At 30.3% G+C, this 72,089-nt stretch overlaps 5 protein-coding genes across 6 annotated transcripts; 1 reads left to right on the top strand and 4 right to left on the bottom strand.

The window, feature by feature from the left end:
- Positions 1-13,295: 13,295 nt before the first annotated feature.
- On the top strand, positions 13,296-13,778 carry LOC132752090 (insoluble matrix shell protein 4-like). Its single transcript, XM_060742365.1, has one exon. It carries the CDS (start codon positions 13,296-13,298, stop codon positions 13,776-13,778), a length of 483 nt encoding a protein of 160 aa, XP_060598348.1.
- Positions 13,779-17,339: 3,561 nt separating this feature from the next.
- LOC132752089 (uncharacterized) lies at positions 17,340-20,229 on the bottom strand. Its single transcript, XM_060742364.1, has 4 exons — positions 20,073-20,229; positions 18,833-18,919; positions 18,042-18,127; positions 17,340-17,771 (listed from the first exon to the last, which is right to left on the bottom strand). Exons 1-4 carry the CDS (start codon positions 20,227-20,229, stop codon positions 17,340-17,342), a joined length of 762 nt encoding a protein of 253 aa, XP_060598347.1.
- Positions 20,230-33,841: 13,612 nt separating this feature from the next.
- On the bottom strand, positions 33,842-64,202 carry LOC132752092 (complement C1q tumor necrosis factor-related protein 5-like). 2 transcript variants are annotated; one of them, XM_060742368.1, is made up of 3 exons: positions 63,892-64,202; positions 62,663-62,749; positions 33,842-34,462 (listed from the first exon to the last, which is right to left on the bottom strand). In XM_060742368.1, the coding sequence occupies exons 1-3, from the start codon at positions 64,076-64,078 to the stop codon at positions 34,047-34,049; spliced, it is 690 nt and encodes a 229-aa protein (XP_060598351.1). In that variant the 5' UTR covers positions 64,079-64,202; the 3' UTR covers positions 33,842-34,046. The 2 variants fall into 2 exon arrangements, with proteins under 2 accessions (XP_060598351.1, XP_060598352.1); XM_060742369.1 differs by lacking the exon at positions 33,842-34,462 and adding an exon at positions 61,754-62,185.
- LOC132752084 (uncharacterized) lies at positions 40,179-46,589 on the bottom strand. The gene is made up of 7 exons (XM_060742359.1): positions 45,868-46,589; positions 45,259-45,551; positions 44,395-45,164; positions 43,915-44,103; positions 43,253-43,382; positions 42,365-42,487; positions 40,179-41,476 (listed from the first exon to the last, which is right to left on the bottom strand). Exons 1-6 carry the CDS (start codon positions 46,587-46,589, stop codon positions 42,366-42,368), a joined length of 2,226 nt encoding a protein of 741 aa, XP_060598342.1. The 3' UTR covers positions 40,179-41,476; position 42,365.
- LOC132752091 (complement C1q tumor necrosis factor-related protein 5-like) lies at positions 52,891-55,307 on the bottom strand. Its single transcript, XM_060742367.1, has 3 exons — positions 55,151-55,307; positions 54,165-54,251; positions 52,891-53,821 (listed from the first exon to the last, which is right to left on the bottom strand). Exons 1-3 carry the CDS (start codon positions 55,305-55,307, stop codon positions 53,406-53,408), a joined length of 660 nt encoding a protein of 219 aa, XP_060598350.1. The 3' UTR covers positions 52,891-53,405.
- Positions 64,203-72,089: the final 7,887 nt, after the last annotated feature.

The following is a 72,089-nucleotide window of genomic DNA, read 5'->3' as shown; positions in this document are numbered from 1 at the left end:
CGGGAAAAATTCTTTTTTTTTTTATGAACAGGCTTTTCGTTTTCTTTCTACACCTTTGGGCCATCCTTTGGCGAAAGTTGGGCCCAAAATAAAGACGACTCCTTAAAAAAAAAAAAAAGGGTTTGGGAAAGACCGTGAAAGGGGTTTTGAAACTCGAATTTTGGTGTTTTCAGTGATACTGACGGTTGTGGGGGAAAAATTTTAAATTTTATTTATTTAATTTTATTTAGTAAATTCAATTTTTTTTGGACCCGTATTTCGGCGGGCCAAAATTTGTATTGGGTTCTATTTTAAACGTCCCAAATTTGTGGGGGCCATTTTTATGTCTATCTGAGAGTTTCAGCACGATGCGCTGGGGTTTGCTGTTTTAAATTTTTCTTAAGGGAAAAGGGGCAGAGATTGGGTTTGGACGTTTTAATAACGGTGAAAAAAGTAAAAAAATTTAAATTATCTGGACAATTGTTTTAAAAACTTTCCTGGGAAATGCCCCTTTGCTCTTTAGCTGAATCTTTTATTTGACTATTTAAGTAAAACACAGGGGTTTTTTTTATCAATGTGGTCATATTTTTTTCCCCGGGTTTCCGATTACTCGTCCCTTTGGGGCCAGAGAAAAGAATTTAAACCCCTTTGGGGGCCACACCCCCCTTGTATTATCAGTATTAAATTTGGGGTTACAACAATAGTGAAACAATGAAAGGGGCCTTTACCCTTCCCTTTAGTTTTGTTGTTTTTTTCTTTGACTGAACTTTGGGGGAAAAATTTGATAAATTCCCTGTTATCAGCGAGCAAATTTTAGAAAAAAAATAATAAAACAGGGTTTCAATTACGAAAAATCTGGGCAGTTTGTGTTTTTCAAGGGAAATTTTGATACTTGGACTGCCGTATTGAGACAAATAAGCGGGAAAGAACCAGAACACTGCCCTTTTTCTTTTTCATTTGTCGGTTTTTTCTTTGTTTTTTCCGTTATCCCCAAAACCTCTTTCCTGTCCCACTAAAATTAGAAAAAATATTTCGTTACCCCTTCCCCACACTAAAAGGGAAAGAAATTTTTCCCCTTTAAACACAAAAAACTCTATTCCTTTTCACATTTTTAATGGAAGAAAAATTTTAAAAAAAATTAAAAAATTTTTATAATTATTGAGGGTCATTTTAAAAAAGTTGGTTTTTGTTTAAAAGTTATTAAAGTTATCTTTTTTGGGGTGTTGCTTTTAAAAAGTGTTCTAAAAGGTTTTAATGTTATAATAAGTAAATGAATGTTATTCCACTACAAATTCTTTTTTTAAATTTCAAGCCCGGAAAGGGGAAAACAAAAAAACAATGCTGCCCTGGTGCACAATTTTGTTAAAGTTTTTGTTTTAGCTAAGGGGTTTTTTTAAAAAAAGCGGGTATATTATCAGTGGCATTAATTTCCGTGATTTAAAGGATTTTAACTATAAGTGAAAAGGGGACCCATTGGTCAAGCAATATTAGCAAATTGTGAAATTTTTAAAGTAAAAATTTTTTAATTAAATTTTGGGGTAATTGAAACTGTCCATGTTGAACTGTGACGGAGACTTTTCGAGTTTTGCTACTTGAGTTTGGGGCTATATTTGATCCGGTTGTAATCCCCGCTCGATAAATTTTGTAATGCGAATTTCCCTGAAGCGAGTATCCTGCCAAACCTTTTTATAAACACCCATGTACAATTTGTGAATATTCGTATATAAAAATAAAATTTTCCAAAACGTGGAAAATATTGTATTATAAAAATTTCACTGTAAAAACATGAATTTTATTGTATCATAAAAATAAAATGCACAAAACATGAATATATTTTATAAAAAATACCCCTGTACAAAACCCTGAAAATTTTTTATTCCCAAAAAAAAACACATGTACAATACGTGAATTTTATTTTTTTCACAAAAAAACCTTACAATACGGGAAAATTTTTGTATATAAACATTTCCATGTACAAACGTAATTTATTTTTTCATAAAAATACCTGCACCCAAAAAATGAAAATATTGTATTTATAAAAAATTTAAAAATGTACAATAGGGGAAAATATTTTATTAAATAAACTAACAATGTACAAAAGTTTAAATATTGTATAAAAAACATCCCTGTACAATCGTGAATTTTTATTGTAAAAAATTCAATTGCCAAAACTTTAATTTTTTATTCCTAAAACACCCCATGTACAAAACTGAATTATTGTATCTAAAAACCCCCATGTTCAAAACGTGAAATATTTTTATACAAAAATAACTTTTACTACGTGAAAATATTGTTAAACACAAAAAAAACCCTTTTACAAAACGTGAAAATTTGTATCTAAAAATACAATGTGCCCAAAACCCTGAAAAATATTTTACCATAACATAACATGTTCAAAACGTGAATAATTTTATACATTCTTAAAGCTTTTTAATTTTTGGCTTTTTTTTAAACTATGAAAAATTTAATCATGGGAAAGTTCAGTAAGAGTTTATTGTTGCTCTATTGTTTTCTCAAAATGCTTTTTAAAGTTGTTTTTAAAAAACCCTTTCATTATTGCCAAAAAACGGTTTAAAGAAAATTTACATGATATCAAACATTTTGGTTAAACAAAAATAATTGTTAAAAAATTTTTGGTGAACAGTTACATTTTGCCCATTTAAAACACTGTAGCTCTTTGAATAAAATGTAAGGGGAAATTTAATTTTCTGGGCCCCCCCCAGTGATCCTGTAATTGCCAGGTTTTATCAAAAATATTTTCTAAAACAAAAAAAACTGTCGTTATAAAAAAGATTAAGAAGACAAAAATAAAAATTTTAAACATCATTCAAATGTTTTGAAAAACCCAAAAAAATTTTGTTTTTATTTAAAGTGGGATAATTAAAAATTTTTAAAAGCACGCGATGTTATTGTTTTGCTTTTAATACTATCAAAATTTTTATGGGAAACATAGTAACGTTTATTGATTTTAAAAATACGATTTTTTAAACGACAAAGTTTTAATTAATGTTTTTTTAGTGTAAGTGTTTTTGCTTAAATTTTTTGTCCAAAAAATCATACAGTTTTATAAAATTTCACTAAAAATTGAAAACATACAATTTGTCATAAAGTATTTGACTTTAAGTTGAACAGCTTCGCCCCCAGGAACCAAATTTAAAAAATTTTTAACTGTTTTAAAAATTTTTAATGTATGTTAGGTTTTTTAACGATGAAATTATTGTATTTTTTTAATTTCCAAGGCTAGGAATTTCCCATTCAAGGAAAAAAGTAAGGTAACCCTTTTTTCTGACGGGGGGACTTTTTTACTGTAGCCTGTTAAAAGGTCAGTCTGGGAATCTACTTTTCGTCGTCAACCCGGGAAAATTTAGAAAACAACTGAAAAAGATTTAAAAATTTGTGAAAAAAATTTTAAAAAAAAAAATATTGACAAAAAGGTAAAAAGAAATTTAAATGCAATTTATTTTTTGCAAAGAAAAAAAACGAAATTATTTTTTTTGACAAAGAAAACAATATTTTGTTATTTTTACCTTTTTTAAACCCAAAAGGGAAAAGGTTTTAAAAAAATTTTAAAAAAGGTTAAATTTCCCTTGCATGTCAAAAATGTTTTAGTTTTTCAAAAAATTTTAAAAAACGAAAAAATTTTTTTGGGGAACTTTTTAAAGGTTAAAACATATTCTTTTGAAGTATTTAAAAATCATTTTTGAACTTTGATTTGATTGACTTGTCCCCGGTAACTTAGGATTTGTGTTCCAATACTCGTATGTTTTTAGTAATTTTGAATCCTAAAAAACAAAGGTATTAAAAATTTTATTGTCCTCAACTAAACGAGGAAAATTTTATATTTATTATCCATGTTTAAATAGCTGTTAAAATTTCAAAAATTTAAAGAAAAATTACACGGTGGTTATCAGACACTTTTAAAAAAAACATTTTCTGTTTAAAAAGGGCCCTTAATATTGCAAAAAATAATTTTTTTGGGTATTGAGTTTTAAAACAATAAAAATTCTCTATAGTTTTTTAAAATTTTACTGATTGACCCGTCTATTTCTTTTTGATTTTTTCCCAATTAGAGGAAGCTTTTCCAAGGGCAATTTATCTTTGGTCAAAACAAAAAAAATTTTTGAAAATCAAAACCCCTACTTTATTGGTACAAAAAAACCCCTTAAAAAATTTAAAAAATGCTTTAATTTAAAAGACACTATGGTCATCCAAAAAAAACTTTTTATGTACATTTTAAAACGTATTTTTCCCTTTTTTTGTTTTTTTTGTTTGTTCAAGGGTATAGGGAAAAAAGTTTAGTCCAGTTTCAAATACTAACGGATTCTTTAAAATTTTCTGCATTTTATGAAAAAAACATGTCAACATTATTGAATAGTTTAAAAACTAAAGTATAATAAATTATTCACATTCCTTTGCTTTAATACCTTGACAATTGGTAGAAATATAAAAACCCCCGGACATTTTTGTATTTTTTTATAAATTTGGGGTACTGTATTTTATGATTTAATTTTACGAAAGTTTAATAATTTGTAAAGATTTTATGTGAATTTGCTGTTTACAAGCGTAACCTTTACAAATCCATTTACAAGGCTTTTAAATACGGCGCGTTTTGACAATATATTTTCAATAATATCAATGTAATTATACATAATATATCTATCTTACTTTCATCAGGTAGTCATTTATTGCAACCATTTGAAAAAATATTGTCAAACACATCAAACAGAAATTGTTAACAATTACGAGCCTATCATGTACGGGACTCTGCTTCTTTTACCACATCTTGTGATTTATTCTGCTTGTTTTTGTATAAACTATTTTATAACTGGACCTTAGTGTTCACTTCTACGAAGAGAAAGCAATGGTTAATGGTTTCTGAATGTGTTATAACTTGTAGACAGCTTCTAAAAATTAAAATTTTGATATTGTAATGGACATAAAAATTTAAGACGTTTTGACTTTTTAAAAGGGTCCAATGGGAGGTTCTATATTGCAAGTCACAAAAAATGGGGAGGAAAATTAATAGTGAGTAAGTAAATAGGAAACATAATAATTTCGAAGGCATATTGCACTGTAAGATTGGAGGTTCTTCGGCAGAATTGGTGACATCTGGCGGCTATTAGTTGTCCTTAAAGAATTAAATTCTGAAAACTTGATAACTTTTCTTAGCCTATAAAGTCAAAAAGGGGGGTATGACTATTCATGCATCTGCACATAAAATATTGTATTTTACACTGCAGTGGAAAACCTTCTTTTATAATTAAAATGTGCAACATACATTCTTTTAGTCTCAGATGTTAACATTGTCTCATAGTTACCCTTTGAACAAGAAAATGATACGTGTCTCGCTTGTCTGTTTATTAAAGCATTGAAATATTTTATGCATAATGAAAATCATGGCGATTAGTTTTGTCTTTTTCTTTTTCCAAAGGACCCACTATATAATAACATTTGTAAAATACATGTTCTTGAAACTTCCCATAAGCCCTTAGCATCAAATTATGCGGAATTCATTCCAAAACACTACAAATATGGGATTTTTGTTTGCGTTGATTTTACGTGACAACAACACAGAAAAGGTGATATGGCAACATTCCAGCTGGTGGAGGAAGACCTCATGTGCCACTTGCTGTTTTATTTCAGGCACAGATTGGCACCTTAATAGAACCATAGCCATTCCACAAGATAGTTGGATAGCAAAATGCCATTGTGTACCCTAAACAGACAAATAATCAAAGTCCCGAAAGTACATTTTATAATACATTTTGTCAAAGACTAACTAGATCCCCTTCAATAAAACAACAAGTAGCGCAAAATAATTTATTGCATTTATACAAATACAAACATTGTAAATCAGAAGTACTGTCAGTTTACAATATATAATATTTAACACAATAAAAACATAAAACAATAATAATGATGCTTTTGAGTAATGACAAAATGAATTTGTGTGAATCAGCTGAAAAGAAATCCCTCAAATGTGTTCATCCTTTTATTTTCAGAGTTAATACTAGTAAATTCATGCCAATTGAAGACATGAAGTTACATTGAGCTATAATGTTGTATATCAACTTGTATAGACAGTAAACTGCTGTCAACTGTTTCTTTATAAAAAATATACAAATCAATAATTTCAGATTAAAATTATATTAAACTATAAATGTATCTTATGAAAGCTAAAAATAATTTAAACACTTGTAAGTTGGTTATTTTTGGTTTGTTAATTAAATAAAATGAAAACCAAACAAACAATTTTTCATATAAAAAAAGAAAGAAATTTGGAACAAATTTAGAAAGTAAAAATACTGTTAGCTGTCACTTCCCTGAAGAATAGTTTATCCATTTCACATATTGATTGCAAAAAAAAAGGGTTAATTAAAGTATATTTTGTATGGATGGATTATCTATTCATAGTTTGGTTAATCTCTAACATAAAAGTCAACTTAAAATGATATCATATACATACATGGCTATTTCAAATCATATAGATAGGCTGTAACCTGGTGAAATATAAAGTAATAAGCCTTTTACCACCAGTGTAGAATCTGGCTGTACAGTCTAACATAGCTGTGTACAGTCTAACATAGCTGTGTAGAGTTTAACATAGATGTGTACAGTGTAACATAGCTGTGTAGAGTTTAACATAGCTGTGTACAGTCTAACATAGCTGTGTAGAGTTTAACATAGATGTGTACAGTCTAACATAGCTGTGTACAGTTTAACATAGCTGTGTACAGTCTAACATAGCTGTGTACAGTTTAACATAGCTGTGTACAGTCTAACATAGCTGTGTACAGTTTAACATAGCTGTGTACATAAACATAGCTGTGTACAGTTTAACATAGCTGTGTACAGTTTAACACAGCTCTGTACAGTTTTAACACAGCTGTGTAAGTCTAAATTAACTCTGTACAGTCTAACTTAACACTGTACAGTCTAACAGCTGTGTACATATTAACATAGCTGTGTACAGTGTAACATAGATATGTACAGTCTCAACAGCTGCGTACAGTCTAACACAGCTGTGTACAGTGTAACATAGCTGTGTAGAGTTTAACATAGCTTTGTACAGTCTAAAATAGCTCTGTATAATCTAACATAGCTGTGTACAGTCTAGCATAATTGCATACAGTTTAACACAGCTATGTACAGTCAAACATAGCTGTGTACAGTCTAACACAGCTGTGTACAGTCTAACATAGTACTCTACAATTTGTTTGCTTTTTTGTATTTTGATATTGCAATACCTTAAACGTTGTATACACTGTTCCAAGTTTATAACTAAGTACATGTATATACATTACATAAAATCAGCAGGGTTTGGGTAAAACATTATAGCAACATAGACAACATCTGTTTGCAAGGTGATAACTAGATCACCAGGTTGAAAACATACACAAATAAAATACTTTTGTATCATTTACAAAACATCCATATAAAATGGCACCAAATCTATTTAAGTAGAAGATTAGTTACAGATATATAAATATCACATAAATTAGTTTGAATATTACATTAGTTTAAAAAACACTACAACCAATGCTTGTAACTACATGTATGTGTAATATTGATAGTATAATATAATAGTTACTACTGGAAATATCATTTAACATGTTTACTGACATCATCATTTATAGGTTTATAATAGATACATCATATAACTGAATAGATAATAATTGTTTTTTATTATTTATTTACATCACTATATTTATTTCTTAAAACGCAGTAGTAAAATAGTAAAATGCTTTACCCTTAAATCTACTGGAAACAAAACTGATTAACATTTACCATTATAATCGAGTCAAGTCAGCCTGTACAGTCTATTCTGCTTGACTGGGGGATTGAAAGAAGAACAGATGAAAGAACAAATAAATTATATGCTACACACAAAACATCAGGGAGCATAAAAACTGCAATTATTGTTAGGATACAAGTTGGATTTAAGTTTATCTACATTAAAACTGTTTTATTTGCTCTCACTAGAAACATGTGGTCATTTATTGATTAACACTGAGCAAATATGGTAAACTTTGCTATATTACAAAAAATATGCTTCATTCTATAACTTATGCCTAAGTTTTGATTTCTATATTTGATTGTTTTATCTTTATAAGATTGTTTACTCTGGGATAATATCTAAAAAAAAGTTATTAAAAAAAGATGTTGAATAATTTTAAACTTAAATTATTATTTTAGATGCTACTGTTACATTGGTCAATACTATTTAAAAGAAACAATAATAAATTGATGTTGATGATATAAAATGCTAGTTATGTTAAACAACATGTCATATCTTGAAATCATATGAAACAATACTACAAAACGTAATGACATTGGACCATTACAACAAAAAATAAAAACATCAAAAATATAAATTAATTTTTTTTAATTCTCAAGCAAAAATTAAACATAAAAATATATAATTCAAATATGGTAATACTCCAGCAAACACATACAAAACATTGATCAAAACGTGTTTTTGAATGTTAAAAGCAAAAAAAATACACTGAAAAAAATGTAAACATAATATAAGAGGACATGTAGCCGGGATTAACACAATGTAATCTTTACATCAAATCACGCACACTGCACTATTTTGTCTTGAAGATTATGGTGAAAGGTATATTTCATCTGTTGTAAACATTGTAAATAAATAAGTTAAATATTAGTCAACTGATGTGACATTTTAACAGTCCTGTAGTAATTAAATGGTCCTAACATGTTGACACGAAAACTTATCAATGTAAAATTTCTATAATTACTATATAAATATATATATGATTTATATGTTGTGTTTATACATAGATAAACTGTTAATTTTCAGATGCCAACAGAAAACTGATTATCTGATAGGTAGTTGCTTGTTCCATTATATTGTGTCCCAAATTAAAATGGTATCTTTGTTTTAGATTTTTTCCCATCAAATATCCTTAATTAAAATGCCTAAATATTTTCTCACTGGAACATACTGCTTCATTTTTTCAACATAACTTTTGTTCTTTTTTTCTTATTTTTTTCCAATTGTCATAATTCTATATCTTAAAGTTTGCTTATTTATGGCATCTTTTAAGCTCTAGACATGTGTAACCCTGGGGGCCCCATTACACACAGCCAGGATGGCATATTTTAAGTACTAGGCGTGTGTAACCCTGGGGGCCCATCCTACACGGAGAATAACAGGCACACAGACTGGGTACCAGCAGTCAGGGTAAAATTACTGCCCTATGGGATAATAACCAGCTGCTGTAAAACTACGGGACAAATTTTTGTGAATCGCTTATTGTCGCTTTACACAATAGTAACTGATTATCGGCGACTTGCGACAATCGGAACATCACTATATATTACAAGCTGCTGTAAAACTCCCCCACAATACAAGCCTGGTTATAACCCCAACTGTTTCTAGTGTAAACTTGGACACTGGACCTAGCAGTACAGGTACACCTGTGAAGATAACAATACCGATTATTCCACCTTTATTATATACCAAACCAAGTGTGCAGGTCTGGGCTACAAATGTCATGTGCAGAGTTGTTAAAAGGTACCTGCTAAAATGAGGAATAGAAAAAATATATATTGCCATAATCCTATCTTTTTTGGAATGTTTATTAGGTTAAAACAAGTGATAAATAATTATGACATCTGTTTATGATGTATTCAATAAACCTAACATTTTTATAGACTCATATTGTCAGAAAGTTAGACAGGTTTTTTATCATACTTTCATACAATAAACTGTAAATAAAAACTTAAATTGCACTACATGAATTAATCCTCATATTTAGATATTTCAAACAAAATTTATTTTACCTGTAAATGCTTTTGTTGAAAAAAACAAAACAAAAAAAACACACACACACCAAGTAATTAATGAATTGCGTCATATAGAATCATGAACACAAATAATACGCAAGAATGCCAGCTGGTTGACAATATACATACATTTATATTATTATAGTTTCTTGAAATAACTTTACATATTGCACATTTTATAATAATGCTCAGTGTTAAGTTTACAGTAAAACTATAAACCTTGATAACCTTTAAACAAATCTTTCAGTTTTATTTTCTACATGTAGCAGATATTATGATGGATGAACAGAAATTTTGAAAACACAAAATGAGTTAATCAAAATGCATAAAATATTTTAAACACGACTATTGTCTAAACATAGCATGACAAATGAGCCGCGTCATGACAAAACCAACATAATGGGTTTGCGACCAGCATGGATCCAGACCAGCCTGCGCATCAGTGCAGTCTGATCAGGATACATGCTGTTCGCTTACAAACCCTATAACAAATAGAGAAACTGATAGCGAACAGCATGGATCCTGATCAGACTGCGCGGATGCGCAGGCTGGTCTGGATCCATGCTGGTCGCAAACGCACTATGTTGGTTTTGTCATGACGCGGCTCAAATATTGTTTAAAAATGCATTTTGTTTACTATTAGTATTACTTACAAATATTATCTGATATACAAGACAAGAATAATTTGAAATAAGATGTGAAAGTAACTTTTGACAAATATTATTTCTGAAACCTTGACATATATTAAGATATAAAACAAATATCTACAAAACAAATGACAAATTATAAACTAGTACCACTATGATTACCACTATTTCTTCTTTTTTTTAATTAATCAAAAAACAAAAACAATCAAAGATTTTTAAGATATCAATTTGAGTATAGGATTTCAAGTTATAAAGTTAAACATGTATTACATATAAAATATAACAATTAAACAAGCAAACATCATAAATAAAACAATAAATATTAGTGTGACAGAATGTTTCAACTATATGTAAGCCTGTTTAACAATAAATAAACAGACAGGACAAGAAACATATTAAAGCTGACAAAAGACGAGTTCAATTTCCTACAAGAGCTGTGCACTTAATTCTTATAAGTTCTTATTTTTTTCCTAACAAATGCTCTACTTGGTAGGGTAATAAGAAATTGTCATTAAAATTTATTCTTGAAATAGAGAGAAATAAAGAATCCCTAAAGAAAGCCCAACACGACAAAATTGTAAATAATGCAGACTAGGTTTGATTGAGCCTGTTCATGGACGGTAATGGAAAGTGCAAATTACAGTCCACGCCCCCTACATTTAATCATGCAGAATTCTACATTTAATCATGGTAATGGTGAAATTTTGAGTTAAGAAACATCCGCAGATGTGTCAGATGTGTTCAAATGGCGGTCATCATGGAACCTTCAATGTGACACAGTAGTGCCATTCCATGAAAAGCAGCGTATGGTTCCCAAGTAAAATAATGCATTTGCATTGAAAAAGGACAGAACAATTGAATACATTAGATAAAAGTGATGTTGGAAAGAAGGGAATTATTAAGACTAATTGTGATATATTAAAATATAAAGTACAACAGTAGGAAGTAACCAAATTCCAAGTAAAAAACAGAAAATGATACCGTCAAAAGTTTTGACAGAGTTATGTCCTCCTGTCACGAAGTGGAGATAATGGTTACTATATCTGTATTCCAAGTTTAAAAGCAGTACCACAATTGGTATAAAAAAAGAAGAGGGGTACAAAAAATGGAATTCTAAATTTAAAATGGGCATACTTTTGTAACATTACTGACAGAGTTATGTCCTCTGGCCTGGAAGGAAATATAATAATATTTAACTAACAAGTATTCAAAGTTTTAAAGCCATACTTTAAAGGGTATTGGAAAAATTTGGGTGGTACAATAACTTAACTAAAATCCTAAAAGGGGCAAAAATGTTTTCAAATATTTTTGTTGACATTTTAAGCACATCTTAAATTATACACTCAGCTTTTATTTTCCATTATTTTAGTACAATAAACTTGGTGTATATTTATACCTTAGAACACAGTTAATTTAATTACCATATTGTTCCAGCTAATGTTTTCCTCTAACCTATCTATAAATATATAGTGTATCATAAGTTATTCAATAGTTCATATAACTGTAATAAATGCTTGATTAAATACTGACTACAAACATCTCATATCACATAATTATATTTACTAATTCTTTATTAAAAATTTCAATCAATCAATAAATCGTCAATCAATCAATCAATCAATTAATCAATCAATGTAATACATATCAATTCAGCTGTCAAGAGGATTAATTGGGGTGTAAAATCTTTGGTAAAAGCTGTTAATGAATAATCAAGAAATGATATTATATCATCCCTGTAAAAACAAACACACAGTAAAAACACACTCAATGGTTATGACAACCATTTCAGTCATTGAAAAAAATAAAACCATTTTATTTACTGGCAATTCAACAATCCTGAATTTATGGCAATGATAAAATCCTCACATCATCCAATGTTACAGATAAAAATACTCTTACATATTGACACTTATAAAACACTCCATCATCACAAGTAATGACAAAACCCTTTCCCACACTGACATTGTTAAAACCCTAGTGTTTATGACAAAACCCAGTCATACACCAATGAAACCCTGTCATACAATGGTAATGATGAAACCCAATCATACATTGGTAATGATGAAACCCTGTCATACATTGGTTATGATGAAACCAACTCATACATTGGTTATGATGAAACCCTGTGATGAAACCCTGTCATACAATGGTAATGATCAAACCCAGTCATACATTGGTTTTGATGAAACCAAGTCATACAATGGTAATGATGAAACCCAGTCATACATTGGTAATGATGAAACCCTGTAATACATTGGTTATGATGAAACCAAGTCATAAATTGGTTATAATGAAACCCTGTCATACATTGGTAATGATGAAACCCAGTCATACATTGGTTATGATGAAACCCTGCCATACATTGGTAATGATGAAACCAAGTCATACATTGGTTATGATAAAAACAAGTCATACATTGGTTATGATGAAACCCTGTCATACATTGGTAATGATGAAACCCAGTCATACAATGGTAATGATGAAACCCTGTCATACATTGGTAATGATGAAACCCTGTCATACATTGGTTATGATGAAACCAAATCATACATTGGTAATGATGAAACCCAGTCATACATTGGTAATGATGGAAATTGTCATACATTGGTTATGATGAAATCCAATCATACATCAGTAATGATTAAACCCTATCATACAATGGTAATGATGTAACCCAGTCATACATTGGTAATGATGAAACCCTATCATACATTGGTAATGATGAAACCAAGTCATACATTGATAATGATGAAACCCTGTCATACACCGGTAATGATTAAACCGTGTCATACAATGGTTATGATGAAATCCAATCATACATTGGTAATGATGAAACCCTGTCATACAATGGTAATGATGAAACCGTGTCATGAAACCGTGTCATACAATGGTAATGATGAAACCCTGTCATACAATGGTAATGATGAAACCCTGCCATACATTGGTAATGATGAAACCCAGTCATACATTGGTAATGATGAAACCCTGTCATACAATGGTAATGATGAAACCCAGTCATACATTGGTAATGATATAACCCTGTCATACAATGGTTATGATGAAACCCTATCATACATTGGTAATGATGAAACCCTGTCATACATTGGTAATGATGAAACCCTGTCATACATTGGTAATGATGAAACCCAGTCATATTATGGCAATGATGAAACCCTGTCATACAATGGTAATGATGAAACCCTGTCATACAATGGTAATGATGAAACCCTGTCATACAATGGTAATGATGAAACCCAGTCATACATTGGTAATGATGAAACCCAGCCATACATTGGTTATGATGAAACACTGTCATACATTGGTAATGATGAAATCTAATCATACGTTAGTAATGATGAAACCCAATCATACATTGGTAATGATGAAACCCTGTCATACATTGGTTATGATGAAATCCAATCATACATTGGTAATGATGAAACCCAGTTGTACACTGGCTTCGATTGCATTGATCAAATCAGCAAGCTGCTCAGCAAATAAAAACTAATGATAAATGAATAAAAGAAGCTTTGTTCAAAATGGTTGCCAAACAAGCAATTCATTTGATGTCGTTGATGTTGTAAAATTCCATGTTATATCACAGAAAATAACATAATTAAATATCAAAGTTCTTCTCAGAAAAATTTAAATTTAAACTTTTGTTTTATAAATCTAGAGTTACTTCCCCTTAAAAGTGCAGCTATTCAGTAAAGTGGTGTTAGCATTTTTACATTTTCTCAGAACCATTTGATCTTTTTCACTAAATATTGACTATATGACATAAAGACAAGATAATATTATCTTGCACATATATGAGGTAATAACCAATTGCACAAAGTCTTCAAAAAATAACCTGGAGGTATTCTTATATTATAAACATCAACAAATAAATGAAAACAGAGTTGCGTATAAACAAACATTCTCCTTATTGAAAATACTTTGACAAGAAATTACTTCAACATGTTATTTGTTCAATCCACTAAAACCATGGCAATTTCTTTATTAAAGAAACAACAAACTTTCTGTTATCAAAATATAACAAAAAATATTTGGCACGCATCTAAAAGTAATATGTATACATATATTTACAAGTGAGGAAAACGAGCTGCTGGTAGGCGTATAGGAGCATTAATTATGCTGTTCTATATGATAGTGATATGTACAACAAACTATTTACAGTAATACAACAACCTTACACATAAAACAGTTCATATTCTATGCACATAATTAGGAACAAAATATTCTACATGGCAATCTAAACTAACAAAAGTATCACTTTCTGAATAAAGTTTTTAATACTTGATAAAATTTCTGTTTTGAAGAATCTTTTTAGCACGTTGAAATAATTGAGTAGATGGATATATCAAATATACAAAATTATTATTTACTTTAAGTACATTTGCAAAAAAAATGTTTGATATCAATTTAACGATTTTCTTATTGATACTATAGTCATATAAACATGATGTTTATAACAACAACGTATATGTCAATCTCCTACACTGTTGCCACGGCAAATATGGCGTTATATGTAAATATGATATAAAAGTTTCCCAACCAATCCATTGTTCCAAAATCTCCGACTAAGTCAAAGTTAGTTATTCCTGTAAAGAAAAGTAAACAGGAAAATCAAAGTTACATAACAATTAGTAATAACAAACATTATAGTTCACATATACATGTATTAGAATAAAGAAGCCATCCTGCCAGTTTATGGGTTGTCAGTGGTTATACTTAAGTGCTAGCTTTTTTGTGGTCAGTGGTTCTACTTAAGTGCTAGCCTCTGCCCAAACACAAAAACCTTTATCTACCAATATAGTTTTGACCATTGGTCATTTCATCTGCATCACATTTTACCAAGACAAAAGAAGAAACTTAAAATCAAAATTATGTATGAATATATGATTTGCCAAAGAATAATATTACTGTTACTATTTGTTAATTGTAAAATCATAGTTAAACATTAACAGAATCGTGTGTAACAGTTACTTTCATGTCCCAAAAATCATTAAAACACCTTAGAGACATGGTAACATTCTAAACTCATGTATTTATTGTATTTGACAACATTTTCTCTCTTTTATTTATTTGTAAGACATTTGAAAATCTATTATAATCTCTTACTAATAATATATTTAATAAGACAGCAGTCTGGATGGACGCGCAAGTCGTATTATAGCGAAAAACACGCGAGTACTGGTATACAAAATTAAAATTGCAATGTAAAAGAACTGGGAGAAAATGAGAAAACCGGTCTTATACTTAAGATGAACTATACTCTCACTGAAATTAATATTTTGAGAAAGAAAGATGCAGAAAATGACTTTGATTCGATATGCACCAATAATATAATAGTCGTATATATCTCATGCAGAATGCAGAATTGTTAAAATAATGCAGGATTGTGCAAAATCAGACATACTTGTAGAAATAAATGCCGAAAACAATTATCTTATGAAGCTATATAGTTCGGCAAATGTGTTAGGTATACAGAAAAGCATACTATAAAGGAAGGTTAAATGTGCGTTATTGTACTTATGAATATCGCGAAATACAAACTTCAAAGCCAGAACAGTATACGTAGCCGGTTCGTTAGTCTCATAAATAATCTGGTATATATGTTATCAGGGTCCTTACAGCCGTATGCGCTAATTTAGTTTTATTAATTTGTGAAATATGTATAGACCCTTTTTTCCTATTTGAAGTGGTCATACCCCCCCCCCCCCATATAAATTTGCACAATTCAGCGTTATTTTTTGGAAATTTCTGCGTGACGGGATATACGTCAGGTGCCCGTTCGTGCCTTAAATAATGCACGGATGGTCACCTGAGGTCTTCCTCCACCAGTAAAGCTGGAACGTCGCGATATGACCTATACTGTGTCGATGTGACGTAAAACCCAAAACAAACAAAAACTTACTTACTGACTGACTTGACTTGACTTGACTTTACTTGACTTGCATGCAGAAATGAAGTCTATTATTGTTATTCATCATAATTATTAAAGGGAAGTAAATGCTAAATTATTTGTTATGTAAAGTTACAAAAGTTATCCTCATTCATTTGTCATAATCATTATGTTGATTTCTCTTTGTGGATTCTAATTATAGGCATTACCGAATTTCTCAAGTATGTAGCTAAATTATATAATGTTAGGTAAACATAGACACATTCTTTAGCATTGTATATATATATTTAAAACGTTTTCTCACATTTCATAAACCAAAATGTTTTAGTTATATATACGTTCATGTCATGTGTTATTTATATATTATATGTTGTATTTGTATATGTAATATGGTGATGATCTTGTTATGCTTAAACTAAGTAATACATTTATGTTCTGTTCTGTTATGTTCTGTATAACGCAAACGATGTCACATCAAAATATATCAACAGCCTTCAAAACCATTTTCAATGAGTGGCAAAAGCGCAACAGGTATGTGATGAATATTTTTTACATGAACAAAAGAATATGAATAGGCCAAATGATACTTTCAAACAAAATGTACATGTACCATATTTTGAGTTTGTTACATAAGTTTTTTCTTTGCTGTAAAATTTGTTTTTTATTGAGACTTTATCTGTCATTGCAACAACAAACAGACACACATACATCTCCCTTTTCCTCCAACAGTTAATTGCAACCTGGGATATTATATATGATGATGATAGTGTGTGCCAAGAAAAGAAAAAATATATAAGTACAAATGTATACATACCATATTTATTTGAAAATGCAACAATACAGTTATATACGTGTAATTATAAATACAGAAAAATACTATCTTTTCTAAACTTGATAATCAACATATTCGTCAGACGATAATCATTGTATAAATATTTATAAAACTTTCAGATATATAAATGTCATATACAAAAGTTAAATGATTTATTCATTCAGTTACTGACAAGTACCCCACTAAATGTGTTCACATTCAGTGAGTATTGATGCAGCCGGCGGTTAGAACTTGACGATGTTGATTTGACCAAAACTTTTTCACCTGACTGTACTCTCACTATTGCACCAACAGTACTACAAGTGTAATAATCATTATCATAGTTTTTATTTGCTGCAATAATTCTACCGTCCAACACTATACCAATAAAAGCATAGTTTCCTTTAAAAACACATGTATGAACAAAAAACTGGTATAGTCCTCCAACGGGTGCTGTAAAAACCCCAGTAGATGTGTCGTAACCTGTTCCCTCGTTAATCACACTTTTCGTAAATATAACAATCTCATTTGTTTTATCAAGAAGCAAGTCTGCCACGTCATGTGCATGGAAAGCGATCGTAGGTCGTTCAAGTTTTTCTGAGTATAAAAAAGTCTGATATATTACAGTTATTATAAAAACATATCTGTAACAAAAAGGTGATGAAATGTATTCAAAATAAGAAAATATGCATGTAATTGAGTCTGTTGAACAATAATGGGAAGGACTAGTATATAGTTACATCAACAAATTAAACTGATTATTTATAAGATATTGTAAGGCACTTCAAAACACACAAATGAATAATAAAACCATTTTAATCATAAAATCAAAACACAGTTTTGAAAATAAATCATCACGTGAAAGTAAAATGAGAAACAATACCTTGAAGTTGAGTAAGTTCTTCTCTTTTAGCTTCCATGTCACTCGAGAGGTTTGTTCTTGTCTCCTCAATAATTTCTTCAAGGATCCTGTAAAAATGTATCAAAGTACAATAACTCAAAATTAAATAAGTATTGTAAATGTTATTATGTCTACATATGAACTGTATGAAAAATGTGTTGCCGATAACACAGAACTTCGAAAGCTAATTTTACATAGCCAGTAGTTTAACTTCAGAAATAAAAATTTAAGTGAAGAAAAACAACCTGCATTCTTATATTATGCATTTTGATTTTCCTTGCTTTTTTCTATAATCAAATTTTTTTTTTTCCGAATTTCTAATGGCTGTCATGTAAGTCATTTTCTGACATAGTTCAATTTCAAAGAATATGGTATAAACGGAATAAGATAATTTCCCTAAGAAAAATCCTAATAATAAATCTGCCACGTGATGTGCATGGAAAGCGACGAGAGGGCGTTCAAGTTTTTTCCTGAAATTAAGGGGCATTCTTATATATAAGAGTTATTATAAAAACTTGTCTGTAAAATAAAGACGATGAAATGTAATTATACATGTAATTGAATATGTTGTACGATGAAAGGAACTACTAGTCTATGGTTACAGCAACAGGTTAGTCGAATATAAAAAAAATACTCATACCGATAATTGGTAAAATATTGTACGTGAATGAACTTCAAAAGATCGAACTAAATAATAAAATCAACTGAATAATAAAATCAAAACAAAGTTATGGAAAATAATCATCAGATGGAAGAGAAAGAAGAAATAATACCTTGTAGATGAGTAAGTTCTTCTCTTTTAGCTCCCATGTCACTCGTGAGGTTTGTTTTTGTCTCCTCAAATAAGTTGTTGAAGGATCCTGTAAAAATAATATTAAAATACAATTACGAACGGTAATCAAAGTTCAATAAGTATTATATGTGATATTTTGTGTTAACTGTCTGCAGAAAGTGTTGCTGATAACACGGAACTTGATTCGAAACTAAGTTTTACATAACCGGTAATGTAACTTCTGAAATAAAACTTAAGGGAAGAAAAAACAACTTGCATTCTAATAAATAATAAATTTTGATTTTCCTCGCTCAAATTTTGATGTTCTATTAGCTGACTAAATAGCCATTTCATAACATAATTCAATATAGAATAAATGTAATAAAAGGTCAGGGAACATGTATCTAATAAGAAAAACTAATGTGATGAGACAGCATTTCTTTCATGGAAATGTGTTTATATTGGTATGTTCAACATAAATGTTCACTGTAATTCATTTCACATTAATATTCACTGTAATTGTTTGTAAACATCAGAAGTATACACACAGACATAAATATCGCAAACTTAATTTAAAAATACAGCATTTCTTTGACGCACCAAATAGAAAGAGCTTGATATAGACACTAGGAAGAATAGGGCAGAAAGGTAACAATAAACTGATGTCCCTTATAAGTTTTATAAATGTTCATGCTCGTACTAGCCAAAGGTTGTGCACGAGGCTGTTAATTGTCAATGAAAATTTAAAAGTGGAAATTTACCTTTTTTACTGTTGTCGTTTTATTTATGGTTTTCTCTTTCACTTTCCCTTAATTCATTTGTTGATTTATGATTATAATAATGTAATTTTACGATGCGTGTTGTATTGTGACGGGTTAAGCAAACTGAAAATATATAAACTTTCCAGCAATATAAGTTATGCCATATTCTACTTTTATAAACATAGAAATTTTAGTTAGATAATTATGTCAGCATTGTAACCGGTGCATGAAATGTCTTCTTTTTAAAGCTTATAATTCTTTGAATATTAAATGTTCCACGCATTTATCATTTAACCAATTTTCTCAATTCATATTTCATAAAGCATTACGAACTTTTAAGTTATATTGATTCAGACTTAAACAACAATCGTTAATTAATTATATGCTAAAGATATACGTCAGTTTTCGTATTACATCAGTAATATTTAAGTATACATGTATAAATTTTCTTATAATGAAGATCTGGTGTTTATCTTTTACCTTCTCTCCTTTTTATCTCGTCACTTCTCTTTAACATTTCGTCTGTTATGTTCCCCTTCATGTCTGCAAACATGTCCGTAAAATCTGAAACTGCTCGTTTTATGTCGCCTAATGTACTGATGACATTATCCTCAGTTTTCTTAATTTCATTTACCATTGTTTCTACCTTAATTTCAGTTCTTATCATTTTCTCTAAAAGCTGTTCTTCATATGCAAATTTAGAACATACAGGCTCTCTAGCCTCAGAAAGATTATAACTATATATTCCAACGACAATAACAAACACAAATGACAGTGAGAACCTCATTTTCATTGCGACAGTTGAAAAATAAAATCTGAGAAAGTCTCTTAATCCGACTCGCTTAGAGAAACTGTTGTATTAATACAAGGAAATCTTCTTTGTTATTTGAGTATGAGGCCCGTAATATATTCTTTAGTATAGTTGTTTCGCAGAAATGCACTGAAATACGGATTTGAAGGATATCCTTTAGAAACAGTTTGAGGGAAACAGTTTGAAATTTCCTTATATAAAACGCTACCTCCCAAATGAGAATGAAGTTACATCACTACTAGTAACAAATCAGCATGATTCTATGAAATGAAATACATACAATTCATGCCAAAATCTCATAGAATGATCTTTTGTTATAAAAAAAATGATGTTTTGAACTTTAATACCGATTGTTTCATCATACGTGATTTTAAAATAACTATTCTTTGGTATTGTCATAAAAGTCATGGAAAGGTGATATTACTCTAGAAAAAAACAGATGAAAAATAATAGACTCGATTTGATCGAGACTGTTCATGAGAGACCCTGATGGGTTCAACCACTTACCACACCCGCCAGCACCTTCTTAGGCTGTTTTCGTTTTTCAATACAATTAAATATTATATTCAATCATCCTGAAGGACCAGACAAAAATAATCACATTGAGATTAATGGTTATATGTAGGACAGTAAGTTACTCATCAAGTTAACGGAAGACTGGTTATTCTAGTATGCCATAAATACTTACTTGTAAAAGGCTACCAAGCAAACATATTTGAAACATCCGTTATATTTAAAAACGTTTTCGTAACACAAATTATTGGTTTAATAATGCCATTGAAAGAGACAGTTAATTGTTCTCTTTATACTTCGATTGAGGTTGTTGCTATCAATGGACCAAAACTTAAAAATTACTAAATATAATTAATAATTAGGAAACATTTCATTATTGCTGTATCTAGATTTTTATGTTTTTGCCCATTTTACTTACATTCTGAAAATTCAAAACTTTTGTGAAAACTACTTGTAGCTGTTGACTGAGCTTGTAGTTTTTTAACTTTTAAAATGTGTTACATAAAGTGATTTCAGACTGATTTCCTTGATTTTCAGTGTTTCCTGATAATAATTAATAAAGATACGAACAATAATATCACGTAAATTGTAAAAAATCAAGTTGTAGCTTAAAAACATTTTAAATCCCTCTTACCGAACCTTATCTTATGAAGAAAAAGTTAGACATATAATTAAAAGAAAAACAAAATAATTCTTATCTTACTTTCGTCATTTATTTATTCATTTTAAGAACTTGGGCGTATAGTTTATAAACTATCTTTATCTCGAACAAGTAGTCATAAATAAATTCGCATTTTATGAAAATCGTGTAGAAAAAATAAATCAACAAGGCGTGTCTTTCCAACACCCTTAAACTTAAGTGATGGCAACATGGGAAGTGCTTCAATTAGATTCATATATTCATCTTACAAAATTTAGAAGTGTTTTTTTTTTCACCGGAATATATGTACTAAAGGAACCAAAAGAAATTCTAGTAATACGCGAGTTTCAACTATTCACAAAAAGGTGTTTTGTTAGTTACTATGTGATTATATTTAATTAATGTTACGCTAAAAAATATTAGTGTAATACTTTGAATGAAATTTAAGTAGCACGCCGTGAGAAATAGAACTTTTATTAAAATGACAATATTTAAATCATAAACTGATGGGCGAAAATGGTAAGCACACAATGATCTTACATAATCACAATCATAATTATGCTATGAAACATAATTTTACTGAAATTTGTCAATTTTCAATACATATGAATGGCAGCATAAATAATGTTCAATTGTAAATCAGTTTGCTTAGTGGCATGACTGCATATTTATATTTAACATAAAGATATTCAAACCAGATATTTAATCCTAAACAAAGTATACGTCAAGTTCAATTAAATGATTTTTTTTCCATGTTAACCTTTCTGCGATAATTTATTATTTGGGATATTCTTTATATTTAGTCTTCTAAAAATACATATACTTTAAATGTATCTGTATAACTTTTCGATTTATATCTTTGTAACTCTGGTATTGTGTATGTTTAGAAAAACACATCTTTAGAGGCTTTACATCGGTATCATTTATTATGACGAGGAAATATTGAAATAATGTGATACACAAATACTTATATTGCAGTCTGAAACAATATGAATGTAAATTATTTCTAAACAGTTCATTATTAGTAGCGTTTTTGCCGTAATTGTATTTGAAAAAAGTATATGGCAAATTTATTGTAATGAGCTTAAACGTCAGCCTAGAATAGCACACATTTGATATTTATCTGCTAGTTAAGACTATTATAATAATAAATGTGAGTAAAATGCAGTTAACAGTTTTAATGTTTTATGTTATTGTTTAGCATTTGTAGATAAAACACACAAATAAGTTAATGTTTATAAAATCATAAAAATCATTGCAAAAGAAAACGTGAAAGAAAGAATTCCAAATAAAATTATTGAAAAACTGTCAACCATTACAGCCATGCCCTCGTATGGGTAAGGATATTGGTCTTTATTGTTTTAATTTTTCCTTTCTGATGTTGTCTTCTTAGTTATGTTCTCATTTGTTACTTCTTAACCAAAACTTTTCCTTAGTTTGGAAAATGATTCAGTTTTGCTTCATTTTACCTTTCAGTAATCTCTTTTATATTTGTTTCATGTGCTTTTTGATAAGAACCGATATGATAGATATATAGAGGATATTGAATGAGTGTAGGTTTAATACTAAATTTATTGAACGAGGTGAATAAAATCATATTATGCGAGCCTCTGGCGAGCATAATATTGTTTTATTCAACGAGTTCAATAAATTTAGTATTGAATCTACACGAATATAATGTTCTATTTATCACATAATATAAAATAAGAACGGTAAACTGTTAACAAGAGTCATTTTTCTTTGACGCGCCGATAGTGTAACGCTAACATTAGCGCGCTTTAACGTTATGTTTATAGCGCAAATTACGTGACGTCAAAGTGTTATTACACTAGTGTAATATTGACTAGTGTAATATCGTTTTTATTAAATGGCTTTATTACACTCCTGCGCCGCGGTTTATGTGATAAATTTCTATATATAATTTATCATGTTTATATGTACATTATATTCGTATGTGCAACTTATCTTTAAAAAAATCGAATAAGTAGTTCATTTATATGCTACTCTTTTCTGATTAATTTCCTACGTGTAAATTTTGTCCTACGAGGAACCTTTTCGCATAAATCAAAAGTAATCAGTATATCTTTATCTTTATACTTACTTAACCAAAACCCGATTGATTCTAATTCTCTTTATGCAATCAAGAAAGGCTACAAAGTTTATAATATATTTCTTCTTTAATATGCCTTCACATCCGATTTTTCCCTTAAATTTCTGTTTCATTTCAAAATAGATTATACCCTGTCATAATAAGCTCAAGGTTGCTGATTCGAACTTTCATAAAACTGAAAAAAAGAATAGATGCAAACGTTTCTTCAATTTAAATTATTTTGTTTAGAAATAGTACTCATATAATACATAACAGGATATGTTATAATAATAGTGAAACCATTGACTTTATTGGTAAAGGTTGCTATTAACGTTTAGCATTTATTACTGGAAGGTTGTTTGTGCATTAGCTGTACAGGCACAAGGAGCTATGTTCTCTTCTTAAAAACACTTGTATAAATTCTTCAAGTATTCTTATAGTGATATAAACTTACAATAGTTGATATTATATATTATAAACAATTACAAATTAAATATTATTTTAATTATAATAAACTAAGGTGACGATATATAAAATAGCCATATACTGTTATATTGTACATCTAGGTCCTGCTGGAATAAATTAAAATGTCAACTTTGGCTTCTACTGTATCCACACTTTTTAAGTGTATCATTAAAGATTAGTAAAGTTGTATAGTTATAAAGTTTTGTTCTCTTTTTGACAGATAACACAACAGCACATATTACCGTGGTGAATATGTGCTTATTTCAACTTGATTTTCTACACATCTGTATATACATAAATTAATAATTGTCTTACTTAAGCATACAAAACATAATACAGACTCAATCTGTAATAGCTTACATACTAGTTGTATATTTTAAATATCTAGAGGTAACATTTTACACCTAAAATATACTCTTAAGTATAGAAAGTATATTCTTATAAAGTAGACATATCGAACAATTTTATCTTAATCGTCAATCTTTAATTATCCTTTAAAAAACAATTACTTTTCGGCACTTACAACACATATTAATTGCCAAAAGTGGTCACAATGTGCAAGAACAACTCTTACTGTGCTAGTCATGCAGTGGAAATATGATGACAAATACTGCAAAATTAGTCATTTGTCGCATATAACATGTTACCGACTTCTTGATTCTTGAGTCTTTAACGGTTTTTAAATATTTTTTTTTAAAAGACTGATTTTCTTTTAATATTTAGGCTTGTCTGGTGTTATGCAGCTTTAATAAATCAAAGCACAGAAGGCGCTGAATTTGTTTCGGTCTCAGAATGTCAGAAAGGTGAAAGTTGTGAGATTATAAACCAATTTGTTTTTGTAAAGTGCCACCAATGCTTTCCAGCGTTTTAACTGTAGTAAATTGGCTATTAGACTAACTTAAACACTGATATTCAATCTAATGTTTATTTGACTTAAACAATTTGAAAAAAAAAATGAGTTGCCTTAACTGGGATTTGAACGCCAGACCTCTCGCTTCCTAAGCGAGCGCACAAACCCCTCGACCACGGTGAAGTAATTTGTTAACAGCCTGAAGAAAATTAAATTATTCATTATTAGGGTTTGTAACGACGGTAACTGTTGTTTAACACAGATGTAAATAATCATGCAGCTTACTATAAGCATGTATATCTATAAAGAATAAATCAATATTAGAAATCTTCGACCATTCGGGAATTATTTTGCTGAAAAATTAATGCGCCTGTCACTTGACCATCTTTACGCAGTGATCTCCCCTGAAATTTTCGGCGTTAGTTTACATATTAAGGGGAGTAACCGCTTCAAAAAAATGACTACTTTCGGCACTTGCAATTAACAGCATTAGAGTCTGAAATTTAGCTATCATTATTTGTTTGGTCTGACGACCCAAACAAATAAAAACAGACAAATTATAGTCTGATTATGAGACTCGATCAAATAAAACAACTTACACCAAAATGTTGAGGCGTCCGTGGCCAAGTGGTTAAGGTTGTTGACTTCAAACTACTTGCCCCTCACTGCTGTGGGTTCGAATCCCAACAGGGACTCTGGATTCTTTCATGCGAGGAAGCTATCCAGCTAGATTACGGAACGTCGGTGGTTCTACTCAGGTGCCCGTTCGTGCCTGAAATAATGCACGGAAGGGCGCCTGAGGTCTTCCTCCACCAGTAAAGCTGGAACGTCGCGATATGACCTAAACTGTGCCGATGTGACGTGAAACCTAAAAAAACAAACAACAAAACACCAAAGTGTTAACGTTTCACATCAGGTATTAACACTGAAATGATTTCATTAAGATTAATGTTATTTGTTGATTTTAATTCAGTTATTCACTAGCAGTCCACTAAATGTGTTGAACCTGTATGTGTTTTGAAAATGCTGGCGGTTAGAACCTGACGATGTTTATTTGATCCAAAGTTTTGCTCCTGATTTTACTCTTACTATTGCACCAAACATATTACAGCCATAATTAGTATCACCATAGTTAGCATCTGCTGCAATAACGTTACCTTCCGTCACTAGGCCCAGCTATGAATATTTTCCATGATAAGCACATGTATGAACAGAAAACTGGTACAGTCCTCCAACAGGTGCTGCGAACAAGCCCGTGGACGTGTCGTAACCTGTTCCCTCGTCAGTGAATGTCTTCTTGAATATGAGAATCTCATCTGTAGTATCAAGTTTCTCGTCTTTCAGGTGATGTGCATAAAAAGCGATAGGAGGTTGTTCGAGTTTTCCTGAGTAATACTTTGTATTTATATCTCAAATATTTAAATCAAGGGACCTATGCTTGTAAAACACCTTATATTTATATCAGGAGCAACATAGGTTGTTATATATTATTTACCACGGGATATACCAAGATAAAACATGAGTCAGGTTAGCAACAATTTAATTTGCTATGATCCGTTGTAGATAAATAGATATCAAAAGGAATTGATTTACAACAGGTAGCAATACCTTGGAGTTGAATAAGTTTCTCTTTTTCAGCCTCGATGCTACTAGTCAGGTTTTTTGTTGTTTCCTCAAATAATGTTTTGAACGATTCTGAAATAAAGTATAAAATATCTATTAACTCACATCTAACTTCTACTAAGGATCCTATCTCTATAGTTGCTATCATTTCGGTCTCTCTTGGAATTAAAAAAGTAAAGTATGTATCATTTATTATTTTTATGACATTCATTACATGCTCTGGTTATTGTTTAAAAAATTAAGAAAAATTCTAGGCGTATGTGTCATATTTTTGTAGAAACTCGTACAATATATGTCACTTTTGCAACATTTATAGTTTTATACATTGTATATAGTTTACAGATAGTTATTATATTACAGATATGTAATGTTTTGTACTTTTTTTCTATCACTTAAACTTAACAAATCAATATAAAATTATTAAGATATATTGATCCATATAACCAATGTAACAATGTAATGAGTTAAGCTCAACTCAGCTTATATATCTTATATACAATATGTACAAGAGGAGGTGGTCCTATACAAAAGCTGAAATTAAGTGTATATAGCAAGAAGCAAAGTTTGGTATTCTCACGCCAAGGGGAGTAACTCAATTAACATTATAGATTTTGAATTCATCATTTACCTCCCGTGACTGAGACACCACCAAAATACAAGTGTATTTTAAACTTTGCATTTTAAAGTGTAAATATGCTGTAAGTTATGTGAATTTCATGTAAAATAACTGTTTTATTATACCTTCTCTCCTTTTTATTTCATCGCCTCTCTTTATCATCTCATCCGTTATGTTTCCTCTTATGTCTACAAACATGTCCGTAAAATCAGAAACTGCTCGTTTAATGTCACCTAATGTACGGATGATATTATCCTCAGTTTTCTTAATTTCATTCACCGTTGTTTCAACCTGAATTTTAGTGTTGTTCTTCATATGCAAACATACAGGCTCTCTAGCCTCAAAAATATAACTTTATATTCTAACGATAAAAACAAACACAAATAATAATGAAAACCTCATTTTGATGAGAACAGTTGCAACATAAAATTTAAGAAGCTTTCTGAATGAACCCTTGAGAGAAACTGTTTTATTTATTTGACAAAATATATTTGTATGAATATGAGGCCTGTATATGCATATTTAAGCACAAATGCATGGAGATCAAAACTGAAGAAACATTAATAGGTATCACAGTGCATTTGATAATTTATATCACAATAACTTTTCCCAAATAAAATTTCATCACTCGAGTCATGCAGCACATCAAAATAAATAGCCATAATTAGATATTTATTATCAAAGTTCTTTCATATTTTAGTTTTGGTGAAAAAAAAACAACAGTTCTGTATTGTTTTTTTCCAAACTAAGTATTTCGTTCATTTAAAACTGTACGATACAATTTTCAAGAATTGCTACGAGCTTCTGTAAAGTCTTTGTAAGTAGCAAAGCGTTAGAGTATGTGATAAATTGAGACATAATTAGATTGTACATTTTAGTCCATTATTGTTGTGTGGTATTATTGCTACAATTATTAACAATGTTTAAATAAACCATATTGGCATCTAATGAAAACATTTCATCCGTGTATGAACATCACAAAACGGAACCTTGTCTTCCATTTGTCTGCTATCGGAACACACCTCTGTTTATATATAATATGCAGACTGTATTTTAGTTTATAACTGTTTATTGACGTATATTATTATTTTCCTGTCATTATTAAAGGATTTAATGTGGTTTTTTTTTTTTTCATAAAGGTCATTTATAAAATTATTTATTTACACCTTTATCCTTTTTTATTATAAAGTTAACTAGTTTTTGAATGAAAGTTCAAACGGATCCATAAGAATGATTAGAACTGACAAATAAAATTTGAATACCACTTTTCAAATTTCAATCCCCTCTGCCCGAACCTTTTTAAAGAAAGCCTGTATGTTTGAAAAGTTAAATGATACCTACCCTAATTGTTATTTTATTAGTTCGTCATGATTACTAGGCCTAGATTGTCAAGTTTTGTCTTCATCTTAAAGGATTTGCCACGGTTTCATGGGAAATTCTTTTTGGCTAAAGTTTCAATTATTTAATCTTTGTACATAGTTCAAGAATAAATTGTTTAAAGACCTGTAAGGATATAGCCAGTTCAGTGAATGCCGTGAGTTAATCTCAAATTGTGATGTGCGAATGGGTAACTACGTAATTATTTTTTACAGTATATTCTTTACATTAATAGAAAAATCAAACGTTTGTTTGTTTGCTGCGGAATAATTTGCATTACAATATACGTCAATTTTTTCTTTCTCTCTCTCTTAACACTGTTAGGGTGTTTTTAGTTGGCATATATATTTGCTCATTACTTAAAGACACATTATGCTTTTGAAATATATAAATATTTATCCCTTTAGATACGGAACACACGAATTTGAGGGGGTTAGAATAATGATTTAAGAGTTTGTTACAGGGTTGTGAACAAAAAGGAATGAGAGCTGAATGAGAACTAATTTGTCACAAAATGTACATAAAGTTGTATTTCAACTTCAAAACAAAATACATAATCACTATCTATGTACAAATTGCCAGAAAGCAAAAGAAGTGTTTCGTTTCTATGAGCTGATCCCTTTATGTCGGGATTCTAAAAGTATAACATGATATAGAATTTTCCTTAAATTTCCATAAATCATTGGTGATGTTTAGGAAATTTTCAGTGCATAGTTGTAGCTGGTGGTTAAATTTGTTTTCGCCTCAGAGTTACCAATAGAAACATAATTTTAAGGCTGTTCCAGTGGGTTGAATAAAAAATCTGGCGTTTAATTTAAAGTGTGTAGAAACATTTTGAGAACAACGAATTTTAAAAACGTTGTTAAAACTTTGTTTGTTTATTTCATTTCACTCTATATTTTTCAAGCGAAATACAAAGTATCAATAGTGAAATAAATGTGAAAATTTTAACTCCTTTGCGACATTGAAATGGCGTTCTTGATTTGATTGTTTTTGCACGTGCTTTTTGACGCAACATTGTGACGTCACGTAAACAACACTTTTAACGTCTGTAGAGCGTTAACGACTGAATGAATGATTTTGGTGTTCGGATTCACTTTCTTAGGTAGACCATTTTCTGTCATTCTAGATAGTTTTCACAACAATATTCGACAGAAAAAAATGTTTTTATTTCTATTAATTATCAAACATTAATTAATTAAGAATAATATACAATCAAAATAGATGTCCTGATTATAAGTTACAGTGTTTTATACACCTCAATAAGAAAGTTAGACTGTTTTTGTATAAACGCACTTAATTATATACACTTAAACAGACTTCACAGAATGTGATAACTATTGCAAAAGTTTGTATTTTACATTTCCGGCTTATAATGAGGAACGGGGATTGAGGATCGATGACAAGTTATATAAAGGAATAATCTCAAAATAATCTTACATTTTATAATAAACACGGTTTCTCACAAGCATTGCAAGCGATTATTTGTGTTTGTATTACGTGTAATTGCCCTGAATAATATAATTCCTGTGGCTCTACTTCCATCAATAGCACTGACCGCCATATTTACTCGCATTTGTTTAATGAGTATTTCAAATAAAAACATGAAATTAAAGCCCGGATCACGTCTTTCAATGACGATACACTTATACCTTAACGTAACTCGAAGAACTTGTATTTGCATATGAAATACTTTTTTGCCACTTCAGTGAGAATCGTGGTGGGATTATAAGCAAGCAAAATTCCTACCGAAATAAATTAATCAGATTTTAAGTAAGCATGATTAGGAGAAACGATGAAACTACATTAAGTATTTATATCATAAATCAGTTACCCTACATCTGCACCATTCTTAATATATTTTGACATCGTTTAAAAAATAGCTTTCAAACCTAGGTAAATTGCAATTAAATCATTGTCTATTTTACTGACGCATTATGCTAATGTGTTTTTAATATTTCATATATAATTTATAAAGCTTTTAGTAGACAATCTTATTCGACTGAAGAAGGTTATTAGTTCAAGCCACATGATACCAAACACATGAAAAATGGTGCTGACAGCTTCTGGTTTGGCGCTCAGCGTTGAAATAGCAGTGAATAATGTTTAATATATCGAAGGCAAACAATAGCCCACCTATATTTGATGTAAGAAATAAGATTGTGCACTGTTAAGAGAACCTGTTTAGATCCTACAATAGACGGACTATCAGTATATGAATAAAAAGTATTGAAATATCTTGAAAAAAGTGATCCCTCGGAAGCATTAAAACAGCAAAAGAAATCATGAAAACTGCAGACTCGGTTTGATTGGGTTGTACATGATGGATAATAAAAAGTGCAACAACCCTTACTCCCCTAGCACTGGATTAAGCGGGACTCAAATCTCAACACTTAAAGGTGCTAGACTAAATTATCTTACAGGACCAGAAACATATAGCAACACTGAAGTGAAGTACGGGGCTCCTTTTTTACGGCTGCCACGCAGCACTGGACACCTGCTGCTTTGATGCATAATTCCGATTCAGTAACTCACTCCATTTCAATTTCACATTTCAATATTTTCAAAATATTGTCAGCGCTATAGGCCGTACAACGTCTTAATTGAAAGACGTCTTTTGAGTCAAGGATTTATTGACGAAACAAAACACATTTAGGTGCAGTCCCTATGGAAAGACCGGGAATCTAAACCAAGGGCAAGCTTAAGCGGCTCACATGCATCAGTCATTGCTAGGTCAAGCTTCGATAAATCTTAACAGATGTATAAATGGCCAAATGAGGGCCAACATGGACAGCTGACCAGCAGCTAAGCTCGGGCCTAGTCCGGAGACAGCTCGAACCCGAACCAGTCCAACGTGAACTGTACAATGCAGGCCGTAGTCAAGACGTCAAGATATCCGTGCTCAAGCTGTCAAACGTTTTGACATCATCAAAGGAAGAAACTATTGATGTACGTCAGTGCACTAGACAAAACAACCGTCAACGCAAACGACCACTGGCTGAACATATGCGAAAAGTTCTAAATTTATTTAAGGAACTTCGTTTCAGTTCGTCTAGCGATTACTAAAATGATAATTATGATGTAAGCAAAGAACACAGTAAGATATCATGGCTTTATTTCAAGTGTTCATATTATGTGTTGAGATGACCCCTCAATATTAACGTAACTGTTCTTCGATAATCGTTCCCTACATTGTGTCGCAAATGTCTATTAGTACTGTACTTTTACAGTTACAGTTTCGAAAATAAGCTCAACAGGTTGACTAATGTATTGTAACGGGTAGTGCACAGTGAAGCTATAACGGTAAAAGTTTGGTACCTACGGATACTCTGGATAAAAAGTCACATGTCCCGAGTTCCGGAGAACATCTATTGTTTCAGTGATGTTAAACGAATCGTCCATAACAGAGAGGTTTAGAAACGGTATATTGGCCCTTAAAATGATCGGTATATATGGTTGAACAGAATATATATAGATTTCGCCCCTCAAACAACGAAAAAGACGGAAAATATTTCCTCTTACAGTGCGCCATATAGAACAAATATTTTTAGGAACATAGACTTTGTTGACTTGCAGACGATTGCAAATTAAAATATTTAATTTGTGAATTTTGTATAAGATGTGCTAAATTTGTTGTAAGTGATTATCTCCACAGACGTTCTGTTATGTACTCTAATTGAACCAAATACTATTCACTTATGAAAGACGAACTAAATTTTATACGATATGATAAGACTGTAATATAATCTAGATTTATTCATGTCTTGACTGTAAATTGCCATATATACTATTTACAATTACTGTGAAAGTTTTATTACTATTAAAGATAATGTTATCAAAATACGTGTATTCCTTTGTAATATTAGACAGAAAAACACTCGTCCTTTATTAAATTTATTCCATTTAAATTATTGTAGGATTACACATGAAAGGTGTGTAATAATTAGCTGAATCATTTTACATGAACAACTAGAATCTTTAAAATGAAGACTTTATTCTTTCTTACCTTTTTATGCATTTCGCTTCTTAAAGATGTTGATATTAATGATTCGGTGACAGCTTTATTCAAATGCTATAATATATCCACAAGAAAATAATGTAAAACATACTCGTTAAACTTTAATCAAGAATCAAGAATCATAACTCTAATTCACTAATCGCTCTTCTTAAGTTTGTCAGTGATATACAAATTTACACAAATGGTTTTAAAAACAATCTATAATATGTATGTAATGACTATAGAATTATATGATTTTTGATGGCGAATAGGCCCATTGGACGGGTGTTATGTTTTTTTCTTGTAGATATGTATTGTAACAGATATGCACATGTCACGAAAATAAAATATTTACTTACTTATTTACTTATAAATATACAAATTTGTAGCGAATACGAAAATTATTTTATCATTAATGTATTAATACGAAATGATATAGAGGATATTGAGTGAGTGTACGTTCAATACTGATTTTTTTTAAACTTTGAGCGAGACTCTTTTGGGGATAGTATCATTATTTCAAAGCGTTCAAAAGATTTGTTTATGAAGCTTTACGATTATATTATTCTATTTATTACACACAGAAAAAAAGAATATTTCTTTGATTATACTCTTGAGGCATAAAGATGACATTTAGCGCGTCTTTACTATGTCTGTATAAAGTAAAGTAAAAAATCAGTAAACTAATTTTAACGTATTTAATTTATTTTGAAGAAATGAAGTCAATTATTGTTATTGATCATACATTATTAAAGGGAAGTAATGCACAAATATTTGTTATGTAAAGTTACTTAGGTTATTTGCCTTCATTTGTAACAATCACTTTTCATTAAAACTTCAAATTTCTTTTTGTGTATTGTATTGATAGTCATTACCAAATTTCTTAAATTTGGAAAATGTATTGTAGATAGACAAATTCTTTGGCATTAGAGGAGATGTACATGTATTTGAATTCTCTTTACTTGATTTTCTGTCTCATTAAACATTCTCACTATCATAAAACCAAAATATTTTAGTTATATATCATGATATGTTCATGTCTGTAGTACCCATACAATATATGCTGACGTAGGTATATGTATCATGTTACATAGCCACTCTGTATCAGCCTCTTAAATACCAAGTAGTGTACAATAGTCGCTCGTGGTGAATAAACGTACACTGTCTTGTTTTCTGGGTTTTTTTACCCCAGGGACATGAAACCGATATAACAATGTCATTTATGTATTATATGATGTCTTTGTCTATGTATCTAATATGAGCTTGTTATTCCTAAACCAAGTAATTAAATTGCTGTTTTGTTCTATTATGTGTTGTATAACGCAAACGACCTCAGTACAGCAGTAAAAAAACCATTTTCAATGAGTCACAAAAGCGCCCATGGTATGTGATTATTATTTTTCAAATGAACAAAAATATAAATTTCCAAACTATTCGTAAAAAAATGCATGTTCTTCATTACAATTTATTCATTCAGTTATTGACAAGTACTCCACTAAATGTGTTAATCGTTATTGCGTCTTGATATAGCTGGCGGTTAGAACTTGACGATGTTGATTTGACCCAAACTTTTTCTCCTGGTTTTACTCTGACTATTGCTCCAAAAGTACTGCAGGTGTAATAATCCTCATCATAGTTTGAACTTGCTGCAATAACGTTATCTTCCAACACAAGACCAATAAAGGCATATTTCTTATTAAAAGCACATGTATGCACAGAAAACTGATAGAGTCCTCCAACAGGTGCTGTAAATAACCCTGTAGAAGTGTCGTAACCTGTTCCCTCGTTAATCACACTTTTCGTAAATATAATAATCTCATTTGTAGTATCAAGAACCAAATCTGTCACGTGATGTGCATGGAAAGCGATCGGAGGTCGTTCAAGTTTTCCTGAGTATAGAACATTGTGAAGTAAGTACATGTTTTTTTACAATTGTTTCGTTATGGTTTTATATTTAGTTTGTATATCTGGTTATTAAAAATATTTTAATGCGTATCAATAGACGATGGTTAAATATAAAGAAAAGCCAGACTTCCTGACTTTAATTTGGAATTCAATTTTAAGAATTAGCGTTTGGGGAATATGTTATGGATATCTGTGTAAAACATGATATTTAAGAGCTATAATAGAAACATGTCTGTAAAATAAAGATGATTACATGTATTCAAAATAAGTATATAAACAATCAGTGTATAGTTACATCAGCGGGTTAGTTGAACAAGTTCTTAATATTTATTTTATAATAGTACGTAAATGCACTTTAAAACAACCAATTGAATATCATATAATTAAATAAAAATTTATTGAAACACAGTTTTGAAAAGTTATCATTACGTGAGAAAAAATACCTTGAAGTTGTAAAAGTTCCTCTTCTTTAGCTTTCATGTCATCCGTGAGGTTTGTTCTTGTCTCCTCAAATAATTTCTTGAACGATTCTGTAAGAATATATCAAAGTTAAATAACTAATTATTACCAAAGTTCAATAAGTTCACCGAAACCTTATTTTACATAGCCATTAGAGTTACTTCTAAAATAAAACTTTAGTGAAGAAAAACAACTTAAATTCTTATGTACATTCTTATTTTCCTCGCTCACATTCTATAATCAAATTTCAAATAATTTTCTTTCCTAATTTCTATTGGCTGATGCGGTAGTCATTTTCTGATGTAATTCAATATAAAACGAATATAGAAAAAGTCAGGGTATCAGTTCACTAATAAAAAAATGAATGTGATGATTAAGCGTTTTCCTTCCTTGTTTGTTTTGGTAAATTCAACATAAATGGTCACTGTAATTCATGTTTTGTATAGATCATATACCAAAAACCATAAATATCGCAAATGTAGATATAAATTTAAAAATGCAGCAGTGTTCTTTGACACATGGCAAAACAGGACAGACGGGTAACAATTAACTGATGTCCTTTTATAAATTTTATATACCTTCATGTTCGTACTAGCATATTGTTTAGCACGAGGCTGTTAATTATCAATTATTTTCATGAAAATTTGCATGTGAAAATTTACCATTTTCACTGTTGTTACTTTTAAACACGCTTTTCCTTTTCACTTCCGTTTATTAATTTATTTATTTATTTATTTATTTATTATTTATTTATTCATTTATTTCTTACTTTTGCTAATAACAATATATTTTTACGATGCGTTTTAAACGAGACGGATTAAGCAAACTGAAAATAGATTATCAGCATGCGGCAATAAAAGTTATGCCATATTCTACTGTAAACAAACATAGAATTAAGTAAATACGTCAGAATTGTAACCGGTGTATGAAATGGCTTCTTTATTTAAAGCTTATAATTCTTTAGGTTATTAATGTTTCCATGCTTTTGTCATATTTACTGTTTTGTTCCAAAATTTCAGTTTTCATAAAAGTCTATGGGAACTAAAGTTATATTTGTTCTGACTAAAGCAAACTATCGATATAATTTAATTGCAAAGTATAATTTCATGTTTCGCATTGGCATCAATGTGTAATTTCAGTAAACATAAATCATTTTCTTAAACCATGTAGATTGATGTTTAAAATTTTTACCTTTCTTGTTTATTCCCCCCCCCCGTAAACCTTTTTTTATCTTTTCCTTTAAAAAAACATTTCATTTGTTATGTTCTCCTTCATGTCTGCAAACATGTCCGTAAAATCAGCAACTGCTCGTTTAGTGTCACCTAATAACCTGATGACATTATCCTCAGTTTTCTTAATTTCATTCACCATTGTCTCTACCTTAATTTCAGTCCTTATCATTTTCTCTAAAAGCTGTTCTTCATATGCAAATTTAGAACATACAGGTTCTTTAGCCTCCAAGAAATGAGAGCTATACATTCCAAAGATTATTACAAATGCAACTAACGGTATGAAAGTCATTTTAAATAAGGTACTACGAAATATTTAAAAACACTCTGAATCTCAAACCGTTATTAAAACTGTTGCGCTTTATAAAAGGGAAATCTGCCGACTCTTTTGTAAAGAGGCCCATACGAAAACATTTAATTAAGGTTCTTTAGCACTTAGAATCAGGGAACTTTTAACAAACTTCAAAACAATAGCTTAATTTTTTTGTGTCGGCAACATAGAAAAAATTCGTTCTGTAAGAAATGTTATTAAATAAATGATAGAATAGCATAATATCTCAATTATCATAATATAAGATTACCGAGCTGTTTTTCTCCGCATAAATGGTATTGCACGGTCGTGAAATCATTTGCGCTATACAAATATAGAGTAAAGGTGCGCTAAATGATAGCGTAATACTATAAACGTGTTAATGAAAATTGCACATTTTAATTGTTAACAGTTATTATTTTCGGTATGATGTAAATTGAATATTATATGCGTGTAGCTTCATTACAAAATGTATTGACCTTGTTGAATAAAATAAAATTATAAATTTATTCAATTCATTTAATGAATTCAGTATTGGAACTGTGTTGCTTGGTTGTGTTCGGGGACTCGTCCAAAGCCGCCTTTCATTGTTGATCTTGTTCATCATCTTTTGAACTTACATAGAATATCCTCTATTTATTGTAAGAAACAAACATTCATTGCATAAAACATATTCTTGATGACAAATTAATTCATATGAAGGTCGCAGCCTTCGCTATAAATGTACGTATATAAAGAAAATACATATTATGTGTCATTTATCAAAATAAATTATTTTATGTTCGTCCATACATTCTTTCATTTTTTCAATACCTTCAATATTTCATGACAACAAAACAAACGGCTTGGACTTCGATCAATGAATTCCAACCAACAGGAACTTGTGAGCAGTAACGCGTTTTAGAGTGGATTTTTGTGGGTTTTTTTTATAGACTTTTATAATATAAAAAATATTCATATTGCATTTGCATTATTGCTTATAATGCCAACTCATCACATGGTTAAAATTCGATTATGCAAAGACGGTACAATAAGAGAGAATAGGTTCACATGTCTTGAAACGTGATGTCTACATTAAATTACAACAGTTAACCGATAAAACATTTTTTACATTTGAAATAAGTTATACTTTGGCAACAAAAAACGACTGTTATGCGTGCGTTTATTTTGTTGAATGATGTTCTTACAAAGTATCCATAACTTTGTTACTATCTCTGAATTCGATCTACCAAACCCTTATTTTTTGATTATTTGATATTCATTAATAATAATATAATAGAGCTTATCGAGATTTACTTGAATTTCAATAATCTCCACATATTACAATGAAATTAATGAATAACATGTCATTTGTAAAAACTATTAAGTAATGTAATGATATTTTTTATAAGTAAAGTAACACCATTCCCGGACCTTCTTTCAAATAGAAAACGTAAATAATATAATTAATTGTTTATAACATTTTATCTAAATTATCTAAATCATTATATTGTTTGATTATAAGAAATGTTTCTTAGTGGTTCTCGCATTAAATAAATGATAAGTTTTCTCATATTTAACGAGACACTCTGATAAAGACATTAAGGTGACAATAGGTGCCGTTATACTGCAATGATAAAACCGTTAACAATTAGATGTATCAATTAAGAACGCTATTACTTAAAACACGGTGACACAGAGGGGAGATGTGTGTATGTCTTTGTGTTATTTATCTTGTGGGCAGGAGATACTATATCGTGCGCACGAATAACTTAGTCGTGTACACGTGATTATTAAGTCCTGCACACGAGTTACTAATTCCTGCGCATAAGTTACTAAACAAGTCTCGGGCATAATCTTTGGGGAATTTAATGTTCGGAAATCTTATAAAACGATTTCTGTAATGATAGAGTCTGTACAACCGAGGGGTCTGCAATTGTCACTTATGTGCTTTGTTGTTATTGCTCTCGAGAAATATCTCTTTTTCCAGATTTCGATACATATAAACTACATAATGAAGTATCGAATCAGCTCATATAGATCTTATTTCGGCTGTTCTAGTCTATATATCTCTTACGTAACCTTTATGTGATGAACCTTATTTATGATATTATTTTTATTTCCTTTCACAAAGACACTTAATTTAAAATCCTTGTCCAATCAAAGGAATGCGCCTTGCGTTTTAGTCCCTTAGTGGGTAGTACTTTTAACAAAAGTGCTTAGTACTCCGATAATTTTCGTTTTACAAAACTTTGTTTTGATTATCAATTTTAAACTTTTACAATTATTTAATGATGTCTGCACGGTAATATTATTTATACTTTATCAAAGAAATAATGACATATTCAGAGAATCTTTGAGATCTGTGTTTTTAAGCGTATGCATATATGCATGACTCACAGTCCGATAGTTCAAGGTTCTAGTTCTGATTTATAACAAAGCAAGACGAAAACCCACACAGTGTCATATTACAAAACAGGAAAAGTTGGCATATCTCTTCATTCTAGCAGAATAAAAAGAATAGATAAAATATTGAGCGTAGGAGTATATTTTCTTGCTTCATCTGGTTTATTGTCGTCATGTCTGCGTTTTCCTTTTGATGTAAAAAATGTATCTGTTGAATCGGCTAATATAAAATGGGAAGCGTGTTAGAATGATATTTAATGTATTTAGCGGGTTTATTCAGTGATTAAACGAATTTTCATATTTTCATTTATACATCTTTTGTTTAAATGATATAAAGGTAAATCAGAAAATGTTTATTAACATTGTCTTGTGTGTACTTAATCCAAATTCACGGGTATCAAATTTTGAATATGTTAGAGAAAAAATAGCATGTAAAATGTCTGCCAGATCCCGTAGCTGTTGGTAATAATGTTATAACGATGAAAACTACTGTTATTGTTAAGGTGATTTACTCACTAAACCGTGAGTAAATCAATTATTTTCTATTCTCAAATACTTCTAAACAACAAAAACAACAACAAACATTATAGGTTTAGGTCGTTGTATTTGACAGAATTATCACATATCAAGATCAATAATTTCCCTAGTCTATTGCAAAAAAACATCTGCTGAAAAGAGGGCTGTCTCGAATTTCGGCGGAGTCATGATGAAATCAACTGCAAATATCTGAAACTAAGAAAAGACTGTAAAAATAAAACAGAACATAAAAAGGGTGGGTGGGACAGGAATATGTATGCTTTCTTCTGTCATTTTACGAAATGTATTCTGTCAAATACAGACCTCGAGTGACGCTTTTACACATATACTCCCTTATATACAGTACACGCACGTGAAAATCGTTCAAAATGATAAAGGAATGTGCAACAGAGTAAATCGAATTAACGTAAAATCATAAATATTTGCTATAGATATAACAGATACCATAAACTGCGTATTGTTCGAAACGAAAATAATTTCATTTACTCACTAAACCGTGAGTAAATCAATTATTTTCTATTCTCAAATACTTCTAAACAACAAAAACAACAACGAACATTATAGGTTTAGGTCGTTGTATTTGACAGAATTATCGAGCAAACAAAGAGAGAGAAAAATATATAGAAAAACAGCTCCATAAAGAAAACACTATTGAAGAAAATCACAATACATTTCAACTATTAAATTAAAAAAATAAATTTATAACTACATTAATTTAAAGACCAACAAAAGAAAAACAGAATAAACTTTACTCGCCTTAATGAAAATTCTTTGTCTTAAGGGTTTATCAATTTACTAATTTAACTGAAAGTGGGTGGGGTACATGATATTAAGTTTTTATGCAACAATGCCTTAATTTCTACAGTAAAACATTATTCACTACAATAAACAATAATAACAATACAATTGGTAGTAAAATTGAAGAAATAAATCAATGAAAACACTATGAAAACATAAAAATTCTAACCTTCAAAACATTTGTTTGTTGTGATATCAAAGTTTCTGTTTGCAAATAATTCCTTATTTATTTTTTACAAAAGATAAAGTCCACTGCTTGTTTTATGATGTCTTGAAAAAATTTCAAAATAAATCCATTGCAAAAGATGATAAAATGATATTTTTTTCCATCAATTAAATGACATTTCTTATAAAAACATTTGTTTACAAAGTAGTTCTCATTCAAAGTATGGTGTACAAGCTATGCCATAATTAAGTTTGATCAAAGTTAGCTCCCTTTTTTAATTTCAATAACTGGCAATTTCAATTATTCTTATTGCCTACAACAATAATTACTATAAAATCTAAAGAAGTTTAAAATAATATATATATATGTAACTTTCACACAGTTAAATAAACAAAATAAAGAATATTAGACTGATTGATATTTTTTACATGTTTAATTAATCTTTAATAAAAAATTTTTTTTTAAATTTTAATACAAATGTTAAAGAAATTGTTATCCATTCCTATGCAAACTGATACTTTAATCAAGAAAGAGTGAAAATTAAAAAAAATTATATACATGTGCATTTAACATTTCCTTGTACATATTAATCATAAATATAAATCAATATATTTTGGTACCTGTCTTCTAACTATAACTGCTGTACTGAAATTCTCAAATGTAGCAAATTGATCCCAAAAAAACTGCCTGCTATCAGTCAAAGGTGCTTTCTTCTTTTCACAGGATATAATTCAATTCTGCTCTGAAGTATGTCTTGCACACATTTCAATCCTCTTTATTTTTCAAAACAATGATGTATGTATAACAATTCTTAACTGGTAATAACACTTACACAATGACTTTTTGCACTTTGATAGTAATATCACTACATTAATCTTCCTGAAAGCACAACATTTCATGAATTTGAATTCAATGAATACACAGTCTGTTCCCTTTGATCCTAAATAACAATCTACACATCAGTAGGCACTAGTCGACTTGATGTAATATTCAAGTTTCACAATTTCTTCAACATCAAACAATTTTTTGATATCTGTCATACTTTGAAGGTAAATATCAAATAACAGAATGTTATAAAAAATGACAAATGTTGAAACTCAAATATGTGGCCAACCTGTAAAAAGAAGAAAAAAATTTCTTTACTATTTACTGTCATGCATACATAATGTACGTAATTAAATTTATAACATAATGACATAAATATGAATTTGTTTATTTACTGGGCAGTGTAAAATTCATATGACAAATTTCTAGCTTTAATGATGGACGAAGACAAAAAGTGCCCATTTGTATATTCATTCATTGTGAACATGGCACCTGAAAACAACGTCTATCCCCTTACTTATTGAATTGCTTTCTTTAACATAAAATAATTTAGTCTATGTCAAAATAAAACTCCAAGCCTTTATTTTATTGTAATGGAAGGTTTTAAAGGTTATAGAAGCACTCATTAATTTCATTACAATGCCTATCACATATTTGTGAATGTTAAAAAGTTTAAAATGGCTATATATTCACAATCTTAAAATATAACATTCAACCTTATCATATACTTAATTGCTAACATTGTTATTATATATAAATTTATTAATATATGACATACAAACAGATACAATATGGACAATATATGATAGATGCTTTTAATTATGATCACCGGAATTTTAGCATAATTTATCAATATGTGAAGATTTTCAGGAATTATGAAAGTTAAATGTTATTCTAATTAAAAAAATAACGTAGTTAACATGTAATTAATTTTACTTTTAATGCCACATTTCTCATAAAGAACCTAAGGCTGACAAGAATTTTGTGTTTAATTATTTAGTTAAATAACAATATGTTTTCAATGTCATTGTTTATCAACAGATAGTATGTGCCACTAGATCAGCACTTACTTGTTAACAAACTATTTCCTTATTAATACAACATTTTTATGCCTAAAGTTAAATGGGGCTACAACTACCAGTGTGTTTGATTATAAAAACAAGCAACTGATACTCACTCTATATGTCTAAAAACTTTAATGAACCTTCCTGCAAATCAGCAGTCAAACCATCCACTTCGTGGGCAGTTTCTTCACCATTATACAACACCTCATATACAGCTGTTGGATCTCCATCTTTACCTATTTAAAAATTTACCATAATCATCATTTTAAAGGCATTGGTAAACAATGGATTATTTTCTATGAATGCTTAAAATATTGACAAAAAAATATAAAGAAATGGGTATTTTGAAAAATTTATATAAGATGGGCCTTTATCCCTTTTATAATAAGGACATTTAAATACCATATTCCAAAAGAAAATTGTTTGACCCCCCCCCCCCCAAAAAAAAAAAAAAAAAAATTACATGAATTTTTGTCTTGCCAAATTGAAAAATAACTGAATAATAATGCCAAAAATTTAGTACGTGGTAAAGTATAATCAACCTTTATAACAAAATATGTTATTAAAGAAAAAATTGAATTGTTATTGACTACAATTAGTATCTACAGTTATATAATCATTTAATTCTATTTAATATATAATGAAATATCAAATCATTTAACTAACAGTTTCAAACAACATCCATTTTAAATTATTTCATTCTTTTTTGTTATGTATGAAAATAAATAATCTCAAAATAAATAATTTATTGAAATACCTTCAATAACATGCATATTTACTTTAAAATATTGCATTTTATCAAATAATGTTGATTGTTTTCAATGTATAACAATCATGATTTTTACTCATACTTTTCATAAAAATATGCATTTACAATTATGCATAAAGAACAAAACACGCATTTTGTTTTCATTTCAATTTACTCAATCAATTGAATGTTGCATTTAAAAAATATGAAAAGAATGAACACAAATGACCTCAAGTGAGAATGATTAAATTACCTGATAATACATCTAAAACTGTACCACGGTACCACTTTTCTTTCTTCTTCTTATCATCAACAATCCATTTATGAAGGATTTCTCTTCCCAGGAATTTGGTTCGGCTTGACCTTTTTTTCAAAGGCGGAGGCTAATGAAAATGTAATATTGGTAATTATGACAGTTGAACACATAAGAGGAAATATCCATAATTAATTACAGGTTCCAAGTATATAATTGTTTTACTGCTCTCACAGCTTATTATTTAAAGAAAGGCTGAATAATGATAGATTTTGGAAATGGAATGCATTAATATAAATTTATTTTTATGACATAAATATTGTTGAAGTTTGAAAACATTAAATATGAAGTTGGCTCCTTCCTCATAAAGATTCATCATATGTTGACTTATAGTACTGAAACACCTCAATGATCAAGCAACATTATCATGACAGTCTGTCAGAAATCTCCCATATTTTTAAAATATACACATGATGGCTTGAAAAACATATTGTGCTCATCCTTAATATTTCAAATATGTTTTAATTTCAATTTAAAAAGTATAATAAATATTTTTTTATATTTAAAAAAAATGAACAACATTTAAAAATCTCTGTTTAGAGAGTACAAAATCATGTTGCACTACAATACTTTATTTTGGTTTTAAACAAAAAACAAATTACCTGTTTAACTTTCTGTTTCTGTTGACCTGATGGCCCTGCAGTATCTTTGGAAAATGTTGAAGAATTTGTTGCACAAGACTGAGTATCACATTGAACTGAACAACTACTTGAATTTGAATTGTCTGTTGTACTCTTTGGCAATGATTCTGTTAGATTTTTTTCTGGTGCTTTCAAGGACTGATCTGTGTACTGAAATACATGTATATAAATTAAGTTTTATGTTATAATGTTTCACATTGGTTCATATATTTAAATTAGAAACCTAATATATATATTTGTATGTTATGAATTGTAACATACGTTTATAAATGAATAATAGTATGCTCAATTTTATTAAAACATTTAAATGACAATATACATTTAAATGACAATATTCAACCTTTCACCTTAATTAATATTACAGTATGACAATTTAATTTTTTTATTTATTTTTTTTAAACATTTGGAACATCTTATGAATCTTACTGGTATTAAACCTACCCATGGTTTTTCAGGTTGCCTAATGCCAGTGTATGTTCCATATCTTGGAAGTGATAATTCCGGAAGAATAAATTTCATGTAAAAACATTTTAATTTTGGAACCATTTTCCATGTCCATAAGTTTTTATCTCTTTTAATCCTTTCAATATATAAATCATATGGGTTGGTCCTCCTTATAACAAAATCACACCATTCAATTTCAAATATGTTCAGTTGGCCTTGAATTTGAAAGTAATACTCATGTTCTCTTTTTAGTTGTACCTTGTTGTTTGACTGTTGAAGACAAAAAGTTGGTACTTTCCCTATGGCCTGTTTTATCATGTATGTATTTGTCTGTAGCAAATTTTTAATTTCTAAAAGTCCAGTGTCACTTTGGGTTTGAACAATTCCATCTGTTGATGCTGCTAAATATGGATGACTCTTACATATTTTCAATCCAGTTTTAATAACTTCTACATTTCCCTTTTGGTTTCTGTACTCAATTATTGTATTTTGCTCTTGTGTCAAACCTCTAATAGTGTGTATGTTTCCTTGGAATTTACTGTAAAGCATATTTTTTACCAGAGCTGAGGAGACGTTTGTTGATCTTCTGGCCATGACTTTTCCAAAGTTTGAACTTGTCAATCTTATATTCCTTTCTTTTCTCCATGTATCACTTAAAGACTGATCAATTGTATTATTTTGAATATTTAAAATGTCTGTATCTGAAATTTTAACCTTACTTTTTAAGAAATTATCACATAGTTCTTTTAATTTGGACTGGGAAACATCTGGTGAATCGTCTAAATTACTTCCATAATGAAGCTTTCTTTGAATTGTTCACTGCTATGTCTTCTAGTTTTCTTTTTCTTCTTACATTTTTACTATCAGGTTTTGCCTTGTATTTTGATGAAGCATTCAAAAGTTGTGCTTGTCGTCTAACACCACTTAAAAAGAAAACTCCAGCAGGTTCCTTAGTTACATGGTTGAAAGTGGTGGGTGACCATTCAACTCTTTTATTTTTCCTCAACGCACCCCCGTAGCATCGTGCATTCCAAGAACCACGGGAACATCGATTGATAACTTTCCCCCCATCAAACTTTGCTCTAATAGCCATCCAACTTTCACATAAATTTGTGGTGAAATTTCCTATAAGTCTATGACTTTTATCAGCTATTCTGTTTAAAAAAATTTGAACATCTTTAACAAGTTCTTTCAGTTCGGATTTTTGACATTTATTTTTTGATGCATGTCTTGAACTTTCCATTTCTTTTTCAGATGGTAACTTCCAGTACTCATACTGGCTTTCAAAAATGTCATCAAATGATTCATTGTCAAAGTTCAATTCATTATCATTATCATCACCATCATTATCGATTGTATGTTTTACTTTTTTTTTGGCAAAAGTCACTGCATCGGTCATGAAAACCAAGGACATGGTAAACTGAATTAATGATATCTTTTCTCAGTTGCTTTACATTTTGATCTTTGGACCTCATGCGTATAGCACATCTTACGGCTGTTGTTAATCTTAATCTGTTAATTTTTGTTAATTTCCCTTTGCCTTTATAATAGGGTTTTTCAATGACAAGCTTTTCGAGATTTGACCGCAAACATTTGCATGTATGATTAGCACACTCAAGTTTTTCAATTGATGTTCCCCAAACTGGCACCTTTTCCTGCAGTTGTGGGAACACAGAGCTGTCTCCATCAGCAATTATTTTGGTGTACCTTACTCCATGCGATGTTTCTGCTTGCAAGAAACCATTTAAAATAATGTCAGCTTCCATTGCCTGAGAGCTTTCACTCCAATTTTTATAACAATTATGTGATTTAGGTTTGACTGTCTTATTTTTGGCCTGCTTGCAAATAACACATTGCTTATTTCTTACACCAATATACAATAATTTTTTGGTTTCAGCTCCAAAAATGACACCAACTCCACCATAAGCATTGTATGTGTGTTTGCGTGTCCGCTTTGACCACCCACCATCACATATAACAGTGATAGCCGGAATACCATCATGAAAATTACCTTTCTCAATAGCTATTCTCCTCTCCTCAGCTCCGGCCTTTCCCATTTCTTCCTTTAAAGCATCCTCCCACCATTTTCCAATTTGATCTTCCAGACAAGAAAACATATTTGAAGTCAACTGGGGTATGTTCATTGTTGAAAGTTGTTCCCTTATGTCAGTTGCTCCACCACCACTAGCCATAGTTCCCCATACTGCCCTTACATTTATATCATATTGACCGTTTTCTTGTTTTTGGCTTGTATTTAAGCAGAATTCTTGTTTACAGCCTTCACAAATAGCTAGTAGGATACTTAATAATCCACTTTTACATTTCTCAGATCTAAGAATGATTGGGGTTTGCCATTTGCAGCCAATGCTCTTGCTTTTTCACATATGCAACTATGGGTCGATATAACTGCGACATGGTCTTTTAAGTTCTCTAAATTTATTATTCTGTATCCAGATAGAGGTTTTTTGTTTAGAAATAGTTTAAACTTTAGGGAGGTGCTTCCAAGAGACAGTAACTTTGAATGTTTGTCTCGGACGATTGGAATTCTCCGTACAATAAATTTAGTGACTATATTGTTACTTCCAGTCCCTGACTTTTGTCTGACAAGTTGGTATGGTTTATATTTATGATCTGTAGGTTCATTTCTAAACATAAATATTTTCTCCTGTCTTTTCAAAAGGAAAGCTTTCTCCTTTTTTTTTAGCATAACGGCTGTTTCTCCCACAAGGCTGCCCAAACAATCTTTTTCTTACTTTATTACTGTCCTTGTGATAAATACCCATAACTTACACCACAATATTATAGATAGCAATATGAAATGTCTTTCACAGGGTTGATATAAGTTTTTTTTCTTGAAAAATACTCGGTAAAAAGATAACATGGACTTTACTTTCCACCATACTTGTTTACATTGTTCTACTTGATTACATTTTAATTCATTCATGTCTAATGTTTACCATTTTGTTTACAGCCATACTAACCTTACCTGTTGAAATCGCTTGCCGATTTCAACAAATCATTAAATACATATTAAAAAGGATCTTATAAGGTTTAAAACTGCAGCAAAACTTACCTCGATTGTTAATAGTGTAGGCTGCAAAACGGTAAAAATTAATCAAAACATCAGATTGGCAGCATGGGAAAATTTACAGGAAGTAACCAAAGGACATCCACCGACAAATATACACTGAAAAAATAGTCCAAAAATAATATAAAAAAGTATGTACTAATTTTATGTCAGTTAAATGAACATTTTTGATATTTAATAGCAAATATCTCTTAAAAATATTAAAAATATGTAATTGCTTAATTTCTAGTATTGTACATAATAGAAACTTAATCAGAAATAATAACGTTAATAACTGTTAGCATGTAATCGCAAATTCTAAAGTAAGAGTCTAGGTTCGAACCCTAACTACTATCGTCTCCACAGTTGCAAGATTGCAGTATAATTGCATATAAAAGATAAAAAAAGGTAGGGCTTTTATCTCAAAATAAAAAGTGATGTATTATTTTTGTATAAAACAAATTAAAATAAATTGATTATTATTTAATAAGATTTGCACTATGAATGTTTTAAATCATCAAATTTCAATACAATCATGTATTATAAATCTAAATTTAAAGATACAGATAATGTGTTTTGATAAATCATTTACAATACCATCTTTAGCAGTCGCACACTTCCATCTACCATGCCTTTGCCAAAGTCTATCACTTGTGTTAATAATAACACAATAATGCGACTTAAACTATCTGCCCTATTTGCTGTTTGTTGTTGTTGCATGCCTTAGTCCACAATGAATTGTTGTTGTTGTTGTTGCTGCAGGTTGAAATGAGAAGAGGGCGTGGCGACTGGTCCCAATGCTCCATGACCACGAGATCCGATTCTAGATGTTGCGACCCCGTATTCGGTGGCACAACCTGATGAGAGGTGTCCAATTTCTCCACATTTATAGCATACTACCTCCCCCAACTGCACGAAGCGCCGCCCCATTGGTCCCCCCTCGAATAGGGGGTGCTATTTCCTCTATACCTGCGAAAAGAAGACTGTCCAATAGGGCTGAAAATATCAGAAAACACAGCTTTCTTACGTTTTTCAATCTTATTAATAGCTCTTTCCTCTGCTTTTCTAATACGCCTATCATTATCCGAATCAGATGCAAAGTCACACAACTCATACTCATTAACTGTACCCCACCCAGCTGAGGAACTATCAGCAATATGAATAATTTTATTTCTATGCTCTAATTTTTCTCTTGCTTCCTTCAAAACTTGCTTAGCTTTTGAAGCATCTCTTTTACTAACTGCTCTATCACAAATGTCTAACAGCTCTAAAATTCTACAGTTAAAATCAAATTGCTTTTTATTTCCAGCATTGGAGAAAGAAATTGAATTGTTAAGTCTGACCTTCTTTCTTGAAGTTTCAGCTGTCCACTCTACTTCTGCTTTCAAATCGTGTTTCAATCTAAAAACTTCTGTTCGAAAATTTCTTGCATTTCTCCAATAAGAGCCCTCTTTAAATCTGAACTGCTTTCTTCTGTCATTTTACGAATTGTATTCTGTCAAATACAGACCTCGAGTGACGCTTTTACACATATACTCCCTTATATACAGTACACGCACGTGAAAATCGTTCAAAATGATAAAGGAATGTGCAACAGAGTAAATCGAATTAACGTAAAATCATAAATATTTGCTATAGATATAACAGATGCCATAAACTGCGTATTGTTCGAAACGAAAATAATTTCATATAGTATTGTATGTCACCTAAGCATGAACTTCTCTGTATTTTGTATAATTAAGAAGGGGCAAAAGTCAATGTTTTCTGCTGACGTGATAATTTTTATAGCATAACGGCAATGTCTTCCATGTAATAATATTATTACGTACTCCTATTGATTTATTTTAGACCTTGGTGTTACAAAAGGGCACGTAAACATATAAAATTTCATTATTGTAAACGAGTTAAGTCATGCGATAAAATAATATCACGTCAGCTGTCATGACCATTTTAAATTAAACTGTCTAAGAAAATTAAATAACCCTCGCCACAAATTTGCTTTATCACAATTTGTTGAACTCGTTCAACTTTTTACCTCATATAGGCGTGTTTAAGTGCAAAAATGCCATATTAATGCCCCAAGCACTGTTTTCGTTTGTTCAAAAAAGTGATCACTATTTCGGCGCCGCCCTTTTAAAAAGGGTACACCAAAGGGTGCAAGAGGGGATGTGCCCCTTCTGTTTGGCGGTTGCAAGGGGGTAAGCAGCCCCCCTCATCGCCAAGAAAATTTTGGAGTTGTGAGTGGAAGAAACAACACAAAATATGAGGATATACATAGCATATAGATATACAACGAACAGTGTGTGGACTCATTAAACACAATAAATACATAAATGATTCTAAATGAGAGGTAACATGTTGAATGAATTTAGATATAACATATAAAGTCAACAGTAGTAGTTATATATACAAAAATCTATGCAGCATTGTTTGTCATATCTTATGTTTAACGAAAAATAGATGTAACGGTTTATTATTACAAGTTTACAAGTTTATTTCATACTAAGTTCATGAATAACATGACAATATGAGCTATAACATATTTACATAAAAACTATAGAGGCATATATAACACGCATATCTTGCATTTTCAAACGAGGGGAGACTTTTTGTATTCCATATATCATCAAATAAAAATGATGTTGCTAATATATAAGTATATGCATATTTTACGCACATAAAATCAGAGTATTTTATTCAAACTTTGTGATATGAATACAAGTTTTTACTGCACTTTTAAACGCATTTGTGAAAAAAATAAAGTAAGTTCAATTTTTGATTAGCTCCAAGCAAATACTGTTATCTTGCACATATATTCAATTGCATGCTTTTACACATACCTTGAAATGTATTTTTAAATACATAAATATCTGAGTATTCTTTTAACTTTAAATTATTTTCACTTCAAGTGTTCACAGTCAATACGTACGCAAAATTATTTTGACGTCGTAACGAATAAATGCAAAGTAACGACAAAATAAAATACTGGAAATAGGGTAAAGATTATTGGTGCTGTTCACAAACACAAAATAATGCTACGGTTATTATGATTCCAACATGATTGCCTTATATAAGAAAACAAGAAATAGTATACCGATTCTGCTAAAATTGGTGTTCTCCTTGATTAGTCCCAAAATGACGAAGGATCAAAGTGCTGTGAATATTTGTTTTAAATGGGAAAATAAATAGTAACGGTAAAGTTATTATATCGGTTAAACAATATTATAAGTCATATTTTTAAAGTTATACACCCGAAAGTTTAGCCGTCCCCTAAACATGACAGTACCTCTTTCTAATGCGTTCAAAGTGCTTTATGAATATTTTCTGGGAAAATGAAGTAGTAACGGGAACGTTATAGTATCGGTAAAAGTAACGATCTTGGGCTCGTAGATGTCATCCTATTATAACATTAAACGGCAGGCTAAACGTACATTAAGACAGATTTAATGAAAATAATATGTACTTTAACATAATGTGTCTATGCGTCAAAAGTATTTTTATAAAGATTTCATCGCTAAACTTGATTGTTAAATACCCATCACATATTAAACATAAGTAAACACTTATAATATAAAACGGCATTTAGATAATGTTTAAACAACCCTCTTCATTTGAAAGCGCGTGGTTTAGTCCTTTAGTATTGAGACAATTTAACATACAATCAGTAACTTTTTTACAATATGATTTTCTTTAATAGATACAAATTTAGATCAGTATTGTATTGTCTTGTATGTCACATTTAATTATTTTTGTGGCTTTGCAGTAGACATGTGGCATCCTATGCATAAGGTCCCATAAAAAGCATTAGTGTGTGTGGTTTTCTTGTGATTTACCACCGCCGCCACTAATTGTATCCAGTCATTAGTTGGATGCTGCAGGTGTTCCCATGCCTTTTAGCACTTGAACTGTCATCTCCCCATCTTTGTTTCCCTTCTTACCAAAACGCGCATTTGCTGTTCACGTGTTACACCATAAAATGAGAATAACTCGGAAATTATTGGATTCTGTATAAGAATGAAAATAAAACCTATAATTAACACAGAACAGTTGATATTGATTATTCTGAATAACAGGCATTATGTCGAAATCTTAGTCATCTGATTTAAATATGAATCTGGAAGTGTGCATATTGTAGAAAATTCACACACGAAACTACAAGTAAGTCGCTTTTGATATTCTAGATCAACTGATATTAAAGCTCATGTTAGCACCTGAATCTGTGGCAGTAGTTCAAGTTTCAATTATCTAGCTCTAGGGCGAATTTCAAATCTGAAACTGTGCATATAGACCGATTGTAATTGCTTTAGCTCTTTAAACTAAATGAAATTCACTGAGTCAAAATAAGGATCTATGTAAATGTTCAGTTCTGCATTTGAAACTGTGCTAAAATATGAAACCATAATTTAGCATACCAAAAGTAGGTCACTGGCTCGAAATATAGTTCAATATAATATGTCAATGTTCAGATTTGCATCTATAAATGTGCATACCTTTAAACTTGAAGTTTTAAAAATAATAGCTCACAGGATTTAATCAAATATTTACTATCTTGCACATATATACACATGCATTTTTGTATACATACCTTGTAATACTTTGAAAGAAGTTTTATGTACTGTAGTAATGTGTTTACGTTTAAGGAGCAGAACAGAATAGAAATCCAACACTATAAAGATATACTATGTTCATCTTGAGTAAAATAATTCTATTGCAGAAATCATACAAATTACACTTTGTATTCATGCAGTGTTTATTAACTATAATGTGTAGCGTTTAAAATAGAGAGGAATAAGAATCCCTAAAGAAAGCCCAACACGACAAAATTGAAAATGTTGCAGGCTCGGTTTGATTGAGCCTGTTCATGGACGGTACTGTCAAGTGCATACTACCGTCCACGCCCCCTAGCACCGGCTTAAGCAGAATTCAGCATTTAACATGAACTGGTCAAATTTAGAATTTTGAAACATCCGCAGATGTGTTCACGTTGACATATGTACTATGTGATAAAACTTGTTTTTTACAATTTCATAGAGATTTGAAATATCCAATTCGAGCACAATTGAGCATATATTAATATATCTTTAAATAGATTTGTCAAAATGTTACTACGATGATATTAAAAAATGTAACACATGTATCGTATATTATCTTAATGTCATTCATAACATAATCAGATTAAGAAAACAATATTGTTTGTAAGCGTTTGACAACAGAGAGTTATAACATAGTCTACCGCTTTAAAACAGTAAGTGGAATTTGTCGGCAAATATGTCATTGTGTGTATAAACTGATGTACTAAATTTGATTTTTTGTAAAAATATGTTCCTTTTTCCCTCACTTTAAATTAACAAATTAATACAAGTTTTACAATTGATCTAGACCTATGTGTACAAAAATAATTAAAAACAATAAGTTATGAAAACAATGTCAAGTTTATTTCGTATTTTATCAAAATGTTTTGGTATTGATGTTTTATGTTTATGATATGTAATTTTGATGTAAAACATCGTTTATATTTTTACCTCCTCGTCTTAGTTTCAACAGACGTAACCTTCATACTGATTTCACGAAGCTCATGTCTCATACTTCTTATGTCTAACCTAACAGCACTTACTTCATGATTACCTTCTGAAATGGCATCAAACATTTGCTAATTGTATTTTGCCATGGAATGCACAATACACTGCTTATCTGGGTGAGCAAAATGCCCAGGACTATGGAAAAAAACAGGATGTGGTAGGCCACTATGTGATGGTGACATATCATTTATAGGCCCCGGGTTAGATTTGACATCACCAGACATCATAATAACGCGTTGATGGTAACACAGATAGTATAAATCGTTACTTGAGGTAGCTTTCGATATATCAAAGGCACGGTTAATATCACTGCAAGAAGATGCAAATGAGTCATGAAGAGTTGCTCTAATGATATACTAATTTCAGTTATTGACAAGTTCTCCATTGAATGTGTTCATCCTAAATGAGTCTTGATGTAGCTGGCGGTTAGAACTTGACGATGTTGATTTGACCCAAACTTGTTCTCCTGATTTTACTCTCACTATTGAACCAAAATTATTGCAGCCATGAGATTCATCACCATAGTTAGCATCCGCTGCAATTACGTTACCTTCCAACACCAGGCCAATAAAAGCATATTTTTTATAATAAGCACATGTATGAACAGAAAACTGGTACAGTCCTCCAACAGGTGCTGTGAACAATCCCGTAGACGTGTCGTAACCTGTTCCCTCGTTAGTGAACGTCTTCTCGAATATGAGAATTTCATCCGTTGTATCGAGCTTCAAGTCTTTCAAATGATGTGCGTAGAAAGCGATCGGAGGTTGTTCGAGTTTTCCTGAGAATAGAAATAATATTTTTTTTCCATTTCATATCTTAAATATCTAACTCAAAGGGGCCTTTGCAAGCAACAAAACCTTATATTTATATTCGGCCAATATCTGTAGTGTTTTGATAATTAAAATAATTAAAAACTAGAATGTGTGAATGTAAACAAAATTATCCGGACGTCATATGAGAGTTAGAAATGTACATATGGAGCAACAGAGTTTGTTATATATTATTTACCACGGGATATACCAATAAAACACATGAGTCAAGTTAGTAACAATTTAATTTGCTATGATAAGTTGTAGATAAATAGACATCAAACATAATTGATGTTCAACAGGTAACAATACCTTGGAGTTGAATAAGTTTCTCTTTTTCAGCCTCTATGCCATTTGTCAGGTTTTCTCTTGTTTCCTCAAATGATGTTTTGAACGATTCTGTAATAAAGTATCACAATTCTATTAACTAATATCTAACCAAAGTTAAGGGAATTCTGTACGCAAGCATCCTTATCTATATTTGCTATATTTTCGTTTATCTGTAAAGCATGTATCGTTTATTATCTAAATGTCATTGATTACATGCTCTGGTGATTGTTTAAAGACAAGTAATGGAAATTTTAGGCATTTGAGTCTTTTTTTAGTACAAACTGGTACATTAAATTACATTTTTTTGCAACATGAATAGTTTTATACATTGAATTTAGTTTACAGATACACGTAATTAAATACTGCAGAAAAATATTGTTTTGTTTTTGCTTGTCTCACTTGGACTCAAATTAACAAATGAAAAAAAAAGTTATTAAGATATACAATGTATTTTTATCTATATAACCAAAAAATACTAAACTATACTTTATTAGATACAAGCACAAAGTATAAAATTTATTCGGTAAAACTGTTTCGGTTAACATGTTTTATACACCTCCTTAAAGGGTGCCATTTCGAAGCTAGTTCTTTAGTACATTGATTTAAGTACATTATTATGAGAAACAACAACACCAATTTTATTGTGCTATACAATTGGCTGGGTAAAATAACGTTTCATTTACACAATAATAAAACAATGTAATGAATTAAGTTCCCAGCCAAAATACCTTAAATACAATATGCGCAAGAGGGGGTATGTATAGAGAGCTGTAATTCAGTGTATATATCTCGAGAATATTACAAGAAATAAATCTCATAAGTTAGATTTTGAATTCATCATTTAATTCATTTACTGAGACACCACAAAAATGCAATAGTTTGTATAAAAAGTATTTTAAACTTAGCATTTAAAAGTTTAAATATGCTGTAAGAAATGTATATTTGATTTGATATATTTTTTATTTTACCTTCTCTCTTTTTGATTTCATCACCTCTCTTTAGCATGTCATCCGTTATGTTCCCTCTCATATCTGCAAACATGTCCGTAAAATCAGCAACTGTTTGTTTAATGTCGCCTAATGTACTGATGACATTATCCTCAGTTTTCTTAATTTCATTCACCATTGTTTCTACCTTAATTTCAGTCCTTATCATTTTCTCTAAAAGCTGTTCTTCATATGCAAATTTAGAACATACAGGCTCTCTAGCCTCAGAAAAATTATAACTATATATACCAACGACAATAACCAACACAAATAATAATGAAAATCTCATTTTGATGAGAACAGTTGCAACATAAAATCTGACAAGCTTTCAGAATTGAACACTTGAGAGAAACTGTTATATTTATCTTAAATATATATATATATATATATATATATGTATGAATCTGTATGAATATGAGGCCCGTATATGAATATTTTAGCACAAGTGCATGGAAATCAAAACCGACGAAATATTTATAGGTTTCACAGTGCATTTGAATTTTTATATCATAATAACTTTACTGATAATAAAATCTCATAACTCGAGTCATACATCACATATGCAATTAAAATAAACAACCATTATTAGATATTTATTATTAAAGCGGCTTTCATCTTTTTTTATGGGGTGTGAGAAAAACAGTTCTGTATTGTTTTAAACTAAGTTTTTCGTTCATTTCAAACTGTACAATACATTTTTGAAGAATTACTGCTAGCTTCTTTACAGTCTTTGTAACTAGCAAACCGTTAGAGCAAATGATAAATAACATAACTAAATTGCTACAATTTATTGAAAATGCTTCAAATAATCTATATTGATATCTTTTGAAGACAATTCATCCGTGTATGACATCATAAAACGAGACATTTTTGTCCTCTATAAAAACACCTCTGTATTTATATATAATATGCAGACTTAGTTTACTGTTTATAGCTTCTTATTGGCGTATGTTGTTATTTTGCTTGTTTTCAGGCACTCAGTGTTTTTGTTTATTTGATCATGGCCATTTATACAATCATTTATTTACACCTTTATCCTTTTTTACTAAAAATATAACTGGTTTATTGTTTGTATAAAAGTTTAAACGGATCCCAAGGGATGATTACAAGTGACAAATCGTTATACTAACTTTAAAAACCATTTTGCAAATTGCAAACCCTTCCGCCCGGACCTTTTTAATGAAAGCCTGTATGTCTGAAATGGTAAATGATATCTAACCTAATTGTTATTTGATTAGTTCGTCATGATTATTGGGCCTAGACCTTCAAGCTTTGTCTTTATCTTAAACGCTTTGTTAAGAAATTTGCTATGCTTGAATGATAATTCTGTTTGGCTTAAGTTTCAATTATTTAATCATTGTACAAAATTCAAGCGTAAATTGTTCAAAGACCTGTAACCAGTTCACAGAATTCCGTGCGTTAATTTCACATTGTGATGTGCGAATGGGTAACAACGTAATTATTTTTAACAGATTAAAGATTTGTACATTCTGTACAATAATAGAAAGGTCAAACGTATATATGCCGCCGACAAATTTGCATTACAATATAAGTCAAATCCTTTTTTTCTATTTCTTAACACATGTAAGCTGTTTTCTTTTGCATATACATTGGCTAATTACTTAAAGACACATTATGCTTTTGAAACGAATAAATGTTTACCCCTTTAGAAACGACACACATGAATTTGATGGGGTTCGAATAATGATTTTAGAAATTGTTAGATGCTTGTGACCAAGAAGGAATGAGAGCTGAATGAGAACTTAGTTGTCACAAAAGTAGCAAAATGTACATTAAGTAGTATTTCGACTTCAAAACAAAATACTAAATCACTATATATGTTCAAATTGCCATAAAGCAACAGAAGTGCAGCGTTTCTATGAGCTGATTCCTCTATCTCGGGATACTTAAAATATTCCATGATATAGAATTTCCCTCAGGCTACCTGCCAATGATTTTATTATGTATCGGTGATGTTTCGGAAAGAGATATCAATTTTGAGTGCATAGTTGTAGAATAATGCACAGTTCGAGTTAAATGCACAGGAATATAATTACAAAGGCCAACAGGCGAGTGTTTAATTAAACAAATTTGAACGATCAACCATGTATATGTTAGTGTTCATCCGTGCTGTTCTACAGAAATTAGCAACTTAAATAGATAGAAAGGTAAGAGAAATTATAAAAAAATATGAAACTATATTAGGCCGCTATTCCATTTGTACGTGATCCGTGACCCGCGTCAGTGATCCGTGTCCGGGCATGTCCGTGGGTATTATTCCATAGGTACGTTATTTTCTATATATTTTTATGGAAGTATAGGGAACAGAGGATAATTATTTGTAGAATATGATATAATTTCATTCTAATACCAAACACAGTTGTAACATCAAAGAATACACAGTAAGGTAAAAAAACATTGAATACCAGTTAGGTTTCCAAAAAAAAATCTCTTTAGCAACCAAAGACCAAATGTTGCTTTTTTTAATCTGTCATTGCTGCATCATAAACTTATAGGTTCTCCCACACTATTTTGGTGAGTTCTTTTGCATTTTCTTTCGAAATCGATAAAGTATTTAATTTCTTGTAGGGATGAGACATATCAGTGACTGTCCGCGTCCGTCAAAAATCGCTCATCCTGCGAAACGTCGCGGATGCCGTCGCGGAAGCGGATGGTAAACGGACAAAAGGAATAGATTCAACGTATTCTTTGATTAGCGAATCGGTAGCGGACGCGGATGACGGACGCGGACCACTGATCACGTATTAATGGAATAACGGCCTAAAGCGATGAAGTAATTTACGTGGTGTCATTTGGTTGTTGACGTCATATATGACGTCATAAGACGGTAAGCATTTATTTTCGATCCTGTGCATATATTGTGTAATAATACACTTATCTTATCTGCTTGAATTTATTGAAGCAAGTTAGAATAGAATTTCTTTAAACTTGACATATTGTTAGAATATGATTACAGAATCATTTTAAACGGAACAAATGGGTCACCGTTCTCATTCTCGAGTTATCTGCCCTTGAATTGGACTTTTTCGTTAAATTCAAGGGCAGATAATTTACAATGAAGGGAAACAATGCGATTTTTTGTTTTTATTTTCGTGACGCTTACCTTCGTTTTAGTTGATATGCAAATTTTCAAGAACGAATTTAGAGTGGGTAGTTTTTTTTCCACTTCTTCTTTTAACATGTGCATTTTGGATTAAAAAATGGCGGATTTTTTAAGAATTTAACATGTTTAAAGTACCTTTATTTTATTGTAAAAAAATAACGGAAACAATATAAGGAATTGTATGTAATTATGTATTATCCTCAACAATAAAAAGAAAAATATAATCCAGAAGTAAAAACAAGATTTCATTTAAGTATGTATAAGTTATCTGCCCTTGAAATGACCTCAAATAAGTAGAACATTCTGATTCAGGGGCAGATAACTCAAAAAAATTTTTTTCGCTTGAAATGTTTCTGTTATTATATTCTAACAACATGCCAAGTTTAAAGAAATTCTATTGAACAGTTTTCATTTTGCCTATATGTCTATATGAAAACTCCCGAAAACGTCCTTATGAGAAGTATTTGATTTTCGATCAACGTTTACACTATGGACGGCACGTGATAGAATTACTTACTTCTACTCAGAGAAATAGTCAAGTGAAATCAAAACTGTTGCAAAATTGAGAACTTATCGACCCTTTCAATCAAACAATGAATATGAAAAATACATAAATCTGAATGTTACAAAATATGAACGTTTATTGTTTAGCCAGTTTAGAAGCGGTATATTGGTACTTAGAATATAAAATTGATCGGTATTTAGGAAAAATGGTTGACAAGAGGATAGATTTTGCCCCTCAAACAACGAAAAAGACGAAAAACATTTCCTCTTATAGTGCGCCATATAGAACATATGAGCCGCGTCATGACAAAACCAGCATAATCCGCGCAGTCTGATCAGGATCCATGCTGTTCGCTATCAGTTTCTGTACTTGTTATAGGGTTTGTAAGCGAGCAGCATGGATCCTGATCAGACTGGTCGCAAACGCATTATGTTGGTTTTGTCGTGACGCGGCTCATACATATTTTGGAGCATAGTTCTATCACAAGACTTTGTTAACCTCGAGACGATTGCAAATTAAAACATTTAATTTGTGAATTTCCTAGAATATTGCTCAATTTGTTGTAATTGCGTATCTCCACAGACGTTCTTTTATGTTCAGCATTTGAACCAAATACTATTCACTTATGAAAGACAAACTAAATGTTATACGATATGATAAGACTGTAATGTAATTTAGATTTATTCATGTCTTGACTGTAAATTGCCATATGCACTATTTACAATTACTGTGAGAGTTTAGATACTGTTATCATATTTACTCAAGCATATCAAAATACGTGTATTCCTTTGTAATATTAGACAGAAATAATACTCATCCTTCATTCAATTTAAATTAAATTATAAGCTAAGTGTAGTATTACACATGAAAGTTGTGAAATAATTAGCGGAATCATTTTACATGAACAACTAGAATCTTAAAAATGAAGACCCTATTCTTTCTTTCTTTTTTCTATTTCGCTTCTTAAAGATGTTGATATTAATGATTCGGGGACAGTTTTATTCAAATGCGATAATATAACCACAGGAAATAATGCGAAACATACTCCTTAAACTATAATCAAGAATCAAGAATCATAAATCTAATTTACTAATCCCTCTTCTTAAGTTTGTCAGTGATATACAAATTGACGCAAATGGCATTTAAAAACAATCCATAATATGTATGTAATGACGATATTATTATATGATTTTGGTGGCGAATAGGCCCATTGGACGGGGTGTTATGTTTTTTTTTTGTTCTTGTAGATATGTATTGTAACAGATATGCACATGTCACTAAAATAAAATATTTACTTACTTATCGACTTATAAACACAAATTTGTAGCGAATACGAAAATTATTTTATCATTAATGTATTAATACGAAATGATATAGAGGATATTGAGAGAGTGTACGTTCAATACCAATTTTTAAACTTTGAGCGAGCCTCTGTTGAGGATAGTATCATTAATTTAAAGCGTTCAAAAGATTTGTAAATGCAGCTTTACGACTATAATATTCTATTTATAACACACAGAAAAAAGAAAATTCCTTCATTGATATTCTTGAGGATATTCTTGAGGTATAAAGCTTATATATAGCCTTTCTTTACGATATGTCTGTATAAAGTACAGTGAAATAATAATATGTTAACTAAGCCTTCTAACGTATTCCATTAATCATGCAGAAATGAAGTCAATTATTGTATTTATCATACAATATTAAAGGGAAGTATATTTTGTAAATGCTAAAACATGTGTTATGTAAAGTTACTCAAGTTATTCCCCTTCATTTGTAGCAATTACATTTTTCATCAAAACCTCGGATTTCTTTTTGTGGATTGTATTGATAGGCATTTCCGAATTTCTTAAATATGAAAAATGTATTGTAGCTAAATTACATTACGTTAGGTAAAGATAGACAAATTCTTTAGCGTTATACGATATGTATTTGAATGCTTTCTAGTAATTTCCTGTCTCATTAAACATTCGCACATTTCATAAACCAAAATATTTTAGTTATATATCATGATATGTTCATGTCTGTAGTATCCATATAATATATGATGATGTAGGTATATGTATCGTGTTGCATAGCCACTCTGTATCAGCCTCTTAAATACCAAGTAGTGTACAATAGTCGCTCGTAGTGAATAAACGTACACTTTGTTGCTTTCTGTATTCTCGGTCCCCAGGGACATGTAACCGATATAACAATGTCATGTGTCATTTATGTATTATGTGATGTGTTTGTCTATGTATATGTAATATGGTGATGAGTTTGTTATTCCTAAACCAAGTAATAAAATTTATGTTTTGTTCTATCATGCTCTGTATAACGCAAACGAACTCACGTCAAAATTTATGAACAGCCGTGAAAAACCATTTTCATTGAGTTGCAAAAGCGCCCAGGGTATGTGATAAATATTTTAACACGAACAAAAGAATATGATTTTCCATACTATACTTTCAAAAAAAGTACATGGTCTTCATTACTTCATTATAATTTTGTTTTGCTGTACAATTTCCTTTAATGATTTTATGAAGACTAATTTGTCATTGCAACAACATTCAGACACACATACATCGCATTGTTTCCTCCCAAAGTTAATTACAACATGGAATATCAAATATTCAGTTATAATATACAATAAGAAACATTTGCTTGTGAACAGTGTTTCAAAGTAAGGATTAAGTTAAAAATATTGATACACTTGGGTATCCATCATATAATAGCGCATGATATTCATCAGATAGTATTGTAAAAAATAATAGTATTGCAAAAAACATACAAATGAACCAATGTTTACATGCCATATTTATTTGAAAATATGCGACAATTTAGTTGTTTATGTTTACTGTTAAACATAGCAAAAGACTTTTTATTAACTGTTAATCAAATTATACGTCGCAAGCGATTATCATTGTATGAATATTTGTAAAAATATCAGATATATAATGCCATTAACCAAAGTTGAATGATTTATTCCGTCAGTTATTGATAAGTATTCCACTAAATCTGTTCATCCTATGTTCGTCTTGTACTAGCTGGCGGCTGGAACTTGACGATGTCGATTTGACCCAAACTTTTTCTCCTGATCTTACTCTGACTATTGCTCCAAAACTACTACACGTGTAATAATCCTCATCATAGCTTGAATCTGATGCAATAACGTTATCTTCCAACACCAGACCAATAAAGGCATATTTCTTATATAAAGTACATGTATGCACAGAAAACTGGTACAGTCCTCCAACGGGTGCTGTAAAAATTCCAGTAGAAGTGTCGTAGCCTGTTCCCTCGTTAATCACACTTTTCGTAAATATAATAATCTCATCTGCAGTATTAAGAAGCAAATCTACAACGTGATGTGCATGGAAAGCGATCGCAGGTCTTTCAAGTTTTTCTGAGTACAGAAAAAAATAAGTAAGTACATGTGTTTTACAATTGTTTCGTTATGATTTAATATTTGTTTGTATATCTGATAATTAAAAATGGTTAAACATAAAAAATAGTCAGACTTCCTGATTTTAATTTGGAATTCAATTTGTGATACAAATGTATAAGCGTTTGGGATATCTGTGTAAAACATGATATTTAAGAGCGATAATAGAAACATGTCTTTAAAATTAATAACGATGATGACATGTATTCAAAATCAGTATATATATACATGTAAATAAATAAGTTTAGGATCAGTGTATAGTTACAACAACAGGCTAGTTGAACAAGTTCTTAATATTTCAAACTGATTATTAATGTATTATTATAGCAGGTAAATGCACTTTAAAACAACCAATTGAATATGAGATAATCAAATAAAATCTTATGAAACACAGTTTTGGAAAATTATCATCACGTGTAAGAGAAATGGGAAAAATACCTTGAAGTTGAGTAAGTTCTTCTCTTTTAGTTTCCATGTCACTCGTGAGGTTGGTTCTTGTCTCATCAAATAAGTTCTTGAAGGATCCTGTAAAAATAATATCAAAGTACAATTACTAACGGTAATCAAAGTTCAATAAGTATTATATGTGTTATTTTCTGTACATATGAACTGTATGCAGAAAGTGTTGCTGATAATACGAAACTTGATTCGAAATATATTTTTACATACTTTTAGATACATAAATAAGTGTTACTTCTGAAGCAAAACAACCTGCATTCTAATATATATTATAATTATCTATAATCAAATTTCAATTGATTTTTTTTTCGAATTTCTATTGGCTGAAGTGTTAGCCATTTCCTGACGTAATTCAATATAAGATTAATGTATTAAAAAGTCAGGGAATATGTTCACTAATAAGAAAACCAATGTGATGAGTTAGCGTTTTTTCTTCATGGAAACATGATTTGTTAGGTATAGTAATCTTAACATAAATATTTACTGCAATTCTTGTTTTGTATAGAACAGAATTATGCAGAAATATCTCAAATCTAGAAATATAGCAGTGTTCTTTGATGCAACAACTAGAAAGAGCTAGAGATAATCACACGGCAGAATGGGGCAGAAGGGTAACAATTAACTAAAGTATTTTTAGGAATTTTAATTAATATTCATACTCGAGTTGCAAATTATTTAGCACGAGTCTGTTCATTATCAATCATTTTTATGAAAATTTACATGTGAAAATTTACCATTTTCACTGTTGTTATTTTTAAACACGCTTTTCCTTTTCACTTCCCTTTATTTATTTATTATTTAGTTTCGTTGATAAAATATTTTCACGATGCGTTTTAAAACGAGACTGATTGAGCAAACTGAAAATAGATTATCATTATGTGGCAATAAAAGTAATGCCATATTCTACCGTAAACAAACATAGAAAATTTAAGTAATATGTCAGAATTTAATCGGTGTATGAAATGGCTTATTTCGTTAAAGCTTATGATTCTTTAGGTTATAAATGTTCCATGCATTTGTCGTATTACCGATTTTATCATTTCAGTTTTCATAAAGCTATGGGAACTATGAAGTTATATTGCTTCAGATTAAACAACAATCAGATATAATAATGCTAAAGATATAAGTCATCTTTCGCATTACATCAGTAATATTTCAGTATACATGAATCATTTTCTAACCATGTAGATCTGATGGTTATATTTTACCTTCTCTCCTTTTTATCTCGTCACTTTTCAGTAACATTTCGTCCGTTATGTTACCCTTCATATCTGCAAACATGTCCGTAAAATCAGCAACTGTTTGTTTAATGTCGCCTAATGTACTGATAACCTTCTCCTCAGTTTTCTTAATTTTATTCACCATTGTTTCTACCTTAATTTCAGTTCTTATCATTTTCTCTAAAAGCTGTTCTTAATATGCAAATTTAGAACAAACAGGTTCTTTAGCCTCCAAGACATGAGAGCTATACATACCAAAGATAGTTAAAAACGCAACTAACGGTATGAAAGTCATTTCAAATAAGTTACTACGAAATGTTTTAAAACACACTCTGAATCTCAAAACGTTAGTAAAACTGTTGTGTTTTATAAAAGGGAAATCTGCCGACTTATTTGTAAAGAGGCCCATACGATAACATTTGATTAAGGTTCTCTAGTACTTAGGATCAGGGAACGTTTAACAAACTTCAAAACAATAGCTTGATATGTTTGTGTCGGCAACATAGAAAAATTTCGTTCTGTAGGAAATATTATTAAATAAATGATAGGATAGCATAATATCTTAATTATCATTATATAAGATGACTGTGCTGTTTATCTCCGCATTAACGGTATTGCACGGTCGTCCATAGTTTGATGAGATGTCATTTGCGCTATACAAATATAGCGTAAAGGCGCGCTAAGTGATAGTGTAATACTAAAAACGTGTCAATGAAAATTGCACGTTTTTATTGTTAACAGTTGTTATTTTCGGTATGATGTAAAAAGAATATTATATTCGTGTAGCTTCATTACAATATGTTTTGACCCCATTTAAGTAAAATAGAATTATAATTTTATTCAATTCTTTTATTGAATTCAGTATTGGAACTGTGTTGCTTGGATGTGTTCGGGGATGCGTCCAAAACCGCCTTTCATTGTTGATCTTGTTCATCATCTGTTGAATTTACATTCAATATCCTCTATTTATTGTCAGAAACAGATATTCATTGTATAAAACATATTATTGATGGCAAATTAACTCATATTCATGAAGTTCGCAGCCTTCGCTATAAATGTACGTATATAAAGAAAATACATTGTATGTGTCCTTTATCAAAATAAATGATTTTATATTCGTACATACGTTCTTTCATTTTTATTTCAGTATCGTCAATATTTCATGACAACCCTTTTTAAACAAAAGGTTTAGACTCGATGAATTCCAGCTTACCGGAAATTGTGAGCTGTAACGCTCTTTAGAGTGAATGTTTGTGTTTTTAGATTTTTATAATATAAAAAATATTCATATTGCATTTGTATTTATTGCTTATAATGCCAACTCATCACGTGGTCAAAATTCTATTATGCATAGTCGGTACAATAACAGAGAATAGGTTCACATGTCTGAAAATGTGATGTCTACATATAATTACAATTGTTAACCGTTAAAACATTTCTTATATTTAACTTGTTATACTTTTGCAAAAACAAACGCATGTGTTAACATTGTTGAATGTTGTTGTTCTATAGTATCCATAACTTTGTTACTATCTCTGAATTCGATTTACCTTACCCTGATCCTTCGTTAAAATTTTTAATAAGTTCATCGAGTTTACTTGAATTTCAATAATCTCAAACATATAACATTGAAATTAATGAATAACATGTTATTTGTAAATACTATTTAATGTATACTATGTAATGGTATTTTTTATAAGTAAAGCAACACTCTTCCCGGCCCTTCTTTCAAAAAGAAAAAGTAAATATATAATTTTGTTATAACATTTTATCTAAATTATCTAAATCATTACTTTGTTTTGTCATAAGGAATGTTACTGAGTGACTCTCGCATTAAATAAATGATAAGTTTGCTCACATTTAACGAGACAATCTGATAAAGACATTAAAGTGACAATGGCTGCCGTTATACTACAATGATAAAACCGGTAATAATTAGATATATATCAATTTAGACAACATTATAGCGTACGCTATAACTTAACATACGGTGTCACAGAGGCGATATAAGTGTTTTTTATTTATCTCGAGCGCAGGAGATACTATGTCTTAGGCACAAGTAATTTATTCGTGTGCACGAAATTATTAAATCGTGCACACCAGTTACGATGTCGTTCACACTAGTTACTTGATCCTGCGCATTAGTTACTTACTCGGGCATAATATAAGGGGAATCTAATAGCCGGAAACCTTATAAAACGATTTCTGTATGATCTTGGCAGAATCCTATTTAGTTGTTTCCGCTGTCTATCAAAACATTCTTTGGTGAGCCAAGGCCTTGATAAAACTGCCTCTCGTAAGAATCTCCGTAAAGTATACAGATTGCTCTCCCTTTGAATTACAAGTGTCTTAACTGAATGATGATCCCATGGCTATCTCCCTAGGTTTGGACGACATACTACTATACAGATATATATTATAAAGAGATATTATTAAGTCGTGCGCACGAGATACTATATTACACACGAGTTACATAGGAGTGAGCATGATATAGTAAACAAGGTTCGCAAACGATACGGTGTCGTGCGCACAAATTATTAAGTCGTTAAGCACGAGTTACTAAGTTCTGCATACAAATCACTTAGTCGTGTGCACGAGTTACTAAGAGGTGCACACAAGTAAAATGATTGGTGTGCACGAGTTACTAAGTCACTATGTGACATCAAAATTTATACGGGATTTCCTACTGGCCACTTAGGGATTAACGGCAATGGCTTTATGAAGTAACACAACGCAGATTTCATTACCTTGCAAGTTATTAATTGGACAAGGATTTTAAATTAAGCGTCATTGTGAATGAAAGTAAAATAAATATCATAAATTTATAATTCAACTCATAAAAATATGTTACTTAAGAGATATGGAGAAGTACAGCCAGATTAAGATCTATATGAGCCGATTCGCTACTTCATAATGTAGCTTATATGTATCGAAATCTGGAAAATGGTGATTTCCCGAGAGCAATAAAAACAAAGCAAAAAGCTGACAGTTGCAGACTCGGTTTAATAGAGTTTTTTAATGAGAGATATGTCATGTACACTTAACAAAAGTGCTAAGTATACTGATGATTTTCTTTTTTCAAAACATTGTTTTGATTATCGATTTCAAATTTTAACAATCATAAAATACACCATTTCAAGTTTGTTTCATGATGTTTGTACGGTAATATGACCTTCATTCACAGAAATAATGACATATTCAAATGAAAGATTGACAATTGAAATTTGCAAAATCTTTGAGATCTTCGTTTTAAGAGTATGCATATATGCATGACACACAGTCTGATACGTCAAGGTTCTAGTTCTGATTGATAACAAAGCAAGACGACAACCAATACCAGTACCACCATGTTATTTACTGATGTGGTAATTCTCTAACTACCGAAAGTTATTAAGGTTGTCAGGTGATACACATCATGAAAACAATTAAATGTGTCGTTTGTAATTTATTAGCTTCAATCAAATATTTACAATTTTGCACATGCAAATGCATTTTTGTGTACATACATTGAAATCCTTTGAAATTTGTTTAAGAAATGTTTTTACTTTTAAGGAGCAGAACAGAATAGAAGTTTATCTTAGACTATAAGGTATACTATGTTCATTTTGAATAAAATAATTCTATTGCAGAAATATAATCTAGATCAGTCTTATTGATCTTAATTTTTTAACAAGTGAATGCACTAACTTAACATATTAAAGTCCATTCCCTATGTTGGTCCTTTTGTAAAGAATTTCTTTTTTATGATTATACTATACATTCATGTTTTAATTTAACTAGTGTATATTAATTGTTTTAACAATGATAGAAACTTCAATTGCTTAAAAAGACATTCCAACAAAAAAATACATGAACATAAGGTTCGCTAATTTTTTTTGCTGCAATAAATTTCAATCAGTCTTTATTTGCTATTAAGATACTAACATAAACTAAAAATAATATTATGCAAAATAAAACATTGTATGAATAATATTCGTTACAGCGTATATAGACAGACACATCATATATAAATCGACAACTTTCGACTTATTTAACAAAACACTACTGTTATTCAGAGTATCAAAATTATTACGTTTTACGTCAGCTTATAACACTGAAATCAGATTTTACTCCTATCAATGTTTTATGATTTTTATTTATAATTCAGTAATGGACAAGTACTCCACTAAATGTGTTCATCCTGATTGAGTTTTGAAAAAGCTGGTAACTAGAACTATACGATGTTGCTTTAACCCAAACTTTTTCTCCCGATCTAACTCTTATTATAGCTCCAAACGTATTACAGCCATAAGAATCATCACCATAGTTAGCATCTGCTGCGATAACGTTACCTTCCATCACTAGGCCTAGATAGGAAGATTTTCCTTTATAGGTACATTTATGAACATCAAATTGGTACAGTCCTCCAACAGGTGCCGTGAACAAGCCCGTGGACGTGTCGTAACCTGTTCCCTCGTTAGTGAATGTCTTCTCGAATATAAGAATCTCATCCTTTTTATCAAGAAGCATGTCTTTCAAGTGATGTGCGTAGAATGCGACTGGAGGTTGTTCGAGTTTTCCTGAGAATAGAAATAATATTTTTGCATTTTATATCTAAAATATCTAACTCAAAGGGCCTATGCAAGCAATACAACCTTGTATTTATATTCGGTCAATATCTGTAGAGTTTTTTTAATTAAAAACTAGAATGTGTGAATTTCAACAAAATTATTTGGACGTCTTATGAGAGTTAGAAATGTACATATGGAGTAACATTGTTTGTTATATATTATTGATCAAGTGATATACCAATATATAACATGATTCAAGTTAGCAACACTTTAATTTGCTATGATCCGTTGTAGATAAATAGATATCAAACACAATTGATATAAAATAGGTAACAATACTTTGGAGTTGAATAAGTTTCTGTTTTTCCGCCTCGTTGCCACTAGTCAGGTTTTTTCTTGTTTCCTCAAATAATGTTTTGAACGATTCTGAAATAAAGTAAGAAAATTCTATTAACTAATATCTAACCAAAGTTCAAGGGTTAAGTTCATAAGTTGTTTTCTACTAAGGATCCCATCTCTATAGTTGCTATAATTTCGGTCTCCATTGGAAATTAATGTAACGAATGACATTAAAGCATGTATCATTTATTATTTTAATGTCATTCATTACATGCGCTGGTTATTGTTTAAAAACAATTAATGGAAATTTTAGGCGTATGTGTGATTTTTTTGTAGAAACTCGTACATTCAATGTCATGTTTGCAACATTAATAGTTTTATATATTGTATATAATTTACAGAAATTTAGATATTGCAGAAATATATTGTTTGTACTTTTTTTGTCTTGCATTGACTCAAAATAAATAATCCAAATAGTTATTAAGATATACAATGTATTTTCATCTATATAACCAATAATTACAAGTTTATACATTATTAGAAACATGCACAAAGTATAAAGTGTATTTCTTATTTTATTTAAACTGTTTCGGTTATTAATAACAGGTTCATAGAGGGTGCTATTTCGAAGATAGTTCTTTAGTACATTGATTTTAGTACATCATTACGAGAAGAAACACCAATTGAACTGTGCAATATACTTGGCTGGGTAAAATAGTAAAATAACATCTTATTTACACAATTATAAAACAATGTAATGAATTAAGCTCAGCCAATAAACGTAAATACAATATGTAAAAGAGGGGGTGTATACAAAATCTGTAATTCAGTGTATAAAGCACGAGAATTGTCGAAAGAAAAATCGCTGTCACGCTAGGGGAGTTACTCAATAAAACGTTATATATTAAAATTCATCGTTTTAGCTCCCTTGACTGAGACACCACAAAAATACAAAAGTTTGTTTAAAAAGTATCTTAAACTTGGCATTTAGGAGTTTAAATTTTTTCTAAGAAATGTATTTTTGATTTTGATATATTTTTCTAATATACTTTCTCTGCTTTGATCTCTTCTTCTCTCTTTAACAACTCGTCCGTTATGTTCCCTCTCATATCGGCAAACATGTCCGTAAAAATCAGGCAACTTGTTTGTTTAATGTCGCCTAATGTACTGATGACATTATCCTCAGTTTTCTTAATTTCATTTACCATTGTTTCTACCTTAATTTCAGTCCTAATCATTTTCTCTAAAAGCTGTTCTTCATATGCAAATTTCGAACATATAGGCTCTCTAGCCTCAGAAAAATTATAACTATATATTCCAACCACAATAACAAACACAAATAACAGTGAAAACCTCATTTTGATAAAGACAGTTTCAACAGAGAAGCTTTCTGGATTAAACCCTTTAGCGAAACTGTTTTATTTATTTATAAAAATTGTATGTATAAATATGAGGCCCGTATATGAATATTTTAGCACAACTGCATGGAGATCAAAACCGGAGAAACATTTATAGGTAACATAGTTCATTTGATATTTTATGTCACAATAAATTTTCGGAAAATAAACACTCAAAACTCGGGTCTTGTTTGCACATATGAAATTAACAAAAACAGCCATAATGTATTAGGATAGGCAGGATTAAATATTTCTTATTAAAGCGGCCTTCATCTTTTTTTTTGTGTAAAACAGAATTCTTTAAAAACATACAATAAATTTTTGAAAAAATTTTAAAAATTTCTTAATTTTTTTAAACTAGCAAAAACGTTGAGTCTTGAAAATTTGGAGACATAGCTAATTTACCTTGAACATCAAAAGTGTTTAATCATTGTTAAAATTTTATGAAAAATTTTCAAAAAAATCTATTTTGGTTTTAGGGGGCTTTTATCCCCCTGGTAAAATCAAAACTGATTTTTTTCATTTGTCTTCATCGAACCCTTTTTAATATATCTTTTATTATGCAGGGAAATTTCTTTTATACTGCTGATTGGGCATATTTTGTTTTTTTGCTTTTTTTGTTTTTCAAAAAACCGTCATGCTGGCCATTTTTGACTGATTATTTACCCCTTTAATTTTTTTTAAAAAAAGTATCTGGTTTACTTTTTTTTAAAAGTTTAAACCGACCCCAAGGAATGTTTGACGAATGAACTTTAAAAATCATTTTGCTATAAAATTTTACTAGCTCCATTTCAAACCCCTCGCCAGGACCTTTTTAAAACCTGTATGTCTCAAACTTAAATGTTATCTACCCTAATTACAATTTTATTAGTTCGACATGATTATTTGGCCTAGACCTTCAAGCTTTGTCTTTATCTTAAACGCTTCGTTAAGAAATTTGCCATGGTTTCATGGGAAATTCTGTTTAAACATATGTGTTTCAATTATTTAATCGTTGTACATAATTCAAGCGTAAATTGTTTGTAGGAAGTCGTTGTACATAATTCAAGCGTAAATTGTTTCCAGGAAGTGAGGATATAACCATTTCACAGACTTCAGCGCGTTAATTTCACATTGTGATGTGAGAATGGGTTACTACGTAACTTTTTTTACAGTATATTCTTTACATTAATAAAAAAGTGAAACGTGTGTATGCTGCCGAATAATTTGCATTACAGTATAAGTCAAATACACTTTTTTTCTATTTCTTAACACGTGTATGTTTTTTGTTTGCCTATAAATTGGCAAATTACTTAAAGACACAATATGCTTTCGAAACGAATAAATTTTATACTCACATGAATTTGATGGGGTTCGAATAATGATTTAAGAGTTTGTAAGAGGCCTGCTTGGGAACTTATGTTTAACAAAAGTACAAAATTTACATAAAATATTATTTCGACTTCAATAGAAAATACTATATCAATATATATGTACAAATGACCAGAAAACAACATAAGTGAAACGTTTCTATGAGCTGATTCCTCTATCTCGGGATACTTAGATATTACATAATAAAGAATCTCCCTAAGGCTACCACCTGCCAATGATTCTATAAATTATTGGTGATGTTAAGGAAAGAGATATCAATTTTGAGTGCATTGTTGTAAATTAAAGCACAGTTAAAATGCACATGGATATAATTACAAAGGCCAACAGGCCTATGTGATTAATTAGAAAACATTAGAATGATAAACCTTGTATTATTATACTTTATCACACACATGTTACGATTTTGCGACTCGGTAAATATGGTATTACACGGCCGTGCATATATTTTGACGTGACGTCATTACCGTTATACAAACATAGTGTGAGGAAGCGCTAAATATAAGCGTTGTACTATATAGGCGCGTCAATG

The sequence above is a fragment of the Ruditapes philippinarum genome, unplaced genomic scaffold, assembly GCF_026571515.1.
Source record: "Ruditapes philippinarum isolate M1 unplaced genomic scaffold, ASM2657151v2 ctg5256_1_1_1_1, whole genome shotgun sequence".
Classification (NCBI taxonomy): domain Eukaryota; kingdom Metazoa; phylum Mollusca; class Bivalvia; order Venerida; family Veneridae; genus Ruditapes; species Ruditapes philippinarum.
This window is presented reverse-complemented; position numbering and strand designations above follow the sequence as displayed.

What these genes read in the sequence shown, in the direction of transcription:
- LOC132752084 (XM_060742359.1), bottom strand. Translation starts at nt 46,589, where the DNA reads ATGGCTAGTGGTGGTGGAGCAACTGACATAAGGGAACAACTTTCAACA. An exon ending in AGATGTGCTATACGCATGAG is followed by an intron (nt 45,552 to 45,867) that starts GTCCAAAGATCA and finishes TTTTTTAAACAG; the next exon opens with AATAGCTGATAAAAGTCATA. An exon ending in ATACAAGGCAAAACCTGATA is followed by an intron (nt 45,165 to 45,258) that starts GTAAAAATGTAA and finishes ACGATTCACCAG; the next exon opens with ATGTTTCCCAGTCCAAATTA.
- LOC132752090 (XM_060742365.1), top strand. Translation starts at nt 13,296, where the DNA reads ATGAAACCGTGTCATGAAACCGTGTCATACAATGGTAATGATGAAACC.
- LOC132752092 (XM_060742368.1), bottom strand. Translation starts at nt 64,078, where the DNA reads ATGATAAGAACTGAAATTAAGGTAGAAACAATGGTGAATAAAATTAAG. An exon ending in CGAGATAAAAAGGAGAGAAG is followed by an intron (nt 62,750 to 63,891) that starts GTAAAATATAAC and finishes TTATTTTTACAG; the next exon opens with GATCCTTCAAGAACTTATTT. An exon ending in AGAACTTACTCAACTTCAAG is followed by an intron (nt 34,463 to 62,662) that starts GTATTTTTCCCA and finishes TTCTATACTCAG; the next exon opens with GAAAACTTGAACGACCTCCG.
- LOC132752089 (XM_060742364.1), bottom strand. Translation starts at nt 20,229, where the DNA reads ATGGTAAATGAAATTAAGAAAACTGAGGATAATGTCATCAGTACATTA. An exon ending in AGAACTTACTCATCTACAAG is followed by an intron (nt 18,128 to 18,832) that starts GTATTATTTCTT and finishes ACATTTTTACAG; the next exon opens with GATCCTTGAAGAAATTATTG. An exon ending in AGAACTTACTCAACTTCAAG is followed by an intron (nt 17,772 to 18,041) that starts GTATTGTTTCTC and finishes GTAATATATCAG; the next exon opens with ACTTTTTTATACTCAGAAAA.
- LOC132752091 (XM_060742367.1), bottom strand. Translation starts at nt 55,307, where the DNA reads ATGGTGAATGAAATTAAGAAAACTGAGGATAATGTCATCAGTACATTA. An exon ending in TGAAATCAAAAAGAGAGAAG is followed by an intron (nt 54,252 to 55,150) that starts GTAAAATAAAAA and finishes ACTTTATTACAG; the next exon opens with AATCGTTCAAAACATCATTT. An exon ending in GAAACTTATTCAACTCCAAG is followed by an intron (nt 53,822 to 54,164) that starts GTATTGTTACCT and finishes TTCTATTCTCAG; the next exon opens with GAAAACTCGAACAACCTCCG.